This window comes from Hippopotamus amphibius, chromosome 1, assembly GCF_030028045.1.
Source record: "Hippopotamus amphibius kiboko isolate mHipAmp2 chromosome 1, mHipAmp2.hap2, whole genome shotgun sequence".
In the NCBI taxonomy this organism is placed as follows: Eukaryota; Metazoa; Chordata; class Mammalia; order Artiodactyla; family Hippopotamidae; genus Hippopotamus; species Hippopotamus amphibius.
This window is the reverse complement of record NC_080186.1, coordinates 94,720,711-94,782,380: the sequence shown is the minus strand read 5'-3', so window position 1 is coordinate 94,782,380 and position 61,670 is coordinate 94,720,711. Positions and strand designations below refer to the sequence as shown.

The following is a 61,670-nucleotide window of genomic DNA, read 5'->3' as shown; positions in this document are numbered from 1 at the left end:
CCTCCATTCTTTTTCTGAGATCTTGGATCATCTTTACTATTATTACTCTGAATTCCTTTTCAGGCAAATTGCCTATCTCCACTTCACCTAGTTGTTCTTCTGGGGTTTTATCTTGTTCCTTTGTCTGGAACATATTTCTCTGCCATCTCACTTTGTCTAACTTTCTGTGTTTGTGGTCTTCTTTCCACAGGCTGCAGGCTCATAGTTCCTCTCTCTTCTGTTGTCTGCCCCCTGGTGGATCAGGTTGGTCCAGTGGTTTGTGTGGGCTTCCTGATGGGAGGGACTGGCATATGCCCACTGGTGGTTAGAGCTGCATCTTGTCCCTCTGGTGGGCAAGGTCAAGTCAAGTGGTATGTTTAGAGATGGCTGTGAGCTCAGTACAACTTTAGGCAGCCTATCTGCTGATGGTTGGGGATGTAGTCTCTTCCTGTTTGTTGTTTGGTCTGAAATGTTCCAGCATTGGCGCCTGCAGGCTGTTGGGTAGGGCCAGGTCTCAGTGCTAAAACGGTGACATCCAGGAGAGCCCATGCTGATGAATATTCCCTAGGGCCTCCACCACCAGTGTCTTTGCCCCCACAGTGAGCCACAACTGACCCCCACCTCCTCAGGAGACCCTCCAAGGCCTGCATGTAGGTCTGGCCCAGACTCCTGTGGGTCCAGGCTCCTTTGCCCTGGGTCCCACTGCACATGAAACCTTGTGTGTGCCCTCCTAGAGTGGAATCTCTGTTTCTCCCAGTCCTGTGGAGGAGCTCCTGCACTCAAATCCCAATGGTCTTTGAAGCTAAATGGTCTACAGGCTACTCCTCCTGATTCCAGACTCCCAGGCTTGGGAGACTGTTGTAGGGCTCAAAACCCTTAGTCCTGTGGGAGAACCTCTGTAATATAATTATTTTCCAGTTTGTGGGTTGCCCAGCCTGTGGGTATGACATTTGATTATATTGCAAAAGTGCTGCTCCTGCTGTTTTCTTTGTCTTTCAATGTAGAAGGTCTTTTTTGGTAGGTTCCAGTCTTTTTTGTCAATGGTTGTTCAGCAGTTATTTGTGATTTTTGCATTTTCATGAGAGGGGATGAGCTCAAGCCCTTCTACTCTGCCATCTTGTCTCCTCCGGCTCTCAAGTTTTATTCTTTAATACATTTCATAAGGCTATAGCTGTCAAGATTCCTCTGATAGATCTGGGCAAAATAAATTTAAAACCTTCTGGAAAGGATTCACTATTCTAGACATTGTTAAGAATATTAGCGATTTGTGGAAAGAGGGCAAAATATCAACATTAATGGGAGTTTGGAAGAAGTTGATTCCAACCCTCATGGATGACTTTGAGAGGTTCAAAACTGCAGTGGAGGAAGTAACTGCAGATGTGGTAGAAATAACAAGAGAACTAAAATTAGAAATGAACCATGAAGATGTGACTGAATTGCTGCAACCTCATGATAAAACTTGAACAGATGAGGTGTTGTTTCTTATAGATGAACAAAGAGAGTGGTTTGTTGAGATGGAATCTACACCTGGTGAAGATACTGTGAAGGTTGTTGAAATGACAAATGATATAGAATATTATATAAACTTAGTTGTTAAAGCAGCAACAGGTTTGAGAGGATTACCTCCAATTTTGAAAGAAGTCCTGCTGTGGGTAAAATGCTATCAAATAGCCGTGCATGCTACAGAGAAATTGTTCGTGAAAGGATGAGTCCATTGGTGGGGCAAACTTCATTGTTGTCTTATTTTAAGAAATTGCCAGAGCTGCCTCAACCTTCAGCAACCACCACCCTGTTAAGTCAGAAGCTGTCAACATAGAAGCAAGACTGTCCACCAGAAAAAAGATTATGACTCACTGAAGGTACAGATGATGGTTAGCATTTTTTAGCAATAAAGTGTTTTTAATATGGTATGTACATTTTTTTTAGACATAATGCTACCGCATGCTTGGTAGACTATAGTATAGTGGAAACATAACTTTTATATGCACTGGAAAACCAAAAAACTTCTGTGATTTGCTTTATTTCAATACTTGCTTTATGGTGGTCTGGAACTGAACCTACAATATCTCCAAGGTATGCCTGTAATACCTTAGTCTATATGCTGAGCATATTCATTTTTGTTAATTATAGTTGAATGAGATGCAGATTTCTGGATTAGAATTTGAAGTCCCAGTAGGGTCAGTAGGGGAGGCCCGGCTAGCTTTCCAAGCTTCATAGCTCAGGGGAACAACTTAAAATAGCTGCCTTTGTATAGTCATATCTCCTCTTGCTCTCAGAACCCAGCCTAGTTTAGGACCCCGGGCTTCCACACATTCTTTATAGGTTTCCATCACCAAGAAACAAAGTAATCACCTTCCAAAATGCTGCACTCACTTCTAGAAGTTTTAGTGTGTGGGAACTGTGTGAACTCTTCCCTTCAGAGCTCAGTCCACCAGCATTTTCTGAGCATTCTCTCTTCACCTCTCCCCCGGTGTCCTATCCAGTTTCAGTCTTGCTCACGATAGTTTATTCTACACATACGGCCATCTCTTAGAATACAATATTTTATGGAGACTTCTGAGATCTCCTACTGTTGAGTCCTCTGTTCTTCCCTAGGACATGTGTTACAAACTCTTGTGCCGACTTCTTAAGGACCTTAGGGAAGCACTCATGCCCAATTTTGAGTTTTCAGATTTTTGCTGTCTCCTATCTTCACTGAAATGTATTTAAGGGATTTTATTTCCTTTTCCTTTTCCTTGGGTTTCTAGGAGAAATAGGACAATTAAAAACTTAGCATCTACCTCATTCCAATGGAACCCAGAACTCCAAGTAAGACAAAATATATTCCAGTAAATATTTAGACAGTTTCTCCTTGTATTTTACATTTGAAATAAAGGATAAATAAACATATTTGTATACATACATAGAATAACACAAATGTGACAACAGGTGCAAAGTAAGACAGATGTTGCTTTGGCAGCTCAAATACCACAGTGACATTATTTTCCAAAATGGTAAAACTGCTTGGTAACATTCTGAACAAAAGAAGTATAACTTTCCTTTGATTTACATGATAGTTGCATTCTTGAAATGTTTAATGAAAATTGAAACTGTGTAAAAATAGAAAATAAACAGGTTTTGCTTGCATAAATGGTCAGTGGGACGTTTAAAAGTCATGCATGCAATATTTTATGCAGAATTGTGCATCACGTTTCAGGACATTTAACATTCCTGAGTCCTTCCTTATAAATGTCAGAGCCACCCCTACAAACATTGTGACAATCAAAAGTGCCACCATGTCTGTTAAGACTAAAGGCAAAAGGAACTGCACATGAGCACTATACTATAGTGGATAAAAGTTGCTTCCCACAGGGATACAGTTTAACAATTCTGAAACCACTATACATGTATACTGAAATTTAACAGTTAAGAAAATGATGGCAGATCGGACTTCCCTGGTGGTGCGGTGGTTAAAAATCTGCCTGCCAACGCAGGGGACACGGGTTCCATCCCTGGTCAAGGAAGATACCACATGCAGTGGAGCAACTAAGCCCATGCACCACAACTACTGATCCTGAGCTCTAGAGCCATAAGCCACAACTACTGAGCCCACGTGCCACAGCTACTGAAGCCCATGCACCTAGAGCCCACGCTCTGCAACAAGAGAAGCCACCGCATTGAGAAGCCTGTGCACCGCAATGAAGAGTAGCCCCCGCTTGCCACAACCAGAGAAATACAGCACAGCAACAAAGACCCAACGCAGCCAAAACAAACAAACAAAACAAAACAAAACAACCCTCCCCCCCACACACATGCACACATTAAAGGAGATATGTCAAAGTGGCACAGGAGCCCACAGAAAGAGTTCCAAATCACCAAAGCTGCAAAAAATTTGAGCAACAAAATGAAGCAGTATTGGATTATAACTCAACATAAAATATTCATGAGTCCATACTAATGCAAATTAATGATTGAATAAATAAATGGGGAGAATAGACAAATCTCCTTTGCAGAAGAATTCCAAATAATTTATGTAGATACTTCTCCCTCAACTCCCCACTCTTAAGTGTGAGCTATGCATAGTGACTTCCAAGGAGTGTAATATGGAAAGGAGGAAAAAGTTACTTAGCTTTATTAGAGAAATCTGACAAATATTGCCTCAGCCAGGTAATCAAAGTCAATATCAAATAAGTAATGTTGATAATATGTACTACTGATACCATGTGCTGAGAATGGCACTTTATTTCTGTGTCTTTCTTCCAAAACCCTGTGATTATGAGGAAAACAACAGAGGAATCCCAACTGAGAGACAGTGTACAAAATTCTTGGTTAGTACTCCACAAAACTGTCAAGGTCATCGAAAACAAGGAAAGTCTGAGAACCTTTACAGCTAAGCCAAGAGAAAGTTAAGGAGACATGATGAGTAAATGGAATGTGGTATCTTGGGTGGGATCCTGGAAAATAAAAAGGGCAGTAGGTTAAAAACTAAAGAAATCTGAGTAAAGTATGGGTTTTAGTTAATAATAATTTATCAGTATTTCTTCTTTGTGACAAATGTACCTTACTAATTACAAATGTTAATAATGGGGGGATACCTGGATATTCTTTGAATTATTGTCACAAATTTCCTGTAAGTCAAAAACTATTCTAAAGTTAATTTTTTATTAAAAAATAATTTAAAATTCTCTCACAAATTTCCAAGTTGCTTCCTAGGAGCCAGTATTACTCTTATTGAGTGCCTACTGAGTTAGTCCCATACTTTAAGCTCTGATGTCTTCCCTCTCCTTGCTCACTTGGAAAAATTGAAGGTAAGGTGGAATGCACACATGATTTTTTAAGGAATAGATAAGGACACTGTTTCACTTGCCATGGGGTTTCTGTGAAGTATTTTTCTTAATTTGATTTTCTGCCCAGTACATAATTGTAATGCTTATGATGACATTAATTGTATTACTAATATTGATGATGGGATATTAATAATAAACTACAGAGGGAAGTAGGGAGCAACTCCTGAACAGTTGAGAATAATACCCTTGGGGTGGGATTCTCAGACCTGTTACAGGAAAGATGAGTGAAAACCGTCAGTGGTGTGATTTTCTTGTAAGCAATTAGTGTGGTTGACTTTTCTTGCTGTCTAGAGTAGAAACTGAGCTTTAAGAAAAGTAATATTGTTCTGTATATACTGATGCCAGCCCCAGCAGAGTTTTTTCTTAGCAAAGATAGTTGATCTACAATCAGAGAGGAAAAACCTTAAGAGGAAGGAATGGATTTCTGACCTAACATCTTCTATGTCTCCTCTAAAATAACTGTAATTGCTGAAAATATCAGGAAGGAAAGGATATAAAAAAGCCCCTTCTGTAAAAGCTATGGGTTCTGTGAATGACTAAAAAAAGTCTGGTGAAGGAATACACAGGGCTGTTTGAAAATATCAAATTTCACCTTGTCACTAGGAAAGTCAGACCAATAGAACACTGCCATAAGAAAGTAGATGATCATGTCAAGGGAAGGACCATATGTGTGTGATAACCTCTTAGTTCAGTAGCCATACCAGGGAAGGATAGAGTAAGCATACCAAGAAATGGTGTGCAGCAGACACACTATGAAGTAGAAGATAATGTAAAGACTTTAGTAGAACAGCAAAGTCTACCCTAAATTTTATGAGTCTCTAAAATTTTTTTAAGGCATTATGGCACTTTAGCCTGCTATAATTTTTCTTTTGCAAAAATATATATTGCTTAATGCTTTTTTAAAAAATAAAACTTCCTACAGATTTTTGCTTGTAAATTAAGGGGTTAATTCCAGAATATTGAACCGTCCAGAGGAAAAATTTTCCTCAGGTTTCTTCATAGTACTAAGTTAGAGATGTTTAGCCATCCAAAAAATATGCACTCTTTCTTCCTTGAAATACACTTAAAGATTTCTCAGCATCCCTGGTAGTTAGGGTGCACATATGACAAAGTTTCTTCCAATGGAATGTGAGTGGAAATGATGTGTATGATTTATGAGCCTGAAGTTAGATTTCCTGAAACTGCATGGAGGGAGAGCTACCTGTGACTGGAACGCCTGGGTAGTACTATTATGTGAGTGAGAAATAATTACTTTCAAATTTGGGCAATTACAGTTTTGGGCTTATTTGTTAAAGTAATAGAGCCTATTGGTACAAGTTTCTTGTTGAGTAGTTAGTGCACTAATGAAAGAAAAATCACTTATAGGGCTAACACCCTATTAAGATGTGGGCATTTTATGTAGGAAATATTCACTTAATACAAAATAAAGCAGTAAAGGAAGAGAGGAACAAAAACAACACAAGACACCTAGAAAACAAAAGTGCTAGGTATAAATTCAGCTTTGTCACTAATCACATTAATGTGAATTAATTAAACAATCAAAGCCACAGATTAATAGAATGAATTTTTAACAAGATCCAACTATATACTGTCTAAAAGGAGGCATGCATTAGAGCAAAAGATAACAAACAGGTTGAAAGTAAAAGAGTGGGAAAAGATGTCAGGTAAATAGCAGTCCTAAGAAAGCTAAAGGGGTTATACTAATCTCAGGCAAAATAGACTTTAAAACAACAAATGTTAAGAGATAAAGAGGACCATTGATAATAAATAGGTCAATTTATCAGGTTGCTAGAACAATGAAAAACATATGCGCCTAACAAGAGGCACAAGAGATATGAAACAAAAACTGCCAGAACTGAAGGGAGATAGGCAATTCAGCTATCATAGTTGGACACAATACACACTTTCAGTAAAGGATATAAAAACTAGGCAGAGCAACAAGGAAACAGAAAATTTGAACAACAGTATACACAAACTAGACCTAATGTATATAGAACGCTCCACTCAAAAACAGCAGAATACACCTTCTTAAGTGCACATGCACGTTTTCCAGGATAGACCATATGCTAGGTCATAAAATAGGTCAATAACTTGAAAAGGATTAAAATCATACAAAGTATGTTCCATTGCGAATATCCCAGGCTTTCCTGAACAATTCTGAAGAACAAAGTTTGAGGACTCATACTTTATAATTTAAAAACTACTCTAAAGCTACAGTGACAAGACAGGGTGGTACTGGCATAAGGATAGGTATTCAGATTAATGAAACAAATTAGAGATCCTAGAAAACAGACTTACACATATATGGTCAATTGGCTTTTGATGAAGTGCCAAGGTAATTCAGTGGGGGAAAGGACAGTCTTTTCAACAAACGGCTCTAGAACAATTGGATATTCATATGGAATAATACGAACCTCAATGCCCCTACCTTACACGACACACAAAAGTTAGCTGAAGTAGATGACAGCTTTATGTAAAAGCTAAAATAATACTACTCAAAGTATTGTGGATTAAAGTAAGACACAGTTTTCACCTCTTTAATTAAGGAAGTTTATAGTATTCTAATACGCATTACTTGCATTTTTTAATTGAAGTACTCTCATACACTGTCTATGGAAAAGTAAATTAATCCAGACTTACTGGAGGGCCATTTGACAATACTTAGCAAAAGCAGAAAAAGCCATAACTGAGCAATTTCAGTTCTAGAAATTTATCCTAAGGAGAAACCATTATGGCTATTAAAAAAGATTTATCTTTTAGAGTGTTTATATTTTCCATTGTTTATAATAGCAAAGAATTGTAATAATGAATATGTTTAACAAAATATTAGTTTAAATCTAACACAGTACAGTATTAAACAGTTTTTTAAAATAATGATATAGGAGAATGTTAATGATGGAAAATGTCTATACTATATTAACCAGGAAAAGCAGAATTCAAAATAGTATATATAATCTGAGATGAGATTAATCAAAAACAAGGAATATGCAATAAAGCAGTTATACGAAAGAGGAGAGAGAGAGGAAGTGAAAGGTTTCACATCTGAATTAAATCTCTGGACAGTGAGATCATGCGTATTCTGTGATATTCTGTATTTTCCATAGACTATCTATCATTTTGTAATCAGAAATGAACGTATATAGGTCATTTAAAAATAGCAAAAGAAATTGGTGTAAAGGAGAGAATTTTAAGATGGCTGAAAAAATTTTAACATAACACAGGTGGCTAATGAGGCCTTGCATTTAAGATTAAATGCCTTAAACAGCATTTAAACAGAAGAAAAATGTAAAACTAAAATAGGGATATTTTAATACATTTTTTTAAAACTTAGTAATTTTATAATTTTGATTTCCTTAGTCATCCTCTCTTTCTTATAAATAACCTTTATTTTCCTAGGGAGAGGATGGTAATGCCCCAATGCAAGTTGAAGTGTTTTTTATAACGTTGTTTAGTTACTCACCGTGTCAGATCACAAGAGGCTGCCAGGAAGTCTGTGCAGGATGTTGTGTGGGCAACAAGAAGTTCTTCTGAGATTTAACAAATTTGACCAAAGAAAATTCAAACAGCTGCTCACAGTGGCCAGCCTTACTCCACTTCATTCATGTGCAATCTGGATTACTTTAGCCAAGATAATTAGGCTGGTAATGATTTGTATAATCTAAATACATTTTTTTGATTCAGTGAAACAAATGAAAAGGAATGGTTTCCATTCTCTGCTTTTGTTTTTCATTGGTAGCGGTGTTATGTTTTTAGACCAATAAATTTATATTTAAAGCAAGCTTTTCCATTTTGAAATTTTTTTCAGAGGAGATATAACGGTTTTGGTGTAATATATCCCAAGCAATTTATGATTATGATTTATGACCCCCCCCATGTGATTACCTCCAATACAATTCTTCTGTCTGCAGAAGAAGGAACAATAACGTATCGTTCCTCTCCTCTTTACAGTGTATGATCTCATGATTCTTCCAATATCCCTGGAAGGGGTAATGACAGGCATTTTTAATCCAGTCCCGCCCGCAAAGAAACTAGAGCTCAGAGATTTTAGATAAATTTGCTGGAATGTCTAAGAGACGGAAATGGGAACTAAGGTGATATTTAGAAAGGACATGTTTATTGGAACCAGATAAACATGAATATGAATCAAGACTCTGTTATTTGGGAAAGTCATTCAATCTTCTTGATAGGTTTCACATATGTAAAAAAAAGAGGGGTTATTAATTCCTACTTTGGATGATTGTTATGAGACTTAAATGAGAATAATACATGTAAAGCATCTAGAACTTAGGATGTTTCTCTGGCAGTTGCCTCCATTCATTTTGAAACCAAGCAGGACCCTGCAGGGTCCTCCCAGGTACAAAGGCCTCCCATGTGCCCTGCCTCTCATTTGTAAAAAATCTGTAATCTCCCAGGCCTCCTCTGAGTCACAAAAAACAGGTTCAAGTAGTTAATGATTAGGACAATAGAGTCACAGAATCTTTAGTTCCTCCCTGAAGGACATAGATAACAGTGCCTGATGCACATTCCTGAGTTGTTTTGCAGTTACTGTAACTGCCACCAGAGAGAAAATGCTAACTGCATGACAACCAGACTGTAGCCATGACATAAACTGGTCTGTCTTGCATAATTCCAAGAAGTGGCCTCAAGAAAATGGGAACACACCCACCCTAGAATTGAAGATTGTGCTTAAAACAATCAAGATGATGCTTATCAGACCACTGCGTGACCAATTTCAAGATGATTGTTGGAACTGAATGTGCTGTTCTGCATGAGGCACCCCCACCCCACCTGTGCACCCCTGGAACTCCCCTTTAAAAGCCCTTGCCCCCTGATTGGCAGTTGGGAGTTGGTTCTTTGGGAATGAGTCCACCTTCTCCCCAGGATTTTGGCTTCCTCAATAAAGCTATCTTTCCTTTCACCCAAAAACTTGTCTCTCAGTATTGGATTCCTGAGTGATGAGCAGCTGAACCTGAATTTGGTAACAATTTCTCTTAAATGTTATACATTCTCTGAGATAGCTGTAGCTGAATATTTTAAAATTTATTTTTTATTGAAGTAACATTGGTTTATAACACTGTATGTTTCATGTGTACAATGTTATATTTCTACTTCTTTATGCACTATAGTGTGCTCATCACCAAAATTTAGTTTCCATCCATCACCATACAGTTGATCCCCTTTACCCATCTCACCCTCCCACCCCCACTTCCCCTCTGGTAACCACCACTCTGTTTCCTGTATCTATATGTTTTTGTTTTGTTTGGTTTGTTGAATTATTTCATTTGTTTGTTTGTTTACATTTCACATGAGTGAAATCATATGGTATTTGTCTTTCTTTGTCTGACATTTCGTTTAGCATAATACATCCATGTTGTTGTAACTGGCAAGATTTCATCTTTTTATGGCTAAGTAGTATTTCATTGTATGTATATATATATACACACACACATACCATATCTTCTTTATCCTTTCATCCATTGATAGGTATTCAGGTTGTTTCCATATCTTGACTATTGTAAATAATGCTGCAGTGAACATAGGGGTGCACATATCTTTCTGGATTAGTGATTTTATGTTCTTTGGATAAATACTCAAAAGTGGGATAAGTGGGTCATATGGTAGTTCTATTCTCAGTTTTTCTGAGGAGGTTCCATACTGTTTTCCTTAGTACGGAAGCTGCACTAGTTTACATTCCCACTAATAGTGCATGAGTGTTCCCTTTTCACGGACACTTGTTATTCTTGCCTTTTTGATAATAGCCGTTCTAACAGGCGTGAGGTGATACTGCAGCTGAGTATTTTAAGTACGTAAACAAGCATAACTTGTGGGATGTAATTACTAGGCCTTTGTGACTGTTTCCCAGAGTCATGTAGAACTCATTTTGTGAGGCTGGTTCTTCCCTTGTTCTAGATGAAATTTAGGGCAGATCCCACAACTTTTCTAATCACTTTTAGTTAATAAAAGCTTCTTCAAGAAAGTGATTAATATGTTTGGCCCAGTGTAGTCATCAAAACTTCAATTTAAAGCTAAAATTTCTTCCTCTACAAAAGGCCTGTGATGAGAAAGTGGGCATTTTTGGCTTCTCTTTTTTTTCCCTCCTAGGATTCATTTTCTCTAGTTTGCTAATCCCATCAGAGTCACAATAGAATAGAAAGAAGAGAAAAGGGCCAGTGGGCCAGTTCTTACCTAATACTGCTGTAAGCAGCACTGTTTTCTGCCCTGATATCTTGTGAAGCTCTTTCTTTCTCTTATCAGCTCTTTTGTGGGTTCTTTGGAGACCCACCCAGTTACTAGGAAGTTCTCTCCTGTAGTCTCTTGGTGGATATCATGTATTCTCCCTGGCCGGTCACTTAAATGTCTCCTTCTTCAATCTCTAGACATCTGCTGCACTTCATTTATCTCTTTAGACAGCCCTTTAACCCTTTTAGACAGGATCTAAGACAACTCCACCTAGGCTCTCTTTTCACAGCCCACATCTGGTATAGGAGAAATGTTCACATATTCTTTGTTTCAACAAACTCTGAGAGTGTAACTTGCCTAAGACAGCAGCTTCTCTTTCACTTAATTGAGAGCATGGTTAGCACACATTTCCTACGCATGAACCAGTCCACTGTGTTTTCGAAACCCATGAGATTTATATTACTTTTCAGGTAGTCTCACTAAAGTTCCTTGCCCTAGGCTGCAGGTGAGGAACAGGTACCCTTTCCCCTGGGTGGGAAGTGGGGGTGAGTGGAAGGGGGCACTCCGTACAGCAGCAAAGCTCTCTCTAAAAATCCTCTTCTGATCCAATCCCTTTTACCCTCAATGTGGGTGAGGGGTTCAAGGCCCACAAAACTGACTTCTACTACCACTTCTTTTGAAAATTCTGCTTTATGGCCTTGCATCTCATTTTGTCTTAGGATACCTTGGTTAAATTTTTAACCAAGTCGTCTTGGTATCTTAGTTAAATTTCTTGGTGTCTTGGTATCTTAGTTGTCTTGGTATCTCAGTGAAATTTCTATTTACCAGCCTGTCAATTCTGCATTAATTTATATAAAATGTATGTTCCTACAAAGTTGCTGATAAATTTGGTTTTTGTTAATTGAATCCCATTTTGCCATTGACTTAAGTAAGTCAATTTCAGAGATGTTTTATTTTTTCTAACTTGTTTTCAAGTGGAATTGACTTTCAAACATTTGACAAGTTACACATAATCCAATATACTGAAACCCAAGTCAATTAAATTTAATGAGAAAAATTTATTTGTACATCTATATCCTCTTCCAGAAAATGCACTTCTTCCCTTTCTTATTTGGATTCACTGGGCCTATGTGAATGCATTGGCATAATCCTGGGCCTAGGGACGTTGTTAATTGCTCCAGTGGGGAGCACCTAAAAGTCCAGGAACCCCTCATGATTTAGATCCCTTAGGATTTAGAGAACTTAGTGCTGGAAAGAGCGTTACAAAAGGCTGTCTCTGGTGCCTGAGGTAGTGAGATACAAAACTGGAAGCTGTTACAACCATGTTTCCTACTATGTGAAGAAAACAGGTCTGCATTGCGGGAGAAGACAGAAGCAGGAGCACAGATGGGAGCAGAGACACAAGATACAGAATCTTGAGGCTGTTCCAGTTCACGGTTCTTGTTTTACCTGAATTCCAGCCGTAGTCCTTCTCTTCTTGGATAAGTTAGCTCTGACTGGGTTTCTGGTAGTTGGAGTCTGCAAACACTTTCTCGTTATAGCTACTAAGTTTCTTCAAATATTTTTTTTGAAAACAGAAAATATGAAATTAGGGTATAATATGACTATAAATTTATCTATACACATGTAATATAGGGCCTTATATAGAGTCAACATCTAGAAAACATTTGAAGACATTAAAAGGGAAGGTTAATTAAAATCAAAAACAATAACAAAGAAGAATTAACACTATAACAACTTTAAAAAGCAGTACATTTTGACAACAGAAGGTTTCAAGTGCTGCAAAATGAACTTTAACCATCACGTGCCCCTTTTTTATTTTTATTTTTTTATTTTTTTTATTTTATTTGTCTTTATTACGTGCCCCTTTTTTAATATCACAAAGTTACCTTGTATACTTCAGGGCTTAAATAGATAACTGAGTCACTGAGAAATCATTCACAGGGATTATAAAGTTCTTGACTCCAGATGACTCCAGATGATTTTGTTATTTTTGTTTTTTATTTTTTTATTGATTTTGTTATTGATGGAAGGATGCTGATGTAATATTGTTTTTGAAACATATAAAATAATTTTTAAGATAAATATATTACATTTTTTTCTATTGATTTACTTTAGTTTTATTGGAGTGCATAGTGAGTGAATATGGACAGACAATATTTTTTAAAAAAGAAGAAAATATGTTGCATTATACCCAGGTTTTAAATAATACTATAGTTCTGCATTTCTTGTTAGTGTATTTTAGGAATCTATAACTATATTGATGACTAAGAAAATAAAGACCCACTAATCTCCCTTCCTTCCTTTGATCTCCTGCCTGCATTCCCCTGTTTTTACTGTTTAGCCCAAAGTTATTCCTCATCTTTAAGTTATAGCACCCTCTACTGAGTTGGCAGCAACATTACATTGTGGCCATTTTTCTAATAGTGAATCCGTTTCCTTCAAAAGGAAAATAACACTTTGAAAATGTCAAGGAAGGGAGGGAATACGGGGATATGTGTATAAAAACAGATGATTGAACCTGGTGTACCCCCAAAAAAATAAAAAATAAAAAAAAATTAATTTTGATATATTAGGATAAGATTAAAATTGTATTATTGGAGAAAAAAAAAGAAAATGTACTAAAAAGACGGACTTTCTGCAAATTGAATTGCTCTAAACTATTTCAAACTTATTACAAAGATACAAGTACAGTCACATTACTACAAAGAAACAAGAGATCATGAGTTTGAAGGTATTGAGAAGATACAAGCAAACAATGTAAAGACATTTAGTTCTTGAGTATATATAGCAAAAAAGTATAAATGAAATTAAAAAAGCAAAAAGTCCCATTTTAGGTATGAGTGATGAACACTTTAAAATAAAAAATGTGCATTTAAAATTTCTCTCTGCACTCTGAAACTTTTAAAATGAATGTTAGAGGAGCAAATTTTTATTGTTTTGTAGATTCTTAGTTTTGTTATTCATATGACACAAATTTCTTCTAGTTACAGTATCCTGGAGGTATGATTAAATTATTTACTGTCTCCCCTGAATAAATTGTATGTTCCATGAGTACAGAGACCCCCTCTATATTTCTGTATCTAAAAATATTTAAAACTGTGAATTCACATCAATACCACTAATTCAAATCCAACACTATAGAGTTCATTCTAGCTTTCCTCTCAGCATATTTGTAACTCACTTGCTTGACAAGAAGCCTAGCTCTCATTATCCTCAGTATATTTATTTATTTCCTCTATCCTCTTGTATGTAACCAGTCTCCCAACCATTAGGCTGCTGCCCTACTCAGCTACCATTTTTCCTTGAGCTTTGACCCATGCTGGGCAGCTTTCCTTAAGCCTGCCTAATAGCTTTTAACTGGAGATTCCAGAAGGAAGGCAGGGAGGGAAAGAGGGAAGGAGGGAGGGAGGGAGATGGAGGATTTACATACAAAAATATAAGTATAAAATATTGATACAATTTCCATGATTATTGATTCTTCGATAGAAGTGCAAATTTTTTCCTGCATTTTAAGTCTGTCAGTCTTCTGGACAAAATGTATACAAATGTTCACAAACTGAAGATGGTCTGAACATAGTCTTTTACATAATTATTTTCAAAGTTATGAGGTATGTGGTTTTGAATCCCATTTGAATTTGACACAACTGGTTTGAAATAGGAATTAGTTACATGATTTAATAATAATAGCAGTTTTTCAGTGATTAAGTTCCATGTTTTTGTGATTGAGAGCTGTCTGCATTTACCGTTCTGGGGGTTGGAGATAGTGGATAGGCTGAGTAAGAGACAGAACTCACCTTCTTATCTGGATTTCTGTCTCCTAAATGCCTTGGAAAACCTGGGGAGAATATCCACTTATCTTAATGTGATGAGTCAAAACTTAAAATGATTATTGTTCTCCTAAAGACTACTAGAACATTCAAATTTAAAACTCATATGATAAAATTGTCTTTCCAGTGATGGTGATGGTTTTATAGGGAGCCAATCAAACTCTTAGCCCACTTTGTGATCACTTAAATGTGAGACAGCAATGACCAGGATTTTGAAATAGGATCAGGTCTTTGTGTACCAGCTGAGACTTTGGTCTTATTGGAACTAAGTGCTCCAGTAGATAGAAAGGGTAAACTTGTTTACCAGCTAAAACTATGAAAATCTAGAACAAATATTCAAGCAGATCCCCCTAACTATATGGTATTCAAAGTGGGTGTTGAAAGAAGTCTTTGAAGACCAAAGTAGGTGAAATTAACTTCAAAGATTGTCTCAATGGAGGACAGTAGTACTTGAGAAGCCTAGATGTTGGGAAAAATAGAAGCAAGCTAAACTGGGCTGAACCCCAGTCTTCTGTCCTGACCACAGAAGTAAATTGGGCTAAGGAAGTGAATGAGCTCCGGGTTTCTGCTCTTGACCTCTGTAGGAACATTGGTCTTTGGGAATTACCAACATACAAGTGGGTAGGGATGCCCTCTCTCATGCAGATGTTTAAATATCTATGTAACATTTTTTCCACATGCTTTAAGTCACTATTGTTAATTACACCTTTATTAGGTGTGGTAACAGTGTTTTCTTAACTCATTGCAGACAGATACTTTTATTTTAAAATGTACAAATGAATTACTAGAAAGCTGAAATAAAAAAGACAAGCCTTGAGTTTTTTTTCTTCTCTTTACTAGATTCAACAAATAGGAAATTACTGTATCAAACAGCTGTAAAATTTCTAAATGCTTCCTCTTAATTTCTAACTTACCTTGTGAACAGGTAACAGCTTGCAGTCTGGCACTGAGTGTGCAAGCTGCACTTTGAGTGTACTTTATACCAACAGAGCTTCTCAAACATTAACACCTGGGGCTCTTGTTTAATTCGACTCTTATTTAGTAGACCTGAGGTGGTAGTGGGAGTGATGGTGCTGAGATTCTACATTCCTAACAAGCTCTCAAGGGATACTGATGCTGCTGGTCTGCAACCACACTTTTCTGTAACAAGTCCTGAAGCTTATGTACTTCATAAGCTATTCTGATTTTCACAGTGATCTTTTGAGCTAAGAATTCTTATTCCATTTTATTTATGTTAAAGTCAGATTTATTGACGTATATTTCCAGAGTAAAATTAAACGTTTTTAGTGCACAGTACGGTGCATTTTAACAAGCGCATACAGTTGCATTAACACCACCATAATCAAAACACAGAGCAGTTCCATCACTCCCTCCCTGCCCCTCAGCACCTGGCAACCACTGATCTGTTTTCTGTCTCCATAGTTTTGCCTTTTCTAGAATGTCATGTAATGTATGGCTGCATACACCAGTTCATTCCTTTTTATTGCCGAGTAGTATTCCATGGTATGTATGCCACACAGGTTGCTTATCTATTCACCCATTTAAGGACATCTTGCTTATTTATGGTCTTGACAGTTATGAAGAAAACTGCTATAAACATTCCTGTACAAGTTTTTTGTGCAAACATAAGCTTTCTCAGTCAAAATTTTGACAGGTAATTCCTCTATTTACTACAAAAAAAAAAAAAAAAAAAAAAAAAGAAAGGAAAGAAATGAAAGAAGAAAAAAAAATTAAGTCTGAGATGACCATTTCAAGCAGCTTCTCTTCAAGTACAGTGTTCATAGCAGGGATTAAAAGAGGCTTTTAAGGGTGGATAGGAAATTTGATGAAGTTTGAAGGCCTTTCTGAAGGAAGAGGATAATTCTTAATAAAACTGGAAACGGTAACTAAAATAAGCAAATAAATTGGTTTCAAGGTGATTTTACCAAACAAGCAGTTCTCAGTTTACAAACTCTAGATATGCATATGTGTTAAATATATAAAATAGTATGAGAGGAAGTAGATTCAAGGCCTGAGTTCCTGGATTTTGTGGGAACTAGTCTTTGTTTAGTGATTCAGAAAATATGGGCAGAGCTTTATTTAATGTACCTGTATCTCCTGCAGGTAACAGGAACACAGTGAGAGTTTGTATACGCAGCTGTGAATGAACAGAGAATTAGTGCAATTAATATCTCATCTGATTGGCACTTGAGAGTATTAAGATCTTTCACATACAATATACGGCCTTGTTTTTATGAGGCAGATATTCATACACTCGTTTTACTGATGAGAGGCTGCCCAGAGAAGTTATGCCACATCTCCAAGTTTACACAGCTGAAGGATTAGGACCCTGCCTAGTACTTTTTTTTCTTTTTCTTTTTCTTTTGAAGGCTCACTGTTCCTTCACTTATCCAGTGTTACGCAGTAAGAAGTTGTCTTTCCTGGGCAATAAACCCCAGCCTTGTTAACTGCATCCGTCTTGAGAGGGAGGGGCCTGAGGTTTTTCTGATAAGTGCTGATGGCAGATGCTCCCTAAGATTTATCGGGGCAGATCACACTAACTAAGCTGTAGAGCTAAGTAGTCCCTCTTTTGACCGCTGCGCGTCTGGATGGATGTTGATCATTGCTGCAAAAGACCCTTGAGTCCGCTCCACCCAGCGCCTCGTTTTGTTGAGCTATAATTATTTAACACTGTATTAGTTTTAGGTGTTCCTTTTTGTTTTTAAGTTGCATTCAGATTTAACGCCTCTGCTTCTTGAAGCTTAATTCCCATCCCAGGTGAGCAGCCACCAACTCTCTCATTTTTGTGAATAGAAAACAGTCCCAGGGATGTGTAGTGTCTGTGGAGTTGCAGGGAAAGTGAGAGATCTGTGCGAGACAAAGCCCGAGAAGGCCCGGTTTCCCTGCAGTGAGCACTATTTCTGGGCAGTTCGCCAGGGTTCCAGGCTCGAAGGGAGGGACGCTAGAAGTTAAGTAACCTGAGCTTCAAACTGCTCCCCGGTCCCCCGCCTCCCCCTTCCCCCTTCCCCCTTGAATACGCCGATGCAGAATCCCACAACCTCCGGGAACTGGCTCCCCGTTCCGCACCCCTGACGGCTCGGCTCGGCTCGGCTCGGGACGGAGGGCCGCTCACTCCGCAGGTCCCACAGCCCCTCACGGGCCCCACCCTGCAACCCTTTCATTTCCTGCCCGCCCCAGGCAGCGCTGGGCGCGTCCCCCGCGCCTCTCGGGGAGGCCGGCGCTGGGCGAGCTCCTCCCCAAGCAGCCGCGGGAGCGGCCACTCCCCGCGCGCTGAGCCGGGCTCGGGGGAGGTCTTGGCTCTTCTCAGCCTGCGCGTCGCGGGCCCCTCGCAGCCAGGCCTAGCGCCCGAGCAGCCCTAGGCCGCCCCTAACCTGCCTCGGCTGGGCCGGCCCGCGCCTCCGGGACCATGCTGCGCTGGCTGCGGGGCTTCGTGCTGCCCGCGGCGGCCTGCCAGGACGCGGAGCCGCCGACGCGCTACGAGACCCTCTTCCAGAAGCTGGACCGCAACGGGGACGGCGTGGTGGACATCTGCGAGCTGCAGGAGGGGCTCAAGAGCCTGGGCATCCCCCTGGGCCAGGACGCCGAGGAGGTGGGTGGCTGCGGGGCGCGGCCCGAGGGCCGGGAGGCCTGCGGGGACTCTGGGCGCTGCCAGGGCGGAGGGCGGCGGCCCGCGGCTCTGCAGGAAGAAGCTGGAGCTGTGGCTTCCAGCCCGCGAACGGGATCAGAAGCCCGGGAATGGGGACCGCGGCCGGGTACCCCGGAACGCACGCGCGGCAGGATCTGAAAGGCCACCGGTATTTTTCCTGAAAATTTAGTGCAGTGGGCACTCTGGCTCACTCTAGTAATTTAAAATCCTGTACCCAGTAGTGTTGGTCTGAATGCATCCCAGGCCTTTTTTAAGCCTGTGCAAAAATGTAGCCACTTTTCTTCTTTTTTTCTTTTAGCTTTCACACTTCAGTGGGCCCCACGGTCCGTAAAAAAGCTCACGTTTTGTACCTCTCCGAAGCTGCTTTCTTACACGGGCTAGTTTGTCTCCTGTTCCAGAACTGTTTGAAAACCAATAGTATGTTTCCCCCAACTTCCCGTTGAGGAGGAGAGGCGACATTCCTTTGTTTAAGACATTCTTAATGCCCAAAGTACATAGGTTGACCCTGAAGGGTTGGTGCATCGCATGAGTAATTTCAGCTTCTCTGAGTCATTTTAATTGTGTCCCTGTAGTGCAGCCTCTATCTAGTGATAGGGTGGAGATATTTGGAACCTCTCCAACCCCACCTTAACGTAAGAGGATACTTAGGCATTCCTATCCCAAGAGGGAAAGTGATTAGCCGACAAGAGCCAGCAGCTGTTCTATGGTAGCTATATTTTAAGCTACTCACTCAGTGTCTTTAGTGGTTACAGGTCTCTTCAGGTTACTATTTCTTCTTGGGTCAGATTTAGTAAGTTACAGTTTTTAGGAAACTGCCCATTTTATCCAAGGCTCATAATATTTATATTCACTTATGATTTTTAAAAAAGCTCTGACTGTATCTCTAGTCATGTTCTGTTTTATTCCTGATATCTTCCCACCCTCCCCGCTTCCTCTTCAATCTTGCCAAATCTTTTTTTCTTGCCAATCTTTTTTTTCCCCCTTCAACCTTTCTCTCTTTTATTCATACACTGAAAGAACCAACTTTTGGTACTTTTTGCAGATTGTTTTTAAAATTGTCTTCCATTAACTTTTATTTATTTCCGTCTGCTTTCTTTGGGTTTACTCATTTGCCCCCTTTCTGATTTCTTGAGTTGAATGTTTGGTTCATTAATTTTGAGCTACACTATCCCTTTAATCACTTCTTTAGTTGCATCCCATAAGTCTGTACTTTTATTGTAATTTAGTTTCAAGTATTTTCTAATTTCCAATATGATTTCATCTTTGACCCATGAATTATTTCAATGTGTGCTTTAAGTTTCCAAATATATGCTTTTTTTGGTTGGTTCTTTGAAAATATGAATAAAATAGACAAATCTCTGGCAGGATTGATTAAGAAAAAGAGAGAGGAACTCAGGAATAAAGAATGTCTTTTGTTTTCCAAAATTTATATAAGAACAAATTATAAAATAATTTATAGAACAGGATGGCATATATTAATCACATACATATCATATGAAAGTGTATTTTATACCTACATACATACACACGTATATAATATCACTCTCTGTGATCATGCCAGGTATTATTAACTATTCCCAGCACTCTTTTTTGATGGATATATTCTTCAATAAAAGGTTAATAATGGTTACTTCTGGATGCTAGGAGATAAATTACCTTTTTACTTTTTTATTCACAATTTTTGTATTATTTCAATTTTTAAAAGCATTATTATTTTTACGATTAGGAAAATAGAGGGTTTTTTTGTTTGTTTTTTTGTTTTAAAAAAATATCATCTCCTCTGGGATGAGCTTTTCTGGACCACCTCTATAGAAGAGTTGGTCACACCCTACTATTTGTAGAACTTTGTCTCATATATCACTACTGCTATAATTTTCAAAAGGTGTTATTTTTATTTATTGACTGTGCCCTCCACTAAGACCAAACATCTTGAAGATGAGGGTCATGTCTCAGTAATCTAAGCACAGTGATATAAAAAGATTTAAGGCTATGATTTGAAATACCCTAAACAAGGCAGTGGCTCATTTGAAATCATTAAAAGAGAAAATTTAACTGTAGACAATTGTTAGTTCTTTTATTTCCAGCATATGTAGGACAAGAAAATCAAAAATTCTCTTGTTGCAAGATACCTAGAAATGCTGGATAAAATAAGATAAATATATAAAAGCTATTTTTTTGAGCAGTTTTTGGTTTACAACAAAATTGAGAGGAAGGTACAGACATTTCCCATACACCATCTGCCTCTAAACATCACATACATACTGTCTCCCATTGTCAGCATCACTCATCAGAGTGGTACATTTTTTTTTTTTTTACCAAGAGTGAACCTACATTGACACCATTATCACTTTAAATCCATAGTTTACCTTAGGGTTCACTCTTGGTGTTGTATATTCTGTGGGTTTGGACAAATGTATAATGACATGTATCCATTTTTCTAATATCATATAGAGTATCATTACTGCCCTAAAAGTCCTTGTGCTCTGCCTATTCATTCCCACCCCCCACCCCTGGACTACTGATCTTTTTATTGATTCCGTAATTTTTCCAGATAAACATCTTTTTACATGCATAGGTGAGCTTGTAAGAAAATAAGAAAAATCTAGTCAAACTACCTGGGTTTAAATCTTGGTTCTGCCACTTACTGGTTAATTTTGGGCAATTAAAGAAAATCTTTTTAGCTTCAGTTTCCTCATCTGTTTCAGAGGTAACGTGAGTACTTATCTATTCCTCACAATAACCCTATGAGATGAATTAAAAATATGTAAAGTATTTAGAATAATGCCTGGTACCTAATAGGCAACTCATTAACCATTAGCTTTTAAATTATCTAATGCTGTTACTGTAACATCACTTTTCAAAGAGGGGTGTCAAAATCTCCTCTATGGTTGTACATTTGCCAGCTTTTCTTTATAATTCTGTTGACTTCCCCCTTTATTTTAAAAATAGACTATATAATGGGCTATACTACTGGCGTATTCAAATTCAGCGTGGTTTTATCTTCCTGGTGAATTGCCCCTTTTATCATTATGCTTTCTCGCCTACCCTTAGAGCATGGTTCCCCCCATAGTTTCTAAATGCCGAAGTCACTGCACTAGCCAGCGTGTTCCCCTCAAAGAGGTTGTTTTCCCAGGTCATCACTGGGAAATCGTCAGCATTTGGGCTCCCACCTTGTACAAGGCATCCTCCTTGCCCCATGTTCCACGCAGGGCTCTTTGCCTGCTAGGCAGTGAATGAGCCAGTTCCCAACCCCCATGTTCTCACCTTTTGCCTTGGGCTACTCCTGGTGCTAACTGCATCATTTCTGGGCCTCCTAGGAGCAGAAACCCAGATGGGATTGGGTGTGCAAAAGAAGGGTAAGGGAGAGGAAACAGGAGTGAGTTGCGGGGGTCTTCAGACCACGATGCAAGTTTAGCCCCTGTTAGAAGAGTGGAAGAAAGAAGGAGGTTTAGGAAGAACTTCAGACCAAAGCATAGGTGTTAGGCAGTCTCAACTAGGCTAACGAGGAGTCGCTGAGGAAAGGCAATCTGTTAGGAGAGTCCTGTGGTGGCTGCCCCGTGCTGTGCCAGTCATTGGTTGGAGCAGCCCAGGGCAAGTGTGGCCTTGGAGGGGGTGCTGCAGTGAGTCTAGAGGTCCAGAGGGTGGCAGGTTGGCTGTCAGTCACCTCTGCTCCCACAGCAGCTTCCCTTGTGGGGCGATCTGACCTGGCCTCCACAGGCCACTGCTTGGCCCCCACAGATCTTCTTCTCAGCATAGGTTTGGGGAGCGGTCCCTCATTGTTCTCAGCCTCTGTTCCTCAGGGAGGACCGTGGAACAAACTACAGTCCCCATTGCTTCACTTGGCCACAGTTGGTACTCATGATTTCCATTCTTGACTGTCTTAAATTCCACTCACATTCAGCTAGAATCTCTGCAGGTCTTTGTGACTTACCTGGTGGTGTGACCCAAACGTTCCTTCCTGCAGGGTCTGAGCTTCTCAGGCCAGTGTTGCTGCTGGGCATCCCTGGTGTCCACGTGGATCATCTGCGTTCCATAAGTATTCCTCTCTGTCTCTGTGGTGTAGAAGCAGCCCTGCTTCCTGCTGCTCAGGGCCAATTTACACCTACTAAGAGGGTGACTTTTTTTCTTGTCTGTTGGTCCCTGGACTCAAGGAGTTCCAAATGTCCAGGTGGAAGTTATAGCTTGTAGTTCAATGGGACCTTTATTGTGTTCTCTGACAAGGGTGTATCTGTCCTTTCTGGGTACCAGAAACTAACCCTGAAGAGCCCAGAGTTGCGGGGATGGGAAGGAGAAAGTCCCCAGTGGGTCATTGGGAGTGACAGTAAGTGGGACTGCTCCTGCTTCCACGAGTTCCTGGACTCACGTATTCTTCCTTTTGGGTAGATCTCTGATTTAGTGCATATGCTGCATCCTGAAGGGTGGCAACCCATTTTTGCCAAATATTGTCTTCTAGGTGGTGCTTCGGCTATGCGTTCAGTAGGTCATTCCAGCATTCTGTGAAGTTGGCTGCTTCTGGATGGTGTGGTGTGTGAAATGGCCAGTGGATCCTGTGGTCTTGGGCCCACATCCACACTTCTTCCACTATGAAGGGATCTGCTGGTCAGATGCTGTGTTCTATAGGGATTTCACGCCTGTGGATCGGGCATTCCACAAGCCCCCAGATAATGGTGCTATCTGAACCTTTGTGGGCAGGAAAGGGAAACACCTGCCTTCCTTTGAGGAAGATGCAGTGCCCCTTCCACCACAGGAGGCACCCAATATAACTGACTTTCCACCGAGTGACCAGTTGGTCTTCTTGAGGAATAGTGTCATATCAGGGCCAGGCAAGGGCCAGATCGTGAAACGCATTGAGGACCTGGTGGGTGGTTTGGACTTTTTATCATATGAGTGATGGGAGCACTTGGGAGGTTTTAAGCAAGAGGGGACGCAAGCAGACTTATGACTTAGGAAGATCACTCTGGTGGTTGTGCAAAAACAGATGGAGGAAGAGAGGGTGTGGCGGCAAGCCTAGGCAACAGTAGCCAATCAAATACTTGGAATTAGGATTATATGTCAGTCTTTATGGGGGAGAATTTCAGAGGCATAGATCAAGGGTTTGCATAATGTCAGGGACTGGGGAGATTATCCACTTGAGTATCTAGAAGTGAGAACTGTGGGGTGACTCTTCAAGGGAAGGTTTCAAGATAATTTTCATCTAAACCAATACTCAACCTGAAGTGAAATCTATAAAGTTCCACCTGGCTTGATCTCTTCTCCATGTTGCCAAGCTTTTGTAATGAACTCAGCATGTAGAAGAGAGCAAATTTCTGTTTAAAAGTTCTTCTAGGCCTTAGATGGAAAGAATGTGGAATATAAGAGTAGAATGTAGAAAGTAGGCATAAGGAAGATGATAATTTTAGGAATATAATAAGGAGTACTAGCCGTTACTAAGTGTTCCAAAAGTATACAGGGAAGGGAAAAGACATCAAGATAAGTCCTAAGACAAAATTAAGAACTAGCTGGAGGCAAACTCACTGTGGTTTCTTCTGATATGAGCGACCCTCCTTTTCCATGTGTTTCCAGATCTCCTCATTATGAAATTTGTGTTTTATTGATAGAAGAGACAAAATTCACAATAAGTTCTCCTAGGACTCAGGGATTGAGAGTAGTAGGTAGTATGAGGAACAAGGAGATACGGTAGTTATTACTAATTTTCCCATGAGAAGCTAGTAATCCTGTCTGCTTTTTAGAGTATTTTTCATTGTTTTTCATCAAAGGCCACATTAGAACATTCTAAAAGGCAATCCCAATGTTTGGATGTCATTTTGAGAGACTCTGAGGAAAAAAAATTGAGAACATCAAAGAGTAGAAGAAATAACCTGAATTTTAATTTACTGAAATGGAAATCAGAAAAATAAACATGTTGATGAAGAGTAGCAGTTTTAGCTGGAAGTATGCTTATTTTGGTTCAGTTTAGGCCTGCAAGACTTTGCAATAGTGTAGGACCAAAAAAAAAAAAAAAAAAAAAAAAATCTGGATCTAGAATTAAGACAACAAAATGATGAGATGATCAAGTCTATGTCTTGCTCTCTCCTATCAGTTCTATAACATGCTGTCAGTCTGTTTCCTTTATTCAGAAGTCTGACTGTGACATCTGTCTTGTCTCCTTGGTCCTGTAGACTCTTGTGCCTGCCTGGATGTCTGTCTTCTGAGTCTTTGTGACTACTTGTGTTCTCTGCAATGCCCAGGGAAGGACCATTCCCTGTGGACTGTAAAATTCTCTTTTGTGGGAGAATTCATTGTTGATTGGGCCACAACACATCTTGTGAAAGAGCATTACGTGTTTGCCACTGCTCAACAGCTCTGGAGAGAAATGTTTATTGCAAAGCCTGCAGTAGTACTTATAACTAATCATGGCGCAACCTCCTCCTGGCAAACCCATGGGTAGTTCAAGGACATGTGATGGTCCTCTTTGTGTTGTCAGTACTTGATGAGTAAATAGAGCAAAAACTGACAGATAATGGAATGATTAGATTTTCTTAATGAATTAAAAAAATGTACTTTGGGGGAGCATTTTTATGTTCACAGCAAAATTGAGAGGAAGGCCTAGAGATTTCTCATATCTCCCCCGCACCTATACATGCACAGCCTCCCCCATTATCAACATCGAGTGGTAACATTTGTTACAGTTGAAGAACCTGCATTGACATATCACCCCAAGTCCACAGTTTGCCTTAGGTGTGGTATGTTCTGTGGGTTTGGACAAAAGTATAATGACGTGTATCCATCTTTATAGCATCATACAGGGTATTTTTACTGCCCTAAAAATCCTCTGCTCTGCCTATTCATCCTTCCACCCATTTCTCCAACCATCTGGCAACCACTGATCTTTTTATTGTCTCTATAGTTTTGCCTTTTCCAGAATGTGATATTGCTAGAGTCATACAGTATGTAATCTTTTCAGATTGGCTTCTTTCACTTGGTAATATGCATTTACGATTTCTCCATGTCTTTTCATGGTTTGATAGCTCTTTTCTTTCTAGCACTTAATAATGATCCGTTGTCTGGATGTACCACACTTTATTTACCCATTCACCTACATCTTGGTTGCTTCCAACTTGGCAATATGAATAAAGCTGCTACAAACATTTGTGTACAGGTTTTCACATGGACATACTTTTTCAGCTCCTTTGGGTAGATACCAAAGAGCACGATTGCTGGATTATGTGGTAGAAGTGTGTTTAGTTTTGTAAGAAATTGCCAAACTATCTTCCAAAGTGTACCGTTTTGCATTTCCACCAGCATGAGAGAGCTCATTACTCCATATGAATTTTAATATTCAAGTTTTTAAAGAGTACTCCATATTTTAAAAAGCAACTTATGTAAAAAGTGTAATTTTGACTGTGAAACTACACTTCCACATTTCCAGTGCAGCCAGATGAGGGACCACAGGTGTATATATAGGGAAGCCAGAGCTCTCAGTGGTTCCAGAAAGTGGTGATTAAGAAGATGCCATAAACGTTGTTTATGAGTATCTCCTGACTTCTTTCTGGACCCCAGTGGACCTAACTTCTGTGCATTTTGAGATTATCCTCCCAAGTGTGGTGCCAAAATCTGTAAGGATGGAGATGGGGCTCTTTCTGTTCAGCAGCGTTGCTCTGGAGCCGCTGCAGATACCGGGTGAAGATAAGGAACTAGGGGGAGAGGATCACAGGAGGAAACGCCCATGGAGGCAGATTTTCATTCTGGTCTCAAGCTTCATTACAGTAATTCCCAAGTGCCTTAACCTTTGAAGAAGAAGTCTGAGAAAGGTGTGACCAAACAACTTAAAAAAAAAATGTTGGGCCAACACCATCAGTCATTATGGTCCCACAGTCCACGTCTCAAAACTCCCCTACCCACTTTTCTCTAAAAAGAAGTTCTACCTTTAGAGACAGACCTGTGCAGAGGTCTTTCAGGAAGCTTCTGGAGAAAAGGCTCTTCCTGGAGGGAGGTGGGAAACGGAATCTGATTGGCTGATCTGGGAGTGGGGCGGGGACTCCATGGCCTCACACTCCAGGCCTGGCCCCCAGCAAGGCTCCCACCGTCGCTCCCAGCACACCACGTGCCTCTGCTCAGAAGCCATTGCGATGCTCGCCCTCTTCCCCGTTCTGTACCTGGCGGAGGGGCTTTGGCTTTGGTAGCAGAGAGGCGGCTACTCTTTTAGGCCTCTTCCAACTCAGCCTGTGGTGGGCAGATCTCCCCATCCTCCCTCTCACATGCACGTTGGGGAGACTCACGGGGGTCGCAGCGTGGACCCCCAGAATTGCTTCTGCCGCCAGAGACATCCCAGATGGATGCCTTCTATGAAGAACTGTTTTCGTCCCTAGACCACAATGAAGACGGGACCCTGGACATCCTTGAGCTTCAGGATGGCCTGCAGGACGTAGGGGTCATTCAGAATGAAGGGAAGGTGGGCCTCAGTGGGGCTGTGATCGCAAAGATGTTGGGGCTGAGAATTCAGGAGGGGCCTTGGGCAGAGAAGGGTAAAGCCAAATTTACACGTTCCCAGGCTTGGCCTGGGCCCCAGTGTGGTTTTCCGGTTAATTACTAACGTTACTGTGTGAAGAATAACAACGTTCCTAATACTCCTCTCAAGTATTTTTCTCTCTGGCTCTAATAAAACTTCTAAATTCAAATCGCTCTCAAGATGTTGGCTGCAGCCTTCTTTTTGGAGTCACCTTGTTCAGTTCCTCACCTGTTATTAGTAGCCTAGATGGGCTTCCTGGCGGAAGATGCTCCCTTCCCACCTTGGGGAACTGGCATAATCACTATGTATGTGTTTTGGGACTCGTGTGGCCATTGGAAATTCTTTGATACTGTATTTTGGTTTCTGTTTGTGGAAGGAGGGTGGGCAGTCTGAGTGGCTTGTATTCTTGGGGTTTCACCCATGCTGGTGTTTCCTCATAAGGTGCCTTAATCATCAGACCTTTGAAGAATGAGCTTGGGCATTGTTTCCTTTGCAGATCTTTTTACTGGCAACCTAGATTAGAGGATCCTTCTCAGGATGCAGTCCCTCATACATATTTCTCTTAGTGTATTTCCAAGATATTTTCTGCTCAGAAGTCATTATTGAGTAAGATTATTACTTTCCAATTATATTTGCTCTTCGGATGGCAAATTCATTTCAGATACTGGGCACTTCATGCTCAAAAAGCTGTCAGTTGAATTCTGTCGTGTTAAAATTTGGTAAAACTCTTCCTATTAGCTGTGGGAACTTTGGGAGTCTTTAATCATCCACTCTGTCATTCATCAGTTGTATTTTGAGCACATTCTATATGCCAAGCACTGTGTCCTGGTTTCCTCATTTGTCACACCAGAGGCCTGGACTGGATGTGGTCTGTAGACCAGGCCAGTCCAAAATATTATCTCTGTGACGTTCACTTGAATTTTTAAATTGCGTTTTTCCTTTTAAACCTAAATGTCCTTCACTTTTTTATATATCTCTGTTTGTTTGCTCTTTAATTCTTCTAGGTCTTTGGTAAACTTTTCGACCTTTGCATCCAGTCTTTTTTCAAAGTCCTGGATCATCTTCGCCATCATTATTCTGAATTCTTTTTCTGGAAGGGTGCCTATCTCCTCTTCATTTAGTTGCTTTTCTGGGTTTTTATCTTGTCCCTTCATCTGATACAAAGTCCTCTGCTTTTTCATTTTCTCTATCTTTCTGTGGCTGTGGTTTTCAGTTCCACAAGATGAAATACTGCTCATACTGCTTGATACTGCTGTCTCCTTCATGCTTTTTTAAAGCTACTCTTGTACTCAGATTTTCAAGTGTGACTTGTATTTGTTTCTTTGATACAGACTAACCTTTCATAAGAAATTCTGGATTGTGCCATAAGCAAGTTTAATCCTTTGAAACACATTTCTTCTGTATCAAAACAAATTTTTTGTATATTTGTCTTTTGTTTTCATAAGAGATGGTGTGAGCCATATAAATGCTTTTTATGACTGATGACAGCTCACATATCAAAACTCTGTCAGGCTCTGCACCAACCACATAGAACCTTATATATTTCAGGGAAACTGATGCGGCTTTTCCTCAGGTGATGGTGACACGTGTAGGAAGTTTTGATGTGAGTTTTCTCCCACACATCTCCAGCTTCCCTAGTAGAAAGTTTATTTATATAGATTGAGAATTCATTTGATTTTTTTTTTTTTGTCCTTTGTCTAAGTTGTAATACACAAAAACGCTATTACATTGGAATGGAGATAATAGAACCAAACCCGCATGGTTCTGTATTCATTTTCTATATTCCCTTTTAGTCCTTGGTCCATGGGCATATTTTTTTAAATTATTATTATTATCTTTTATTTTTATTTTTTACAGCACAACTACAGTTTTGGTTACGGCTTTCTTCATTATATGGTAAACTTTTTCCCCGTAGCTACAGAGTTTTCACGATTATCATTTCAACGGCTGCGTAAATTGGCCATTAAATGGATGGTCTTTAATTTGCTTAAACATCCCCCTTTGTTAGAGGTTGAGATTGTTTAGATTGTTTTCAGTTTCTGGATGTTATAAATCATGTAATGTTGACCATCTTCTTAAAGTAGGCTTTTCCTTCTCATGAATTATTTTCTCGGGGAGAAAAGTGAGATCATTGGATCAAAGATTGTGGGCATTTTCACGGTACTTGCAATGGTAAAGCCAAATTGTTTTCAAAAAGGATCGTTTCCCATCAATGTGTGAGAAGATGAGTTTGACTATAACTGAAGAAGCATTTGGTGGTGCAGTGACAAACCTTTGTTTTTCTTTGTTGCTATTTCAATAGATGCGAAATGATTTCCCATTTGGTTAACAGAGGGATGGAGAATTTCTCTTCATGTGTATTTACTAAAGATACTTCTTCCTATGTGGATTTCCTGTTCAACCCATTCATCTGTTGGCATCTTGAGTTTTCAGAACGATTAGCATGAACTCTTTATATTATAGAATTATCAGTGCTCTGCCTGACACATTGCTACAAATATTTTTCCTAGACTATTTCTCTTTTAGTTATCTTGTTCCTTTCCTGCAAAGCTTTTGTACTTTTATATTTTTGAATCTGTTGGTTTTTAAATTTTTTAAATTTTTGTTTTTTTTTCATTTTTTAAAAAATGAAAAAAAATAATTTTTTAAAATTTTATATTGGAGTATAGCTGATTAACACTGCTATATTTAAAATGGATTACCAACAAGGACCTATATAGCACAGGGAACTCTGGTCAATATTACATAACAACCCAAATGGGAAAAGATTTTGAAAAAGAATAGATACATGTGTATGTACAACTGAATCACTTTGCTGCACACCCAAAACTAACATCAGCTTGCTCTTTTCATTCTCATTTGTCCTGCTATTTGTTTGTTTGTTTATTTATTTGAATGGTGTAAACATTTTATTTTTAAAAATTAAAAAATTTTTAAGCTTTTTACTGGAATATAATTGCTTTACACTGTTATGTCAGTTTTTGCTGTACAACAAAGTGAATCAGCTGTATCCATACATATATCCCCATATCCCCTGCCTCCCTATCACAGCCCTCTAAGTCATCACCCATCATCTAGTTGATCTCCCTGTGTTATATAGCAACTTCCTACTAGCTATCCATTTTACATTTGGTAGTATGTATTGATTTTTTAAGTATAGAAATGGTGCTTATGTAGTGCTAAGAAAGAAAAGATATAACTTTTTATTCTGATAACAGACTTTTTGAATGACATTTGATTTAGGTTTTTTTGTTTGTTTGCTATGAAAAGTGAGAGACTGAATATGCAAATAGTGGTTAGACTATACTTAAAATTAAACTTTCATAATGTATGCAAATGTCAAATCACTATGTAGTACACCTGAAATTAACATAATACTGTATGTCAACTATATTTCAATTAAAAAAATTTGAACTTTGATCCACAACCTGCCCAGAAAACTACCCCTTGACTATAATAAACAATCCAGGAAGCCAACCTGCTATAAGTCACACTTACTTGGAAGCCAGGCTGCTGTCTCTGGTGACAGTCCAGGAAGCTAAACAATAACTTCTGTAACAATCAGCCTAAAATAGCCAGAAATTAATTGGTACCTGAGAGTTTCCCCAATTTTTGTGCCTGCTTCCAACTTAGGACCAACCAGAGAAAGCTGAATATGCCCCCCTAACCAGTCACACAGGATGCCCCACTTTTGCTTTAGCCCACATACAGTTTTCCCAGGCCAACAGTTTACAATCAGGGCACACCCCAAAACTCCTTTTTTTCTACTATAAAGCTTTCCCACTCTTCTTCCTGCCTTCCTGCCAAAACACAAGTGACAATGGCTAACTTCCTTGCTATAGTGAGCTCAGAGTAAATAGCCTTTACTTTTCTCCTTTGATTGATCTTTATTTCCACAGAGGAATAGACAAGAAAACTCTGAAGTCAGAGTCATTAGACAGTTATAACTCTGGGAATCTTTATTTACCATAAGAAAGGCTAATGAAATATGGGTAAAAAAAAATCAAACTATTCAAAGACAGTGCTAGAGATGTCCTTTAAGTTGTAATTTCTAAAATGATAGTTGTTCACTGTTCTTTTCATTGACCAAAATATAAACTTCTTAGATGAAACTTAAGTACATAAATGGGGCCCCAGAATGCTGTGACATTTTCTCGTGGATTATGCAAATCTCAGTGTATATGTTGAGTAATCAGAAGATAATTTCCAGATGGAAATCATCCTCAATCTAATTTGTGAAAGTGATTAAATAACAATAATTGCTTTCCAATGACAATACAAACTGATTTGATTTTTAAACTGTAAGTAACAATTGATGGAATTTGAATTAAGGCTATTTAAGTTGCAGATAAGAGAATCCAACTCATACTAGTTTAAACAAAAACAGCTAGAATTCTTTGTAGATACTCTTTATTAGTTTGAGGAAGCATCACTCCTAGTTTGCTCAGAGTTTTTAGTCATAAGTTATACTGAATCCATCAAATGTTTTTCCGCATTTATTAAGGTGATTACATGACTTTTCTTTTTTATTCTGTTACTGTGGTTAAATTATAAGATTTAAAAAACTATGTTAACCTAACCTGGCATTACTGGAATACATTTATCTTGTGTATGTATGTGTGTCCACATATATTCATGTATACATGTGTTATGTACATATGTACATATAATATATAGCATTATACATGTACATATGTGTATATATAATACATATAGTATTATATATGTATATATAGTATCCATTTTATATATTGTATTCATATAATTATAGTATTATCAATTTTATATATTGTATTCATATATATTATGTGTGTATATATATCAATATATAATGTGTGTGAAACAATATATTTCTTTCTCAAAAGGAATGATTTTTCTTAATAGAGACAGACAGTTTGATATGACAATTTTTTATAAGGATCATCTTTAGGAAAAGATTATTTAATTTTGGAAATCAAAGGGAAAAAGTACTATTTTAAACATTTAAGTCAAGATTTTGTCTTCTGTGTTGGAATTTATAAAATATATGTCTTAATAGGAAAACAGCCAATCTGCTTGAAGTATTTGTACAAGAAAATTTAGTATTTTTAACCTATATAAAAATATCTATAATTTTTTTCTTTTTTGTAGAAAATTTTTAGTACTGGTGATGTCAACAAAGATGGGAAGCTGGATTTTGAAGAATTTATGAAGTACCTTAAAGACCATGAGAAAAAAATGAAATTGGCATTTAAGAGTTTGGACAAAAATAATGATGGTGTGTCTTTGTTTTCTGTTTATCACCAGCCATGAAGAAGCACGTCTCATGCTTCCAAAAGTCTAAAACAATGTATATTTAGTCTGTCTTTTTTTAGATGATAATTATTACTTGTGATAATACTTGTTTTTCTTAGTAATGATTTTTATATAGAATGTTTTTAGTGAAGAAAAGTTATATGTAGCTTTGTCCAGTGAATCATAAACTGTGAGTAAGGCCTTTGTAAAATATTAATTATGGACTCTTATACTAATTTGACTTAAAGCTATGGGTTAAAAATAATAATTATGTTTTTTTGCTCTCTGGACAAGAGAGATTTATTTTTATTCATACTAAGCATAAGTATTATGTATTCTACAATTTAAACAGCTTCCAGATTATCTTATATTTGATAGTCTTTTTGAAAGAATTACATGTGATCAGAGAAGATACTCTGATTCTGAAAGTTAGAAAAGAAAATACTAGATAAACATTTAAATATATACCTTCTGATTGGAATCATGGTTTTTCAAAAAGTAAGGGCCACGGTAGGCGAGAGGGAGGATCTATCAAACCCTTATCACCAGAGGCAACCTTTGATAGGAAGAAGGCATTTATTTTTAAAATGTATAATGCAGCTTCAGACCTTTCTGCACACATGAGTGGTCAAAGCCATTCCATTCACAGATTTGTTTTTCAAGAAACAAGTTAAACAAATTAATTGAGAGAAAATATGATTCACACCAGGGGTAGGGAAACTGTGTGTGTGTGTGTAAGTCCAGATAGTATTTTAGCTTAGTGGGCTGTGTGATCTCAGTTGCAGGTACTCATCTCTGCTGTCACAGTGCAGAAACAGTCACAGATAATATGTAAGTGAGTAGGTGTGGCTGTGTTCCAATAAAACTTTATTTACAAAAGCAGACAACTGGCCTTATTTGGCTAGAGGGTTATAGTTTGCTGGTCCCTGATTTATACTGAACATTGACTTCAGTTAGATTCAAGGCAAGTTCCTTCAAACAGACAACTAAACCCTTTGAATGGCTTTGATGATCATTCAGATCTGTGTCTCAGCTAGGAAGAGGCTGGTTTGTGGTAGAAAGTAGAACTGTTAGAACATTCCTTACCGCTCATAAACCTTACATTGTATGTTCTAGGTCTACTTTAGTCCAATCTTATAGCAAAATTCACTTCTTACAATCAACTTTGTTTCTTCCCACAAACTTTCATCCCACCCTGAACCCTCTACTCTTTTGCCGCAGAGAAGGGATTGTCTGTGTAGAGTTAGGGCAGGCAGTTGCTGGGAGATGGAGCTACCTCAGCATCATCTCCAGGTAAGTAGAGGCTGATCATTCAGTATGTACAGTATGCACGTATCAATGGTTCATTTCAGAAAATTCTAAACAAACCAGAAGAAATAATTAAAGGCGAAATCTTTCATTTTTTATTGAAGTATAATTGATTTACAATGTTGTGTTAAAGGTGAAATCTTATGATACATTTGTAGTAAATGCAAACGGTTTCCCCTTAATTTACCTTGTTTGTATTAGTTTAAAAACACTTTCTCGTTATAGGTTCATATTTTTATTAGATTTTTCTTAAAGCAAAGCATATATAGTCTCTCCTCATTATTTGTGAATTATATATTTGAGAATTTGTCTACTTGCTAAAATTTAACTCCAAAAGTAACCCCCAGGTCCGTACTCACAGTGCTTTTGCAGTCATTCACGGCTTCACGCAGAGCAGCCACAAATTTCATTTGCTTGGTGAGCAAGTTTCTAGCTGAGATAGAATGAGGTGATGTTCCACATTCTTGTTTTAGTTTTGTATTGTAAACAAGTCCTTCTGCAGTCCACTGGGTGCCATGTTTTTTGCATTTTTGTGCTTTTTATTGGTAATTTCACTATTTACAGTGGCTGCCAAGAACAGTGCTGAGAGGCTGTCGAGCGTTCCTAAGTGCAGGAAGGCTGTGATGTACCTTCAGAAGAAAATACGTGTGTCAGAAAAGCTTCACTCAGGCATGAGTTATAGTACTGTTGACCATGGGTTCAATGTTAATGAGTCAATAATGTGCATTAAACAAGGCGTCTTAAAACAGAAATACACAGAAAACAGTTTCGTGTTGATTGGTTGGTGAGAATATTGTGACCAGAGGCACGGGAACCTAACCCTGTATTTCCCTGAGAAACAATGGTTCGGTTTTCCTTGATTCTGTGTTCACGGTGACCTTAGAGAAAGTAGCTACCGTGAATAATGAGAATCAACTGTATTTCTTTGAGAGTGAAATTGTACAGGAGATTATTCAGAGTGTTATTTAAAGAATTTCATTGCTAACAGAGTGATGCCTCTAACTGCTTTTACAATGTCCAGATTCTCATGCTGTTCCTTTCCTCTCCCTAAGAGAAGTCTCTCCAAATCCTGTCATTCCTTCGAAGTCCTTCCCTTAAATGGGGTCTTTCCTTTCACCACTAACAGTAATTTTTGTCCTGTTTTCCTGGAGAACTTTGCTGTTAATCCTGGTTTGGCATCAGACTCTCTCTTACTTTGTTTTCTTTGCCTCTTCCATGCATACTATTCTTAGGATCTTCATGGGTCTGTGAGGTGCTTGAGGGAAATGCAGTCTTACATTTATTGCTTATGTTTTCTCTTTCTTCCCTTCTGATTCTTCTCCTTTCTACAACATGCTCTTATAATAATAATTTTCCTGCTTCCATCATCCTGCTATCCCTACTTTTATTTTTATCATCAGATTTCTCGAAAGAATATTCTGCACTCTTTGGCTTCATTTAGTCATTTTCTACTTTCTTTTAACTCAGTGCAATACATCTTTATGCATAATAAATGCTCAATCATTTATTAAAATGTAGAAAAGCATACTTTATAAATTAATAGATCCTAGCTTAATTGAATTTACCTCAAAGTCAGAGTATCTTGATTTGAATCTCAGTTCTGTTGCTTCTTAATGTTGTTTCTTGGTTAGGCCATATAAGTGCTCAGTCTATTCTTTACATGGAATATCATTATTTACCTACAAGGCTGTTAGGATTTTTGAATGAAATAATGTGTGTATATTTAATGTATTTGTTAAAATTTGAGTCAGTGTTGTAATATGTACTTAAGCAAATCTATAACTCATATTAATTCATAATTTTACCTTAATCAGTTCAAGGCTCTCCCTTATAAAGTGAGGGATTTGAAATTCATGATTTCTAAGGTCCTTATCAGTTCTGAGTTTATAATTTTTATTTTTTAAAGGAAAAATTGAGGCTTCTGAAATTGTCCAGTCTCTCCAGATACTAGGTCTAACTATTTCTGAACAACAAGCAGAGTTGATTCTTCAAAGGTAAGTTCTTCATCTATTGACAATTTTTTTTTTAACTTTAATTTTAGTCTCCTGTATTGGCGATCTGTGTTTGTAAGTGTGGATTAAAACAATTCTTTGTACCTTACCATTCCTCACTATGTACACTCAATATCTTTCTCCCCTTTTTCTCCCTTTTCATTTTGTGTTGTGCATTTTTTCGAGCCCTCCAGGGCTGGTGCATTAGAAGAAGCTCTGTTTTCTCTTTTACATGACTGCTTTACTACTTGCACAAAACGCTTCACTTCTGAAACTTCTGTTCACCAAATATGTGGATTTTCCCCCCACAACAAGTGATTCTCTTTGACACCAGCTTGGTGTCCTACAATGTAACTCAATTCTAACATTGTCTACCTGGAGGTAGTGTCAGATCCCACAGGTTAAGGGCTCAGTTTCACAAGAGTGCTCTCTGCTTTGGATGCCAATTGCAAGTAGTAGGTCCCCAGGTTACCCACATCTTCTGTCCAGCTTGGCTACAAATCAGAGGTTCCCATGACCTTCTCCCCCTTGGATTTGATTACTTGCTAGAGGGGCTCACAGAACTCAGGGAAACATTTATTTATGTTTACCAGTTTACTACAGGGTATTATAAAGGATGCAAATGAAGAGCCAGACAAAAAGATACATAGGGGCGGTCTGGGAGGGTCCCTAGCACAGGTGTCTTTGTGGAGTTTGGGTGTTTCCCCCTGCCAGTGTGTGGATGTGTTTGCCAACCAGAAGCTCCCTAAATCTGTGCTGTTGGGATTTTTATGCAGGTTTCTTCATATAGGCATGATCAATTATTAACTCCATTTTCAGTCCCTCTTCCCCTCTGGAGAATTGGGCTTGGGGTGTGGGAGGGGAAAGGGGCTGAAAATTCCAAGTTTCTAATCATGGTTTTTCTGATGACCAGCCCTCATCCAGGAGCCACCCACAGAGTTGCCTCATTAGAACAAGAGATGCCCTAGTGCTCTTATCACTTAGGAAATTGCAAGGGCTTTAGAGGCTCTGTGCCAGGAACAGGGAGCAGAGACCAAATGATATATTTTCTATTATCTCACAGTGTTTTAAAAGGGAGTGTCTGATTGTGTTTTCTGTAGTGGAAATCAGTGATTGAGTGCGCAGCCATCAGTATGACTCGTATACCTCCAGATGTCAGCTTCTTTTCTGCCATTTCACTGTCTCTTAGTATCCCCAAAACTGAATTCTTGGGAGAGAAATCCGAAAGGTGCTGATTGAAACAGCTGAGGCCGAGTCATCAGCGTATGAGACTATGAATCAGTTGGTTGAAATACAGTCTCCTAGTTCTACTTTTTCAGTGGAAGATATGGGTAGGGAGTAGCTGAAATAGGTAGGCTGTCTCTCCCAGATATGTGCACTTCATGTATCTGTATCTTCTGCTCTCAAGTAAAAATCCATTTTCCTTTTAGGCTTCATCTACATTCCCCCTTTCCTCTCATTTTATTACCTCTAGTTCCCTCTCCACGTTTACTGAGGACCTTGGCACTTGTCAAATAGTCGTTTTCTCTTTGCCCGAAGTCCTCGGAAGCTTCAGTATTTGTGCTGGCAACTCCTCTTTCTCGCATCAGTGTCCCTTGGCTTCCTCAACACCCCTGAGACTTCCATTCCATTTTGCCCAGTCCCTCTCAGGATTGTATCATCATCATACAGGAGTCTTAAACACCTGTATCCTACCTTCTGACGCTTCTTCCTCCAGATTCTACACTGTCTCGCTCCTACGGTACTTGCGTTTTGACTTACAGATCTCTGGCCCCTTCATTCCCACCAATCCATCAATCTCCTCTTGATCGATTCCTTCCATCACTCCTACTTTCTTTTCCCGTGTCCTGAACCATCCTCTCAGTTGTTCTCTTTGCCCTAGCATTTGGGCTATTAAACATTTCTAGAGAAAAATGAAACTGTACAGGCCTGAGAATAACTAAGACATTCTTGGAGAACCATAAGGAGCCAGGGCCTGCCCTATCAGATATCAAGAGTTGTTATAAGCTATAATTAAGACTTAGTGGTATCGCTACACAGATAGACAAGTTGACAGATGAAACATACTATCCCAGAAACAGACCCATCCATGTTTGGGATTTGTCATATGAGAGAAGCAGCTTTGCAAATCTCTGGGAAAAGGAGAGACTATGCAATAAATGGTTCTGGTACACTTGGTTATTCATGCAGACAGAAATACAGTGAGATACCTACCTCATGCCATACACAGAAATCACAGACAGAAAATGAACTTATCATTACCAAAGGGCAAAGGGGGGGGGGGGAGAGATAAATTAGGAGTATGGGATTCACAGATAAAAACTGCTATATGTAAAATAGATAAGCAACAAGGATTTACTGTATAGCACAGGGAACTATATTCAATATCTTGTAATAACCTATAATGGAAAATAATCTGAAAAATATATATATAACTGAATCACTTTGCTGTACACCTGAAACTAACAAAATATTGTAAATCAACTATACTTTGATTTAAAAAAAATCAAACTAAATGTGAAAGTTAGACTGTAATACCTTTAGGGGGAAAAGAAGGAAATGTCTATATCTCAATATAGGGAAGAATTTATGTTAAAAAAATACAAAAGTCAGTAACCATAAATGAAAAGGTTGATAAATTCAGCTGTATTAAAATTAGGAGCGTCTATTCATGGATGCTATAAGTAAAGTGAAAAGACAAAGAGAAGGTACTTGCCAGTTTATAACTTGAAGGATTGAATCAACTATGTAAAGAACTATACATATTTAAGAAAAAGACAGGACCCATTAGAAAAATGGGCAAAAGATATGAACAGGCATTTCACAAGGGGTAAAGCATGAATAGCAGATGACTGTGATGAGATGCTCAACTTCGTTAGTAATTTGAAGAGAAATGCGATTTAAACCCACAGTGAGACTCTCTTATTTAAGAAGTTTATCAACACTAAGTGTTCTGTGGCTTTAAGCTACAGAGTTTGGAATTCATTTATTCATTCAATAAATATTTGCTCTGTGCTAGGCACTGTTCTAGGCACTTTGGTCATATCAGTGAATAAAATCAACAAAAATCCTTACCTTGTGGAAGATGCTCGCATGCATGTATGGGAGGCTGAGGGGCAGAGTCAAATAATAAACAGTTGCACTAAAATAGGAAATAGTGATAGATGTAGATGTATAAATACTGCAACCCAGAAGAATAGCGTTGTAAACATCAGTAGTAACTAGGACTGTTATGAAAATATGGAATGTTAACACCTCTGTGCTGGGACAAATGAAAGTTTACGTGTAATTTCGTGTATGCCGGTCAAAGTTAAAAGTGGCGCTGGAAAAAATAGTCATAAATATCTGAACGTCGCATTTTATTGGACTGCCACCTTTATGCATCACGTTCATACAAGTCATAGAATAAATACACAGCTTGGAGGAGACACCAAAACTTTTTTTCAGAGATACTCATTCATTCAAATAAATGAGCCTTTCTTTGTGCTGACCACTTTGAGTGCTGGGTCTACAGTAGTGAACAAAACAGTCAAAATCTTGGGCAGTATAGAGTTGTTTTTAGGAAAAAAAAAACAGGTACAAATGACATTATTGCCAAGAAACTTCTAAAACGAGCAAAAAATTAATGAAAAATAGCCAAGGCTACAATATATTAATTTTAAATGTTGAAGATAAAGTACCAGGATTTCTTAAAACTCAAAAGGCCCAACCAAGTTTGATTTTATTTTTTACAATCACTCTAATTTGTTTAGCTTAGAGAAAGTTGGAGAAGGAACTTGATGGCATATTTTGAGTATATTCCAAAGTCACATCCAAATGTTACAATAGAACATTAAGAACTATCTTCCCTAAGCAATGAAAGAAAAAATGGATCATAAATCCATTCATTACTATTTCCCAATTTTATCTTCCAGCATTAGTGTTTGATAGCGCATTGACTTAAAGTTTGACAGAGCACCAGAAGTTGCCTTTAGTGAGGTGTGTAATTTTGGGGCCCATTTTTATCTAAATGGTTAAAACTAACAGATCATCAAATGCTTGTTGCCATTTCCAAAAACCTTATAAGAATATTAAGATGGAAGAGAAACTGTCATTCTGCAACATGGCCAGTAATGTTAGTTTTATTTATAAATTTAATTTTGTTCTTTAATCAGCTTCTTTTTATTTTCAGCATCGATGCTGATGGGACAATGACAGTGGACTGGAATGAATGGAGAGACTACTTCTTATTTAACCCCGTTACAGACATTGAGGAAATTATCCGCTTCTGGAAACATTCTACTGTGAGTACACTTTGTGTATTAATTATTTGGAGCTGTGAGCCATTGGTATAGTTATCATCCAAGAGCACTCTGTAACACTTACAGGCCAGGGGACCCAAATCTCAGTAGCTCTTTGATTTGTAGAGTTCTTCATATTCTGTTAGGTGTATATTCATAGTATCTTAAAAAACCCCAAGACTGCTTAAACATTGCAGATATAGTTCCTATTTTTGCCATTCACAAAACTTGGAAGAGCTACTGCCTTCCAAAAATCTTATGATGATAAGTTGCTCAGCTTTTATTGGTATTTAAGTATTCTGTCCTTGGCAAGTGTAAAAGTTGCAGGCTTTTGCTTTTTACACATAATACATTGCCTAAATAATGTTAATACCTGTGGTTGATAATGGCCAAAGATCCCTTCTAAAACTTGCTTGTTCAGTCAACTGCCTAAATTTATCTCTGGCATAAGGCACCTATAACAATCATGGAAGGTTAAAAAATCTTCACTCATCTGCTCAGCACTGCACACCTATAGTATTCTTTTAAACATTCAAATTTTAATTAAATTTCATTAGTATCCTGCTGAAATATCCTGGTGTAAATGAAATTCATTTCATTGTGTAATCTGTTCCTGAAAACAATGGGTACTCTTTGAAGGAATTTTTATTTTTCTAATGGGCTTGACTTCTGTACTTATTCCTGAATTTCAGTGCATTTTATATGCACTAAATGAAGCCTAGAGTTCACATTGTCACCAGTAACCATGCCTAAACTTACCTAGAATTACCTAGGCATTGTGGAATTATTGGTGACTAATGCCTCTTCAACTATGAGTATAAAATAATACTATATTAGTAGTTCAGTTGCCTTGATAAATTTTATACTTATGTGAAGTCATATTTACATAATCAAATTCTTACCGTATCTGTGGAGATAGTTAATAATAGTTGAGGCTACAATCATGTATCCATTTTATTGATAGTAAAATGAAGAAATACAGGGTTACTACTATAGCATAGCTCCTTATCCTGACACTCTTACCTATAAAATCTTTTACACCAGAATCATTTAGATAATAAAGTTTTAAATATATTATCAAATTTTGTTTCTGTCAGGCTATGTTTATAATCTACAGTAATGTTTAGAGTAGATTGGAAGGTAGATCATTTTAAACAATACCTTCCCATAAGCTAAATGCTATATAGAATCTATTGCCTGTTTTAAATGTGACATTTATATAAATATTTATAGACAGACTCTATAGGAAATGAGTTTAGGGATACTCAAATTACAATTTTAACTTAATTTTTATTTACATATTTAGAGCACATATCGTGGTATAAAGTATAATGTGGATATAATTTTGAGATAAAGTGTGTATCTTTAAAGAACTGACTATTTTCTGTCTGTAGCTAAGGATTCACTACATCTGAGAGAATGCTGCCCTTTCATTCTGACTTAAACTTAGGAGTTATTCTGAATCTATTAAGAAAAAAGGTTGTAATTATTGGTTTGTAAATTTGTAATTACTGTTAATTTTCATTTCTTGTGGACTGATACTGTACTTTTAGCGTGAATAGGCTACTTATAATTGCCTCTATGCTCAGATTGGTTCAGTATAGTACTTTCTAAGGATTAAAGTTGATCTTAATTATAAAACGATACATATTTCTTGTTTCAAAGAAACAAACCTTCTGGAATGATCTGTCTTTAATTGAAGGAGCCTGGGGGTCTTTCTTCCATTTTAACAGGGTATTGACATAGGAGATAGTTTAACTATTCCAGATGAATTCACAGAAGATGAAAAGAAGTCGGGGCAGTGGTGGAGGCAGCTCTTGGCAGGAGGTGTTGCCGGTGCCGTCTCTCGCACAAGCACTGCCCCTTTGGATCGTCTGAAAGTCATGATGCAGGTGAGCTTTAGGATCTTGTGTCCGAGTTTGTCCAAAATATTCTGAAACAATGAGAAATGTGGTGTTTTGAAAAAAGTTTGAAAATTTCTCAGTAATAGTCATACCTTTAAGAAGAAATCTCTCAGTTTTATTGCTGTTGATCCTAAATTCAGTCCATGTTAAGCATTTCAGTGTTTGACCAAACCTTAAATTGTTGGTACATGTGTGTGATGAACTTTTAATCTTGGCTTTCTGTAACGATTCAAGTGTTTAATTAGAAAAAAAAAAAACCTCTAGCCATTATTGTGGGATTCTCCTTAAATTACTTATATTTTCCCTCTGCTTTATGTACTTTCTCAAAAGAGGGTTTTTCTAAAATCTAGAATCTTGAAACAAGGATATAACTTAAAAAATTATTCTAAAGCTGACAGAAAAGACCTGGGTTTATAACCTGACTTTCCTATTTACTAGCAATGTAGCCTGGGCTGGTCAGAGTGGAAAGAAAGAGGGAAAGGAAAGGATTAATATTTATTTGGTGCACATTATGGCAACCCATTTAATCCTCTAGTTACCCAGCATGGGGGGATTTTATCCTCATATTATCTCTGGAGAACACAAGGCTCAGAGAGTTAAATAACTTTTCCTTTACAACAAATTAGACAAGGAATGGAGTATTTTCGGCTCTACAGCTCATGGTTCTTGCACTGCATGAAACCCCTGAGGCCTCATTTTCCTTTCTTCTAGAATGGGAATAAGAATATCTAACAGTGGTGGTTGTAAGAATTAAATAATGTAAGGTATGTGAAAATGCCTGGTGGGCTGGGACACCCTGCTGGAATATAGTAGTTGCTTAAAAAGGGTTTTTAAAAGTCAAGTAGTTATACCTAAGGCCAGCACTTTTTTAGATTTGCTCTTAGATTTCCATACCAAATGTTTTCTGACAATGTTTTAAACTAGCATCCATCGAGAAGGTACCTCAAAATATTGTTTAGAGGTAAAGATACTGCTTTAAAGAAAAAGGAGAGGGAATTGGCCTGTATGTTTTTCTTTAAGAATAATAGTAAATTGACTGAGAGAGCTTGAATAAGCATTCATCTTTTCCTTTGTCATATTTTATTGTGAAGTTTATTTAAAATCGATTGGATATATTTAGACGTTAGTTCCTGCAAGTTCAGGGGGTTCCCCAAACTACCTTCAGATTCAGTAATTCACAGAACTCACTAGAAGCTTTTATACTCATGGTTAGGTTTATCACAGTGAAGGATACACATTAAAATCAGCCAAGGAAAGAAGAGCGTAGGGCTTCTAGGGAAGTACCAAATGCAGTTTCTGTTGTTTTCTCCCCAAAGAGCCACAATGTGTTATTTCCTGACATTGGTGTGTTGACAATATGCACAGAGTTCCACACCAGCCAAGGAAGCTCACCTGAGCCTTTACTGTCCAGAGTTTTTATTGTGACTAGATCACATACTGCCCTCATAGCTGACCTTTAGTCTTCAACCCCTTCCTTCTTGGTTTCTTTTTTGTTTTTTTAATAGTGGTCACCATTTTGTGTAAGCTGAAAGAATCAGAATAGCTGACTTCTTTAATTACTTTTGGTTTATTAGATTTAATCAGTTTTATACAGAGGCAAACATAAGGTTTAGTTTATTTAAACAACAATCACATCGATAGTATGAGCCAGGTAATTCATCAGTACTCACTGGGTTAGGCAATGGTACATGAGGCTTCGCGATAAGCCATAGAAGATACAGTTTTTATTTTTGGTGTCAGGCTGGGTGCGTTCTAGTCTCTATGGCTCTGATAAACATAACATCCAAATTGTTTTCAGTCCCATTTATATTTCATGTCAGTATTACTTCTCGGGGGAAGGATAATATATTGCCTTCAGTATGTTTTTTTAATTTTTCGTATACTGAGTTTGCTCATGTTCTGAAGGGTGTTCCATAGCCTAATAAATAATAAGTTGGTTCGTTTTATCTTATGAATGTTGGTCATAATTTTAATTTTGATCATGTCTTCTCTGTCTGCGTTCTCATACTGAGGATATCGATTTTTCTTAGTTTTAGATTCAGAGTCAGGCTTCTAAAATGGTGGTAATAGTTCTTACATATATTTTCTCAACCTTCTATATTCTATTTTCAAATACGTCTTCACGCAGTGATAAATAATATTGAAGAAAAGGGAGTGGTTTGTATGATTACTTTAGAAATAGTAATAACATCTCACCAGTATTTTATAACGTTTTGCTTTTATTTTTAGGTCCATGGTTCAAAATCAGGGAAAATGAACATATATGGCGGCTTTCAACAGATGGTGAAAGAGGGAGGTATCCGCTCGCTTTGGAGAGGAAATGGTACAAATGTCATTAAAATTGCTCCTGAGACAGCTGTTAAGTTCTGGGCATATGAACAGGTAATAGTTATCACCTGTGGAGTTTGTTAACAAAGGGGAGTTAATAAACTGATTCAATAAGAATAATCAGACAGTGCTTTTTAGATTACTGTTTTAATACATGATAATTTTCCACATATACTGTATGATGAATTTCTCTTACAGGAGATTAGACTAGATAAACTCAGAGATTCCTCATAACTAAATTCTGGAATTCTAAATGTCATATTACTTATAAAGAAAGACTTCTGTGTTCCTTTCCAAGTAGCTCTCAAAGGACATGTAAGATTTTAGCTTATTCATTTGGAATTCAGAATAGAAGCTGCACACTCAAGTTTTTGTGAAAGTATCCCCCTCCATCATCTGAAGGGAAAACTTTTAAGTTGAAGTCCTGTATGTAATTTGACATTGCTGTCAAACTGAGTTGAATTTACAGTGACAGCTCCGTGAGGGTGGGTGGGGGCTTGGCTTCTTCTCCATGCACTCCAGCACTTAAAGCCTAACATGCGATAAGTGCTCGGTAAGTGTAGAATGAGTGAGTGTGTGAGTAAATGAATGAACACGTTTACCTCTGAGTCGACTTCTCTGTTGACTTAGGTTGTTTAGAATGCTTGGATATTAGGATGCTGCTTCAGCATAACTTGGTGGTAAGAGGAAATACAACAGTAGATTTTAGAATTTGGCTTCTCTTTATTGCCATTAGCAGAATTGTCTAGTTAAGCATTCACAGAATTATTCTTTCCACTATTTCTTCCATCATTGTTAACCACAGACAGTAAGAACCTTGAAATTTAACCCCACCTTATATTTTGTATTATTTCAAATAGATTTTTGGTAATTTTGGAAAGCGTTTTGTTCTTGAGCAACAGAGTACTCTTGGGAAGATTACAAAGTCTAGTGGTGTGTTTTCTTGGCTTAGGGAATAGAGAAGTAAAGAAAAAATTGAAGAGAATCTAGTCTCCATGACTTTAATTAGAGCCTGTCTTTAGGGAGGATTTTTTCCTTCTGTGAATGCTTGAGGATGCAGATCCCGACTAGTAAGGGCCAGCATTTTAGATGCCTGTAAGTTATTCTGATCACATACTTGGATTTTATGATAGGAAAGCCAGAGCCTAAAATAAATTAGTATTCAAGTGTAAAACCATTCTTCCATATGCAGGAAGTCAGTATTTTTGAAAGTCTGTATTACTGCAAGCAAGTGCATGTATTCTACTTTATGCTACTTAGTAGATTCCTACCTTGAACACTACCAGCAGGCATCCAACCAAGCTCTCAGGCCTCTTCACAGTATTTTAATTTCTGCATGCTAACTTTTCTTAGAGATCAAGAGAAAGCTCTCTGCACATGTGGCATAGTGTTCTTGTGGTCTCTGGGGCCTATTATGCCTGTCCATTTTCTGCCCCCAGCTGAAAGTCTGTTCATCCCTTAGGGCTCTCTTAAGTCCAGCTTCCTATGAGAAGCATTTCCTAAGCATCCCAACCAAAACTGATGCCTCTCCTGCCTGGCTTCCTTAAAGTACTATTTACAGAGTATCCAGTTTTCCACAGGATAATGGAAAACCCATTGTTTTTCTCGGTGAATTATAAACTACTTTGGGATAAATATTATGCCATATATATTCTCAAATTTCCAGAGTACCTAACTGTACTGTATTCAGGTAGGTCTTGTTCACTGAATAACTAATAGCTTAGAAAATGAAGAAAGGATATCTTCAGCTTGGTACGTAGCTCTCTTAAACACATCAATATGGGATAAAGCTGTGGTCCATTTCGGTTCTCATTGCTGTAAGCAGGGCAATTGTATCAGGAACAGGGGAGCAGTGTGCTGTAGTGTTTCCATTGTTTCAGCTGCCATCTGTATCCTAACTGCCTTCCATTCTAACGTATTTCTCTTCATCTCTATACCTATTCATCCACCTGTGCATTGCATACCTGTGCACCTCTGCTTACATATCCCAGGGGTACCTCACAGTCATCCCTCCACCACCCCCCTGCTCCAGTGACACCCCCCCCCCCCCCGCCCCGTTCCTCTTCCTATAGGTCATATGGTGGTGAACATCCTTCATCACTTTGCTCGGGAGTTGTTTTCTCCAGGACACCGTCCCTTTATTTCCCTCTGTTAGCACTTTCACACTGAATTCTGATGATCTCAGTGCTTCTTTCTCTTCTTAATGAGACTGTGAGCTTCCTTAGGCAGTGTTTGTTTTCAGGTGTGTGTCGCCAGCACCTTGCCCAGTGCCAGTGAATCCTCACTGAATGAGCATGAGTCTTAGGTCTTTAAGATGAAGGGGGGATGGGTACTTTGAGCAGAAGCAGCAGCCTGTGGATGGAGATGTAGGCACAGGAGAGCATCATTCACTAAGGAAGCTGAAGGTGGTTCACTAGGCTGAAGTGTGGTGGAGTCCATGTCCGGGAAGATGGTGATGGAAGCAGGCTGGACAGAGGGGCAGGAGCCAAATGTGATAGGAGTCTGTATTTTATCCTGAATGTGGTGAGGGGGCTCTTGAAGCATCTTATGTAGGGAAGTGGAATAAGTATATTTACATTTAAGAAAGATCAACCTGGAAAAAGAGTGGAGAGGTATTAGAAGAGAGTGAGGCTGTACTTGAGGCAGGGAGACTATTTAAGGAAATATTTCAGGAAATCAGGTAAGAAATGATGAATCCCAGTATAAGGCGATGGCTATAGTGATTGAAGAAAAACTGAAATGAACTGAAAAATATTTTGGGAAATAGAAGCAACAGAGATCACTGAGTGGATGTGGAGGTGAGAGAGGAATCAAGGGTGATACCCTGGTTTCTAACTTGAGCAACTACATATGTAGAGAATACAATAAGAGGAATTGATTTTGAGGTGAAATGACAGGTTGCACTTTGGACATGCTGGGTTTGAGCTATTTCTGTAACACCGACAAGGAGCTGTCCAGCAGGATGCTTGGTCTCCAGTGTGGAGATTGTTGTTGAGGTGAAGCCTTTGGAATGGATCACTCAGGAAGGCTTGTAGAATGAGAAGAGTTCCAGGGATAGGCCCAGGGAAAGTAGGAGAAACTTGTAAAGGAGACTGAGAAGGAGCAGCCAAAGGGACAGGAGGAAATCCAGAGAAAGAGATGGCCTCGAAGTCAGAGGGAGGGGAGGGTCTCATGAAGGGTCAAGTACTGCAGGGTAGTAAATACAATAAAAAGCTGATCGTTCAGGATTTATCAGCTCTGAGATAGGAAAGCTTGGTATAAACGTTTCAATGAAGTAATGAGTTGAGAAACCAATGGAAATGAGCTGAAGTGAACAGATGAAGAAAACTGGAGAGTAGACACCTTTGTCAGGAGTTTGACTTCAGTGAAGGGAAAGAGGAAAGAAGAGGGAGAGAGCAACAGGTTAGAGGGATGTTGGGTTTTGATTTGTTTTATTTTAATGACATGCCTATGGCTGAAGGCAGCATGTTGATACAAAGAAGGAAGTTGAAAAATATAAGTGAGAGGATTGGCAAGTGCAGCAGGTATTCAGAGGAAGTATGTGTGTGGAATAGGGGGTGGGGGTGGCAGGGCTGGGGGAGAAATGGGTACCAACCAGACTGTTGGCAGGATTGGCCTTTGACTATGTGAAGGACTCTTCTCACATCAGCTTGGGAGGAAGACGCTAAGCGGATGTGGGTGATTTTTGTGGGGAATGGGCAGGAGTACCAAGATACCCTTGCCTCATGGCCTCTCTGTTCTTCCTTCAGTTCCCAAGGAAGGATTTTTTTGAGAATGAGGGAGGAAGTGGTATCGGAAGCTGGAGGAGAATGGAGAAGGTTAAAATAAGTATTCTAACAAATGGAGAGAGAGTTGAGATAGATTGGATGGAAGGATGGATGGAAGGGAGGGAGGGAGAGAAGAAGAAAGAAAGGAAGAAAATTGAAATCCTGAAAAGGATTTTGGGCTGACTTTGAGAGCCCAGACTTTCTCCTTTGAGAAAGTCAAATTCCGTGGCCTTAGCAAGCCACTTAAAGTCTCTGTGACTGTAACCTCATCTCTGGGGTAGGAATTTAGCTTGGTGACATAGTGTTAAGCACCTGTCACTTTGTCTAACCCTTTATAGGCTCTCTGTCCTCAACTCTTCCCTTTGTGTATGGTATGTTTTGGGGTGCAGGAGCCCCAAACCCCTATCCTTTAAATATTTATTCTCCAGCAACGACTAAATATTTACTGGGTACTTTTGATAGGTGCTTTTGGGGTGGGGTACACAATGTAAAAGATATCGTCAAGGTTCCTATTCATATGCAGGGACATTTTCAATGTTATATTTAATGATTGTGATAATCAGACATGCAGGAAAATTAACAGAAGAAGAGGAGTTTTGGTTAACATTCTGATGCAGTTCAGGAAATAGAGCCTGTGGAAACATTGATCTTTTGGGGGTGGGCAGATATCTGCTATTTGGAGAACTTTGTGAAATTATAATTAATTTTTATCATGAGCAGAGAAACACAGTTTTACTAGGAGAAAATATTCCTGTATTTTTGCATTAGGCTCTTTGGATCCCAAGGAACAGAGACTCTGGCTGGCTCAGGGAAGTGGGGTGGGAATGGGGGTCGCTGTGGGGGTGCCTGTGGTGTTAAGGGGAGGAGCCTCAGGGAGTGAAGAGAGTGGAACCTCACTGACCTGTCCTTCCTCCACATGTCTGCTTCTCTGTTGTTTTATCCATTCCTCCCTCAGGTGTCAGTGCCTAAATACCCCTGGAGACCCACCGCACATCTCTAGGAGAAGGAATCAGGTTTGCCTGGCTTATAACCACAGCCTGTGTTTGGGCAGAGCTTTTCTCTCCCAAGCTGTAGAAAGATAATATTGAATATATTAATAATAATAATAACAACAACAATAACATTTACTGAACATTTGCCATTTGCCCATCACTGTGCTGTGTTACGTGTATTATCTTATTGAATTCTTTCAACAACCCCGTGAGGTAGGTATTATTATCACAGATGAGGGAACTGCAGCATGGACATGTGCGTGCACTTGCTCAGGGCCGCATAGCTCTGGCGTTCAAGCCCAGGTCTGCCTGACTTTGGAGCCCATGATATTAACATCCTGCCCTGTCGGTATTTTGGCCACATTTGTGCCAGGTTTCCCCCTTTGGCCAGATCAGCCATGTGGATTGCTTTAGTACTGGTGGGCGAGGCGGGCTCTGGGGTCAACATGTTAGTATAATTAAGTGTATTACCTACAGAAACTGTTTTTCCAAGTTGTTTTGTTAATATTTGTTATTTATTAGTTTTATTTATACTGGTGAAAATAAACTCATCTTAAAGAAAGGAAAACTATGGAGAAAATATCTAAAAACTGTGAACACTTTATTAACCTGTACATCTGGGGAAGAATGTTATGAGCCTGTTTAAGCAAAAGAGCTACCGGGTCCACTCTGTGCACCATCTGTGTTTTGTGGAATACTATCTTGAAATTCACTGTCCAGTAAACTGAATGTATTAACATTCAGGCCTTTCTTTTCTGTTAGATATCGTTCATGCAGTGTGTGCATTTAGAGAAACATCACATTGTCAATTAATTGATTTCTAGGAGCTGATCTGTAGTTTGGTATTGTCTTAGCTTGGGCTGCCATAACAAAATACCATACACTGGGTTGTTTAAACAATAGAAGTTTATTTCTCACAGTTCTAGAGCTGGGGAGTCTATCATCAAGGTGCTGACCAGTTCGGTTTCTGGTGAGGGCTCTCTTCCTGGCATGCAGGTGTGCACCTTCTCACTGTGTGCTCACATGGCCTTTTCTTGGTGCATACATGTTGTGGGCGGGGGGGGGCAGAAAATAGAGAAAGGAAGAGAGAGAGGTGAGGGGTAGGGGTAGGGAGGGAAGGAGGGAGAGAGGACGGGACTGAGCACATGTGTGAAAGAAAGAGAGAACTGTCTGATGTCTCTTCTTATAGGGACACTAATCCTGTCATGAGGGCCCCACCTCAGGATCAAGTGATAATTACCTCCCAAAGTTCCCATCTCCAAATACCATTGCATTGGGGGTTACAGTTTCAACACATGAATTTATGGGGGGGTGGTGGGAAGAGGGAGGAGAACACAGTTCATTCTGTAGCAGGTATTAATGTGCATTTAAAACTTTATTTACACAGTACAAGAAGTTGCTTACTGAGGAAGGGCAAAAAATAGGAACCTTTGAGAGATTTGTTTCTGGTTCCATGGCTGGAGCAACTGCACAAACTTTTATTTATCCTATGGAGGTAAGTACCATTGTGAAGTCTGATTGCGTTAATGGTGTTTGCATTATTGTCTATTGCTGTGTAAGGAATTATCCCAAAATTAACTGTTTAAAACAACAAGTGTTTATCATCTTGCAGTTTCTTTGGGTCTGGAATCTGGGTATAGCTTAGCTGGGTGTCTCTGGCTTAGGGTTTCTCACAGCTTATAGTCAGGGTGTCAGCCAGGTCTGCAGTCACTGCAAGGTTCATCTGGGGATGGATCTGTTCTCAAGTTTATTCACATGTTTGTTACCAGGTTTCCTGGCTGTTGGTTAAAGATATCAGTTCCTTATCGCATGGGCCTCACCATAGGATGCTTGAGTAGCCTCACAACATGGTAGCTGGTTTTTCCAAATCAATTATCAAAGAGAACACCCAAGATGGAAGCTGCAGTCTCTAGTCGCATCTGCTCTATTCTGTTGGTCACACAGACCACCCCTGGTAGAGTGTGGAAAGGGACTACACACGGTGTGACTACCAGGAGGCGGGGAGAGTTGGGGGCCGTCTTGGAGGCTGGCTGCCATAGTGTTGATAAGAATTACATCACCCATTCCTCTCCAAAGAGTTTCGGTACCATACATTTCATAATGGAACCTTAGAATTTGATGAGGTGATGGTAATCCTAATTGGATATCCTTCTAATTGGAACCTAGGTTAGCAAACCAGGACCTGTGGACTGTTTTATACAGTCCTTGAGCTAAGAATGGTTTTTACATTTTTACCTTTTTAAAGTAGTTTAAAAAACAATGGCAAAAAAAAAAAAAAACAAAACCGAAGAATATGCAGCAGAGGATATTTTAGTCCTGCAAAGGCTGAAATATTTACTTTATAGAAAATGTTTGCCAACTCCTGCTTTAGAGTGTTGTAGATGTGGGTATCTTTACTGATATGACAAAGGGTTTTTCAGTAACTGATAAGACTTAATAAATACCCTTAGCTAACACAACATTGTAAAGCAATTATACTCCAATTAAAAAAAAAGAAATTACCCTTAATTTTCGCCTTTGTGGTGTGCATATTAATATAGCTTTCCTTGCAAGCATCTTAATATGATTGTTTATATTACTCCAGACACCCCTCAAAAAATATCCTAATTCAATACCTAGGCTTCCTCTTATATCCTCCACTTCAGTTAATAACATCACCTTCCCTCTTCCCTGCTGGCCCCACCCTGAGTTCCAAGCTAGAAATGCTGGAATCATCCTTTACACTACCCCCACCCTCCATATCCAATTCGTCACAGTCAATTTTGTTAAGATGTCAACAGATTATCTTCTCTCTATTTTCTCTGCCACCACCCTAATTCAGACCCTCTTTACAACAAAAGGGTCTTCTTGGCTCTGGTTTTAGACCCTCAAGAGAGATAATGTGTGATAGAGAACACATCAAAAAACTGGACAGTCATTTGAGTGACAGTATATGCTAGATGTTTGTTCTTTGTAAAATTACCTCTTTTGAATTCTGTGATGATGGTGTTGACATGAATAATAATATCTGTTATATTCTTTCATAACCAGGTTCTGAAAACCAGGCTGGCTGTAGGCAAAACTGGACAATACTCTGGAATGTTTGATTGTGCCAAGAAGATTTTGAAACATGAAGGCATGAGAGCTTTTTACAAAGGTTACATTCCCAATTTATTAGGCATCATACCTTATGCAGGTATAGATCTTGCTGTGTATGAGGTGAGTTTGTAGCAATCTTTTGAATCTGAAAATGTAGTTAAATAGTTCTCATTGTTAGAATTTGACTTTATATAGAGAAGTACGTATGTACCAGGAGACAGTTTGTGACCAAAAGTAGATTCAAGGGTGTGTTCTTTGATCTTTCTTTTCAAGTTCCTTGAATGTGAGACCCCATATGCCTGTGGTCACTTTTGTATTAGATTTCTCTGTTAATTATTTTTATTAATGAAGAGAATACGCTCACATTCGGATATGGTTCAATTCTGTAACACCATATACAAAAATAAAATCAAAATGGATTAAGGACCTAAATGTACAATTGGATACTATAAAACTCCTAGAGGAAAACATTGGCAGAACACTCTTTGACATAAATCACAGCAATATTTTTTTGGACCCATCTCCTAGAGTAATGGAGATAAAAACAAAAATAAACAAATGGGACCTAATTAAACTTAAAAGCTTTTGCACAACAAAGGAAACCATAAACAGAACAAAAAGACAACCTACGGACTGGGATAAAATATTTGCAAAAGATGCTACCAATAAGGAATTAATTTCCAAAACACACAAATAGCTTAATATCAGAAGACCAACCCAACCAAAAAATGGACAAAAGACCTAAATAGACGTTGCTCCAAAGAAGACATACTGATGGCCAAAAGGCACATGAAAAGATGCTGAATATTGCTAATTAGTAGAGAAATGCAAATCAAAACTACAATGAGGTATCACCTCACACCAGTCAGAATGGCCATCATTAAAAAGTCTACAAATAATAAGTGCTGGAGAGGGTGTGGAGAAAAGGGAACCTTCCTACACTGTTGGTGGGAATATAAATTGGCACAGCCACTATGGAAAACAGTATGGAAATTCCTTGGAAAACAAAGGAGAGCTACTGTATGATCCAGCAGTCCCAATCCTGGGCGTATATCCAGAGAAAGCTCTAATTCGAAAAGATACATGCACCCCAGTGTTCATAGCAGCACTGTTTACACTAGCCAAGACATGGAAGCTACCTAAGTGTTCATCAACAGGTGAATTGATAAAGAAGGTGTATTAATACACAATGGAATATTAATTACTCAGCCAAAAAAAAAGAATGAAATAATGCCATCTGCAGCAACATGGATGGAACTAGAGATGATCATATTAAGTGAAATAAGACAGAGAAGGACAAATATTGTATGATATCACTTATATGTGGAAACTAAAAAAATGATATAAATGAACTTATTTACAAAATAGAAATAGACTCACAGACATAGGAAACAAACAAGAGTTGCCAGAGGGGATAGTGGGGGTGGGAGGGATAAATTAGGAGTATGGGAGTAAAAAGATACAAACTACTATAAGTAAAACAGATAAGGAACAAGGATTTACTGTATAGCATGGGGAACTATATTCAATGTCTTATAATAACCTGTAATGAAAAAAAGAATGCATAACTGAATCGCTTCACTGTATACCTGAAGCTAATACAGCACTATAAATTAACTATACTTCAATTTAAAAAAAATATTATTACAGATATAGTTGTTCAGCTTAGCAGATGATATTAAGGATTTTTTTGAGGAGAGAGAAATAAGCAAAAATGGCGCATTTCCTTTGGTTTGTGAAAATTTAATACGGATAAAGCCAAGAGACTGATGTGGGTAGTACAGATTCATTCCTTGTACTTGTCAACCTGGAGAAACCTAGGAGGCAATAATCAAACACAAAGCTTTTATTTGGAATCAAAGAATTGCAATTCGGTGCACACAGGTTTGGGTAGCAATCTGGACGCTGTCTGCTAGGGAGTAAAAGTCAGGGGGTTTTAATGGCAAAGAAGCGAGGTTTGCATTACAAAGAATTTTAGTTGGAGCTGAAGGCAGAATCTAGTTGGCTAAACATGATTGATTGCTGAGGCTATCATTAGAGGGAGGTAATAGTTTGTTACTGTGACAAGTTGCAGGTGTTCTGCAGAGTCCTTGGACTATCTTTGGTGTGGCCCAATTCATAAGTTTATGGTTCTACCTGGAGAGACGTGCATAAGGTCCACCTCTTGAATGGCCTTCCAGCTGTATTTTAAAACCCCTTGACGGGGACTTCCTTGGTGGCGCAGTGGCTAAGAATCTGCCTGCCAGTGCAGGGGACACGGGTTCGATCCCTGGGCTGGGACAATCTCACATGCCGCGGAGCAACTAAGCCTGTGCACCACAACTACTGAGCCTGTGCTCTAGAGCCCGCGAGCCACAACTGTTGAGCCCATGTGCCACAACTGTTTAAGCCCATGAACCTAGAGCCCGTGCTTCACAAGGGAAGCCACTGCACTGAGAAGCCCACACAACGCAACAAAGAGTAGCCCCCACTTGCCACAACTAGAGAAAGCTCGCATGCAGCAACGGAGACCCAATGCAGCTGATAAATAGATTAATTAATATAAAAATAGAAATAAAACCCCTTGACATAAGTGACTCCATCTTATTTCACGTATCCACCTTTTTATCAAGATCATTCTCTAAAAGCATTGCCAGTCAACTTATAGATTTGCTTTGTCTCACATCGCTGGGATGGACCTGTCCCAGAAAGTCATGTTTCATGGAATTTTTAATCTCCAGTGATTATTTCAAGTCATCAGTGTCATAGGATTAGACCACATTTGGGCAACAGGGAAGCTCAGGAAATAATTCCTAGGCTGATTTGGTGGCTTGTAAGGCAGTTGTCCTTGTGGCCTGATTAGCCAGGTTATTTCCTTTGGTTTCATCTGAATTTAATTTTGGATGCCCGGGTACCCTAATGATGGCTAGGACAGATGCAAGTTGGATTGATTCCAACAATTTATTGACCCAATTTTCATTCTTAATCTGACTTCCCCCTGAGGTTAAGAATCCTCTTTGTTTCTAAAGCACCCCAAAGTCATGAACTACCCAAAAGGCAAAGCGACTATCTTTATTGGTATTCCCAGTTTTACCGTCTGCTACCATGCAATGTCTAGTTAAAGCATGGAGTTCTGCCTGCTGGGCTGAAGTAGCAGTCAGCAGTGGAGCTGCCTCAGTTACTTCAAAGGAGCAGGTGATTGCATACCCAGCCCAATATTTTCCTTTGCCATTTTTCAAACAAAAACTGTCCGTAAGCCATGAAATCTCAAAGTTAGCCACAGGGGTTTCTTGTAAGTCAGCTCTAAGGGTTCGTAACTGATCTATCAGGGTCAGACAGTCATGAGGAGTTTTGTCACTAAGTAAAGGGAGCAGGGTTGAGGTTGTTGTAGTGGGAGGGGTTATGTGAGAAGTCAGTAATGATATTTCATACGGGGTAAGGCGGCTTGCGGGGAGGTGTTGAGTGTGATGAGAATTGAGCAAGCCTCCTACTGCATGCCGGAACATAGATTAAGAGTGGAGAGCCCATAACTGTTTCCTCAGTTGCTGTTGTGAGGGCTGTGGCTCATGCTGGAGGAAGGCCTGTGGCTACAGGTCTGATCGTTGAGTGTGATAGCCAAGGGGCTGGTGTTGGCCTCTGTGCCTTTGAGTAAGCTCTCCTGAGGCATTTCTCTTCTTTCGTACATGAAGTGGAAAGGGGGAAGCTAATAATTAGTATGTCCTGAGGCAGGGGCCCGCGAAGTCCACTTTTCAGGTTCTGGAGCCATAAGGATGTTTTCTTCCCACTCTAAAGGATCTGGTCTTTAAGCTTTGAGCAATGAGTAAAGAGGCTGGGCAACTAAAAAATTAAATATCCAGCTTCTGTAGTATCCAGGCAGCCCCAGATATCTTTAAAGTTGTCTTTTGGTCTGTGGCTGTAGGAAATTTAAGACATTTTGAATCCTATCAGGGTCTGAGTCCTCAATCTGAGATCAAGGGTCCTAGGTATTTGACCTCTGTTTGAACAAGTTGTAATTTCTCTTTAGAGACCTCCATGACCTTTAGTTGCTAACAGCTTGGGGAGATGGATGCTGTCTTGCTCACTTGCTTTGTTGGAAGAGGAGCCAAGAAGGTCATCAGTGTATTGAAGAGGGTGGACACTTATGGAAAACTGACCTCTGCTAAATCTGCTTCTAGGATCTGTAAAGAGTAGGAAGGGCTTTTGGTCTAGACCGGTGGCATGACTGCCCAGGTGTATTTACTTTTTCACAGTTCTGGAGGCTGGAAGTCCAAGGTCAAGGTTCTGGCTGATTTGGTTTGCGGTGAGGCTCTCTTACTGGCTTGCAGACAGCTGCCTTCCTGCTGTGTTCCCAGAGGGAGAGGGAGGGAGTGAGTGAGTGAATTCTCTGGTGTTTCTTCTTATGAAGACACTAATCCTACTGGATCAGGACCCCACTGTTACGATCTTGATGTTGCCAGAGAACCTTCATAAGGTGATAGAATTGTGAGAATATCTATAAATTGAGGGGTACAACGCCAGTAAAGAGGCGGGGACAAAAAGTAAAATAAATAAAAAATAAAAAAAATATAGTGGGACCTGAGAGGAAAGGAATGATAATGGATCATAGACTGCAGAAGAAAGTGGATTATGGGACACACAGAGAGGACTTACAAGATCATGTATATTGTATAGAATTTTAAATTGTTTTAGAAGTGTATTTTCATATCTTTTCCCCCTGTTCTGGTCTTAATAGTGTAAGTAGTTGCTTAGTTTCTAGTGAATAACTTCTCTTTTCTCATTTTTGTAGTTCAGACATGGTGGTCTTTAGCCTTATTTACTTTATTTTTTGTCATATTATAGTACTAAATAGACCTTAACTAAAACACTTAAATGTAATCTTTGTTTTCAAATTTATAGAGATATTCAAATTATATAATTGTAAGGTCCAAGAATGCAGTTAAATTTTTTATTAAAATATTTAAACTAGTATATAATTTCCCCACATATTAGCATATATTTTAATACTTAACATATTTTTAATTTAAAAAGTAGATTATACAGTTTCTCTCAATTGTTGCCTTCTAATGGAAATACAGGGAACTAGGATAATAGGGAAAAAGCCTGGCCTGAGGATCAGTACACTTGATTCAGCACCCTCGTCTACAAAAACTCCACTGAGACTAATTTTCCTCATTTCTAAAATTAGAAGAATAGCTCCACCTCAGAGCTTTTGTAGAAGGACTGAATGAAATAACACATGTGCAAAGTACAAAATTAGGTGTAATTTGTAGTGTTATGTTATTGTCATTGATAACCACCATAGGAAATGTTCTTTAGATCCTACATCTGGTGTGCTGTTGGTCTTCACACTTATTTAGAAGAAGATGAGCGCCCAGTGCAGAGCTCTCGTGTTTTGCATCCCCTGTGGCTTCCCCACCTCTCTACGGAGCTGCTGCCCCTACAGTGGCTGCACTGCCCAGTCTTGCAGAAGTGTAGCCTGTCTCTCCTCAGGGGGAGAGTAGTTGCAAGAACGTCCATGTTGAGTGAACGCCGTTGTAAAGTTAGTTGTTCATTATTTTTCTTCTTTTCTGCTTCTCTGGCAGCTCTTGAAGTCCCATTGGCTAGATAATTTTGCCAAAGACTCTGTAAACCCTGGAGTCATGGTGTTGCTGGGATGTGGCGCCTTATCCAGTACCTGTGGTCAGCTGGCCAGCTACCCCTTGGCTTTGGTGAGAACACGCATGCAGGCTCAAGGTGAGTTTTGGATGAAAGGATGACCCTGGTAAAAGTACTGCACCAGTAACATGCTCTTGGAACTTCAGGTTCCACTGAGACAGCAGTGTGGTTTTAAGATAGTATTTCTCAACCTTTTTTTCATCATTGCCTCTCTAAGGAAGCTTTTTAAAAATTCTTTTCCAAATCACTTCCTCTTCATGAAATTTTAACACAGATAGACTATACATATACTGCTTGTGTATCTGTGGTTTATGCACAGAGTAAGATTTTCTTGCCCCTGTGGAGAATGAATGTCTTGAGTATGTATATGTGGGATCTAGAAAAATGGTACAGATGAACCTATTTGCAGGGCAGGAATAGAAATGCAGATGTAGAGAACGGACGTGTGGACACAGGTGGGGAAGGAGAGGGTGGGATGAATTGGGAGATTAGGTTTGACATAAGTACGCTACCATGTAAAATAGATAGCTAGTGGGAACCTGCTCTATAGCACAGGGAGCTCAGCTCAGTGCTCTGTGATAATCTAGATGGGGGGATGGGGTGGGGAGGGAGGTCCAAGAGGGAGGGGATATATGTATACACATAGCTGATTCACTTCACTGTACAGCACAGACTAACACAACATTGTAAAGCAATTATACTCCAATAAAAAAAAAAAAAAGAATGTACAGTTGGCCCTCCATATTCGTGGGCTCTGCAAGTCACGGATTCAACCAACTATGGATTGAAAATATTCAGGGGAAAAAACTCCCAAACTTCAGAAAGTTCCAAAACGTAATACTTGAATTTGCCATGCAGTCCACTATTTACATACCATTTACATTGCATTTACAAATCATCTGCATTGGAAGTATTGGTTAATTAATGAGTGACTGCTTGGTTGCAGGAAGGGTGGTCGGTACTTGGAAGAGAGGTTGGGGATGGAGGTGTCGGTGCTCAGGGTGTACTGTTTAAAGAAATGGTAGTGGGTGAGATTGGCCAGGGATAAAGCAAAAAAGAAAATAAATGCACAGTGTGTACTACTTTAATACAGCAATAAAAGCCAGCAAATCATAAGAAAAGAGAATAATGAACAAAATGGCAGGAAAGCCAGGAGGGCACCGGGTAATCAAAGTCAAGGAGGAGTCAGTGTCTCAGCAGGGAGGAATCACACTTCAAAAGTTGTAGGTCTCGTACTAGTAAACAACACCAGCCACTATATACTGAGAATTTGACAAAAGCCAGCTGCTTTACACACGCTGTTGCTAATTCTTACAACACTGCACAGTTTTCATTCCATTTACAGAGGAGAAAGACCATCCGCTCTCAGCTCTCCCACTTGCTAGCTTAAGTGTGTTGGGACAAGTTTCTCTGTCTAAGGCTCCAATTCCTTGCTTATTAAATGTATATAATGACGTTTACCTTGGAGGATTGATATATAAAGTAATTAACCCAATATCTAACACAAAGTAATTACTCAATAAATAACTGATGTACCATTGTTATTGTAATCAGCACTCACTATTAGGTGCTATACAGAGAGAATTATATATAAAGAATTATATAAAGCACTAGTAGGTGCTGTAGGAGCACTCACTATTATTTGCTATAAAGGGAGAATTATATATTCTTGGGCCCCCTGGAATAAATTTTATCCTTTTATTCTATTTAGAATATCATTCTGAATCATAATTGCATGTACCCTAATAAAGCATGCCTGAATGTTAGCATGGTTTCCTTTTTTGTTTTTTCTAGCCATGGTAGAAGGAGCCCCACAGCTGAACATGGTTGGGCTCTTTCAACGAATAATTTCTAAAGAAGGAATACCAGGACTTTACAGAGGCATCACCCCAAACTTTATGAAGGTGCTCCCTGCTGTAGGCATCAGTTATGTGGTTTATGAAAACATGAAACAAACTTTGGGAGTAACTCAGAAATGACGTGTGGAATTTTTTGCTTTAGCATGATTATTGAAAGTTTCAACCATCTCCAGAGTGACCTTTTCTGCTGGAATTGCAACAATTCTTTGGCAAAAGAAGCTTTTTTTTTTTTTTTCCACAAAAGGGAAGAGCATATCAATGATAACTTCAAACATTTGGACTCAATTTTATACATTCAGAAATGTTAAAAATCATTGTTTCGATAAGCTCATACAGTTTTAGAAAGGCCACAAAATTATATTTTATCTTTTCTTATTAGTCCTTTCTACAAATCTCTGCCCGGAATCCTAAATCTGAAAAAATGTACTTGTACTAAATTTGTTTTGTGTGATAGAATTGTAAATCTTTGGTCTTTGTTTTGGTTGGTTCAAGTTTATGCCAGTTACTTTATATGTACTTAAATATCTTTTTCTTAAAAACAAAATTACCTGGAAATTTAAATTGTATATTTTGAATGTCTTTATAAGCTTCTTAAAACTTCCTTGTAGGACCATTAATGCAGAATCATTGCATGAAAACATACCTTACAGCAGCCAAATAGTATAGGGTCTATATTCTTTCTTTAAGCTGAATAAGAATGTACATAAGTGGCAGAACTTCAAGGCATGTGAATACCCTAGTCCACTCATATGATTTTTGTGTAAGGAGGAGTGATAAAATAATGTTTGTTTCAGTGGGCACTTCTCCATTTTTCTTGTATTGTTATTTGGTTCCTGGGATGACACACTGATTATCAGTATATTGTTGTTAAATTACTGACACAAAGCAACTTATTTGAAAGATTCTGTTTATTGTCGTTGCTTTGAAAAGCACCAGGAAACAAAACCCATTTACTTATATCAGTTTCTGAAGAGCATCTCTCTTTTCTCTTTGTCCTTTGTTTCCTACTAGAATCAGACTTCATTTTAATCAGAAAGGCTTCTGGTGACCACTCTTGGTTATCTGAAATTTCTTAATTACATGGAGTAGTCTGATCATGGGTGAATGGCATTCTCATTTCCCCCTCACTGTTTAATTTATTTGACCCTGCAATTCTCAATTTGGGCAGCAGAAACCTAGGAGACTAGTATATATTAATAATAGTATATATTAATTTTATATATTTGGTACCTATATTTAAATGAAAGGCCCAGTTTACAAACATGTACATTCATATTTTCTCTTGTCCCTAGTTTTAGAAACAAGATATAGAAAACAATCTATAATATTGATAGCATGTTTTTATTTTACTGAAGCCATGTTTGTAATCAACTATCTTTTCTGATTTGTGTGATTAGGACTAAGAAATATATTCATTAGTTGAAGTTATTCTTATCACTTTTCAATTTATTTCTTAAACTAAAGTTTGATTTCTACTAATTTCTGTCATAAATTGCCAACATTTTAATGAAAATCTAGTGACATAATAGGCATTTACTTTATTTGAACCTACCTCTCATGTTTTCTGAACCAAAGAGAAATGTTGGACTTGTGTTTGTGAAACATATCCTATTTTTCATTATATTAGTTATGCCTGATAAATGTCTCACTATTTTTATAATACGTATGATAAGCGTGGAACTCTGTCTTCAGGGTGTTTGTACTTTTGAGTAATACATAAATGACAGTATTAAAGTACATGATTAGCTCTTGTTTCACTTGTAAAATTATGAACGAATAAAATCTCAAGCTACTGAAAAATATTCATTGTTCATTATGAATTTAAATTGTTTGCTATTTAACATTTATATGGTATGAATGTGATTTATCTGTGTATCTTGTATCTTTTGAAAAAATGATCTTGTACCTTTTGAAAAGAGCCCAGAGTTGAAGATAGTTTATTTCTGGCATCACTGCATACTTACTTTCCATTATATTAAAACTACATATGTTCGTTTTTGAAATGTCTTGTTTCCTCATTTAAAAAAATAGTGTAACTAAGGCAAAAAAAAAAAAAAGGCTGTGTCATGTAGTTTGTATCACTGGCAGCAGTTTGAATAATATACATAGTAAATATTATTGAATAGGATTCATTGTGGTCTTTCCAAATATTTTGGCCTTTTCTGAGCAGCCACAGCGGTCATTATTTCTGTCATACATTTTTGTATAAGATGATGTTTTTCATGATGTCCAGATTCCACATTTACCAGTTAGGGTGATACCCCTGGGGGTCACAGTGCCAAGGAGAATCCAAAGTCCCAGGACTT

At 38.5% G+C, this 61,670-nt stretch overlaps 1 protein-coding gene across 1 annotated transcript; it reads left to right on the top strand.

Moving 5' to 3' along the window:
• The first annotated feature begins 17,860 nt into the window (after positions 1-17,860).
• LOC130845028 (mitochondrial adenyl nucleotide antiporter SLC25A24) lies at positions 17,861-61,367 on the top strand. Its single transcript, XM_057721595.1, has 10 exons — positions 17,861-18,404; positions 32,080-32,206; positions 35,438-35,525; positions 39,694-39,805; positions 41,536-41,694; positions 43,936-44,088; positions 50,181-50,288; positions 51,824-51,991; positions 57,433-57,583; positions 59,300-61,367. The coding sequence occupies exons 1-10, from the start codon at positions 18,222-18,224 to the stop codon at positions 59,482-59,484; spliced, it is 1,434 nt and encodes a 477-aa protein (XP_057577578.1). The 5' UTR covers positions 17,861-18,221; the 3' UTR covers positions 59,485-61,367.
• Positions 61,368-61,670: the final 303 nt, after the last annotated feature.

Excerpts from the sequence above, each read along its gene's own strand:
- LOC130845028 (XM_057721595.1), top strand. The coding sequence starts at position 18,222 with ATGCTGCGCTGGCTGCGGGGCTTCGTGCTGCCCGCGGCGGCCTGCCAG. Across the intron at positions 18,405-32,079 it reads TGGGCCAGGACGCCGAGGAG|AAAATTTTTAGTACTGGTGA; the intron begins GTGGGTGGCTGC and ends TCTTTTTTGTAG. Across the intron at positions 57,584-59,299 it reads AACACGCATGCAGGCTCAAG|CCATGGTAGAAGGAGCCCCA; the intron begins GTGAGTTTTGGA and ends TGTTTTTTCTAG.